Here is a 72,089-nt window from a genome sequence, read left to right on the forward strand (position 1 = left end):
CGGTAATCATATGTAATTCTCCTGTATTTTTTAAGTCCACTACCGGCATGCTCGAAATAAAACAATTCCATGCCATAACTTTGTGTCGGCATACCAATCAACCTAAAAATCTATGCTGGTATAGGTGACAAATTCTTAAGTTTTCCTGTATGTTTTAAGTCCACTACCGGCATGCTCGAATTTTTACAAAAGAATGCCGGTACCCTAAACCGGCATACAATGCAACCAAAAGTCTATGTCGGTACTGGTGACAAATTCATAAACTCTCATGTATGTTTTAATACCACTACCGGCATACACGAATAGTTATGAATGACTGCCGGTACCAAGAAACGGCATGGAATTCGACCCAAATTCTATGCCGGTATAGAAAATTCAGTTTCTGGTGAATATGGGGACTGAAACCGGCATTGTATTCATCCTAGATTGGATGCCGGAACATAAAACCGGCACTGTATTCATACATATTTCAGTGTCGGTACTCATTGAAACTCAATTATTTCAGTTAGGGTTTGCCATTCTAACCTAAACCCATTGCTATAAATCGATTTAAACACTCATAAAGTAGTTTAAAATCACTTACCTTCTCACAGAAGCCATGGTTGCGAGAGGTTGATTGTCCGAATCCGCTACTTGTTCTTCTTCTTGCTATTGAGCAATCTTAGCAATTTTTTGTTCATGTTTTTGTTGAGCAATCGATTTTGAGTTCGATTGGGCATTCATTTTCTTTCGTGGAGGAATTGTTTATGATTCAGGTAGGTTAATCGACGAAGAAATTTTTGAATCGACAATTAATCGACGAAGAACGGATGAAGAACGATGAAGAACAATGAATTTTTTTTTCAAAACCTAACCCTAGGTCAGTGCCGGAACTGAAAGGGAAATGGGGATATATGAATTTGGTTTTTGATTTTAATGTTTTAGGAGAAAGGGTATAATGGTCTTTTCATAATGTTTTTTAATTAATCAAAGGGTATTTTAGTATTTTCATACCAAAAAATCGCCCCTTAGCACACACCATGGGTTGGGGGAAGTAATCAATATCCCCCAATTTCGCATTCCTAGAGAACTAGCGTCTTGGGAGAGGTTAATTCTAGGAAATATTGCAAAATGGTCATAGTATTAGGACCCGATTCACAAAACCATCCTACTGTTACCAACTATTAACAAAATAGTCACACTTCTGTTAAAAGGAGAGTTAAGTGATGACTACTGTTAAATATGTTAACCAAATTACCTATGTGTCCTCCCTACTTATCCTACCATACACAATTTTAAATTTTACATTCATTGTAATTGTTTTGAAGGTGGTGATATTTTTAAGTGGTGGTGCCACCACTTACACACCGTTACACCACATTCAGAATCGTTACACCATATTCAGATTCGTTACACCGCATTCATCCAAAGGATTCACCGCTTCCCCTCTGAGGTTTAGCGAAGATTCTTAAGCTTCCACCACCACTACCTCTTCATCACCACCACTTCAACTAATTAATTAAATGGGAAGGGTGTTTTGAAGGAGAAAATTTTAGAAAAAGATAACACTGTTTTTTTCAAAAGTGTTAAATTGTATAGAAGTATGGCGATTTTGTGAACGAATTACAAAAATGTGACCATTTTATGACCCAATTACAAAAAAATATGACCATTCAGTAAATTACCCTTAATTCTAAGACCTTAATCTTTATAGAAATGAAAATAGTCTTTTGTTTTGCACTGGTAATATTTCGTGGTCGGTAAAGGACTTGGTGCCTATTTAAATGATGCAATAATTTCCATTGAGCAGTAATTTACGATTTTGAAGTCAGTCATTGGTACCTAATGATGCAGTAATTTACATTGAGCATTGTACCGGCTGTACTTGTAGTGAAGCAGGCCTAATTTAAAGCGAAAAATCGGATTTTGAGAAGGAAATTTTTTTGTTTGGTCCTAGGCCCATATAATTATTTATAGTAGGGTCCAATCGGATCTTTTTCTTATCCGGAGGTCCAAAATTAATTAAAACATGGAAATGTCCATAATACCCGTTACTACCAAACGTGTGTGTCTATACTGCTTACAAATTTGAGTACATATCTGGTACACTGCTTAAAAATTCGAGTACATATTTGCTACACTGCTTACAAATTTGAGTACATATCTGTCGCACTGCTTAGAAATCTGAATACATATCTGTCGTACTGCTTACAAATCCGATTATATATCTGAATGCTTACAAATTCGAGTACATATTTGCTGCACTGTTTTCAGGTAGAGTACAAATCTGTAAGAATCAATGATAAATAAATTAGAAAACGTATTACATCACATATATGGTAGGATCATACAAATTAATATATAATATTTCTTCAGTACAGTATTAAATCATAGGAAAAAAAAAGAAGAAAAACCTACAAATCCACAGTAAACACAGAAAAATTTATACAAAACTAGCACATATTTCAGTATTAAGCATAAGTACTCATGGATCAAACAAAAAAAAGTGACAAAACTCTGAATAAAACAGAATCAGAAGTTTCTATCAGTACGCCCTGACAGATCATATGAATTAAGTGAATAAAATTTATGAATAAAACATAATCAAAGCAGTTTTTTCAGTGTTCAATATATGTACTATTGATTCATAGTAACCTAAAAATCAACAGATAAGTAAGGAATCTATGAATATAACAAAATCAAAAGAAGTGATAAGTCTATGAATAAAAAAAATAAAATCAAAGCATCTTATTTCCAGTATGCGATATATGTATTGTTGGATCAAACAACAAAAATCATTATTTAAACAAAAAATAAACAATTAACTAGGTTTTTTTTTCAGTATAGCATATTGATAGACACATTTTTGTGTTTAATTTGATATCAATACTATATATTGTTGGCACTCGAGTTTGTACTAATTTTGGTGTTTTATGTGTTTGTAGGCACCTTTGGAAAATAAACATTTTTTGGAAAATTCGGCTCGAAAAGTTGGTAAAAGCCCCGGAGGACACGTGTTATTCGGACTCTCACCGTTAGATAAGGGGCACCTCAATTACTAAGGGGCACCCCAGGTCACCCCAAAGGCAGCTGCTATTCGCACCCCAGTTCTGGTTAGGGGGGAGGACATCTTCTTCCCAAATTCAAAAACCAAAAATTGGCGGGAAAAAAATACTATCAACTGGAAGATGTTTTGTTGGAATTTTTGAACGTGTTCTAGGGCGATTCAATGGCTGATTTTTGGTAGAAAGTTGTGATATGTCCTAGCAAACACGTTTTGGGATTTTGGTTCGATCAAATTTGGCCAGAATTAGCTGGATAATTCACGGAATGCAAAACAGGGAAACACAGGTTGAACACGGGATTGGAGAAGATTTGAGCGTGTTCTGCTCATGCATGAGGGCTCTAGCAACATTGTGGGTCGTGTGTAAACATTTCTAGAGTGACCAGGATGGAAATCTACGCGTGAGAAGCTAAATCAGGGAAGAAAATATTCCCAGAATATTTTTTCATCAAACCGAGTTAAGAGAGAATTATCTCGAGTTATAGCGAGACTTCTTGATCCTGTGGAGTATATATAGAGTGTTGGGAACTCATAGAAGAGGTATCGAGAGTCTGGGGGGGCTGAGGAGAGCCAGAGAAGAAGAAATTTGAGTTTTCCCAAACTCGGTTTCTGCTGCTGCTGCTGCTGAAGAACATGAAGAACACGAAGAACGGACCTGCACCAGCAGTCGTTTTTCTACAGTAATAACGACTAACACCTGTGGGTCGTACATCAGGCAGACTTATTTGCTACAGCGATTGCGACACAGCTGCAGCAGTCTTATTTTGTCACTGAGGGTCGTAGTTCTCTGGTTTGTAACAAATATAATTGTTAGAAACCCGGTTTTATTGTATTTCTCATATTCTCATCATTTGTAAACCATTTTTGAGCATCAATGAAATATTTTGAGAGGTTTTCCAACATGATGAGCGGCTAATTCCTTCGTAACCAAGGCAATGGAGGAAGCTATTCACGCAACATAAATGGGTAAATATTTCATTTAATTATATGATTCACCTAATCGCTGCTTTTGCAGAGTTTTAAATTATTCGAATGATTGTCTTAATTATTTGTTATTCAGTTTGATAGGTTATGCTTGGTTTAATCTCTTGATAATCTATGCTTAAGGTTTACAAATAATGCTTGAGAATCTGTATGATTAATAGTGAATTAAAGATAAAAGAGAACTTAATAATTGAATAGAGTTTTGAAATATTTATCATTCAATTTTGCATAATAGTGGAATCTGGTGTCTTGGTTACCTCTCGCACCCATTGTTAATATTTTTGTATATATAATTTTATCAAATCTTTAAATTTAATCTTCACAAGTCCGAGAGATTGAACCTCATTACTACGACATCATCAAAAAATATTAATCACATATATGTACTGATGGTTCATACACAAACAACCGAAAGAAAACCTAAAACCAGCAAAATAAAACTATTATAATCATATCTAGTAACAAAATGAATAAAAAAAACGTAATTATTCAGTATGCATATATTACTGCTGGATCAAACAACAACAAAAAAATTATTTAAACAAAAACTAAACAATTAACTAGATTTTTTGTCAGTACATCATATACGTACTGATAATTCATACACAAAAACAACTGAAAAAAACCTAAACCCAACAAAAGAAAACTAGTATAATCAGATCTAGTAACGAAATGAATAAAAAACGTAACTATTCATCTAGATCTGGATTATTTTCATGAAAATGAAGGAACACTTGATTAATCATGCGTGCAAATTGGAAAACATAATCAAACATCAACTAATTAATGATTAGATCTTGAAACCTTCGAATAAACATCACGAGAAGAAGATTAATAAGGAAAATCAACTTACCAAAGGCTAGAATGGATTTGGGTTCTTGAATCGATCAAGATGTTATAAAAATCTTCATTTCCAAGCTTTATCCTAATACAAAAAATTAGAAATTAAAGAATGAAAAAAATGAATTGATTTCATTAAATCCCGCATCAGTAGAGAAGAGGAGAGGGAGAGAGGGATAGAGAGAGAGAAAATGAATCCGAGAAAAAAAAGAATATGGAAAGAAACTGGCTTATGTTTCTGTTATATATAGTAAAAGCTATTTTGGGAATTCTAAAAATGCACGTAATATTTATACACGTGTGCAGGGCCTGGGTTTAAAAAATTAGATCCATTTTTCTCTTTTTTTTTAATAATGGACCTACCGTTACTGGGCTTTAGTGGATGGACCTGCCACTAACTAAGAAGTACCTGCAGGTAATTCCTACTTTTGAGAAACATTTCGAAATGTTAGAAATATCCGGAACGAGGAAAAAACACACACACTTGAACCTCTTCCGCTCCCCTTTTATCTTTTCTGTGCCTTAACCGCTTTCAAGATAATCACAACCCAGAATTAGTAGTAGCAGCAGCAGAAGAATAAGACAGAACAAGGAACCAACAAACATTCTACAGAGAGACAAGAAAGAAGAGGAAAGAATCTGATTCAGATTAAGATTTTCTGAGTAAAGAGGGAAAGAAAGTAAAGGAGGAGAGAAAGAATCCAGATAAATTGCTTTCTCTTTACTTTCTCTCTTTCTCAGAAACCATACATTATCTTTTCCATTTCTTTCCTCAAACAAAAAATGCTTTGGATAATGAAGTTATCAGGGTTCATTTCAGCAGCAATGGTGATGATTATTTTCTCACCATCTCTACAATCGTTTCCACCAGCAGTAGCCATTAGATCATCATCATCATCATCAAATTTCGACAGTGATATTCGATTTTCATTCAGAAAATCTTCAAAATTTCAGAACGGTAGAGAATGTGTGAATTGGAACAAGAACAAGACGGTCTGTGATCCATCATTAGTTCATATAGCCATTACATTAGACATAGAATACTTACGGGGTTCAATTGCAGCAGTTCATTCGATTCTACAACATTCATTTTGTCCTGAAAACATCTTTTTTCATCTCTTGGTTGATAAAAATGCTCAGAATCTTAAAACCTTAGTTTCATCAACATTCCCTGAATTGAATTTCAAAATCTATAATTTCAATCCAGAAATCGTTAAAAACCTAATCTCATCATCAGTGAGACAAGCATTAGAACAACCATTGAATTACGCCAGAAATTACTTATCAGATATACTTGAATCTTGTGTTGAAAGAGTTATTTATCTCGATTCAGATCTAATTGTTGTAGATGATGTTTACAAATTATGGGTAACGGAATTAGATTCAAAAACAGTCGGTGCGCCGGAATACTGCCACGCCAATCTGACCAAATACTTCACATCAAATTTCTGGTCAAACGAGAGGTATTACAGCACATTCAATGGCCGGAAACCGTGTTACTTCAACACCGGAGTAATGGTGATAGATCTGAAGAAATGGAGGAGATTAGGGTTTACGAAACGGATCGAGAAATGGATGGAGATACAGAAAATCGGTCGGATTTATGAACTGGGTTCGTTACCACCGTTTCTTCTTGTGTTCGGTGGATACGTGGCGCCGATCGAACACAGGTGGAATCAACATGGACTTGGTGGTGATAATGTTAGAGGTAGTTGTCGTGATCTTCATAGTGGTCCGGTTAGTTTACTGCATTGGAGTGGTAGTGGTAAACCATGGTTAAGATTAGATTCTCATCAGCCTTGTCCACTTGATGCTCTGTGGGCTCCTTATGATTTGTACGGTGCTGGCTCTGTTTGATGATTGATTGGTTGTCCTTGATCATCCATCAATCATTCAGAAGAATCAGAACTCCGGAAACCAAGAATTTTGTTAAAGAAATATATAAAAAAAATTGAATTAGTTCGATTAATTTCTTGTATTTTACTACTCATTTTACACAAAATGCAGTTTAATTTGACATAGGCTAACGAGTGTGCACAAAATCGGACTGTCAAGAAGCTTTTTAGTTCTTATATGAACAGTTACAAAATAGAGAACAGTTCAAATTCAGTCAAAATTGATAGCTTTCAAGGGATATGCTCTACCTATGCATATCGATGAACAAGATTGATGATATGGCCTTCATCAGGAAATCTCCAACAGCCTAAGGAAGGCTTCCTGAGGTATATCAACCAATGTTCAACAGCTTGTGGAAGGTTATTGAGGTATATCACCCGACCTTCAATAGCTCGTGAAAGGCTTCCTGAGGTATATCAACAGAACCGACACGTTTCATTCGCTTTTTCCCTTCTTTCTGCTTCTCCAAAAGTTTCTTTTTCCGGGTGATGTCTCCACCATAGCATTTTGCTATAACATTTTTCCTCATTGCTGAAATCCTGAAATAACAAAAAGCCCAAGTTAAGAACTGAAAGACGACAACTCTCTCCAATTTATGTTTGTATGTACCGTATGCAATTATCAGGGTTCAAATTTGGGTCGTGCACTGTACACAGTACATAATGAAACTGACTTTGGTTTTAGCATACAAGTGTACATACTGCTGATATATCGTTAAGATACAAACAACAATTAAAAGATGCGACGTCACTGAAGGGCCAAGGCTTAGCAAACACAAGTTAAGCATGAAAAGGAATAAGAGACTGAGATTATACAAGGACTTACGTTTCTCGTGCAACGATCTTTGATCCAATAGCAGCTTGTATTATTATCTCAAACATTTGCCTGTTCATATGTTAAACGGCAGAAATTAAACAGAAGATACCAGAAAGTGCACCACATTATTCAAAAATACACTCTGAAAGTCATATTAAACCTGTCGATGAATTTTTTCAGCTTATCTACCAGCTCACGACCAACCCGTTGTGCCTTTAAATTGTGAACTATAGTTGCCATGGCGTCAACTGGTAGCCCATTTAAGAGGATATCAAGCTTCACCAAATCAGAGGTTTGATAACTGCAAACAGAATTAAATATAACTAGAATTAAAAAACCAAAGCTCGAGAGAGTGGCATCAAAGCTATATAATACATATTTATGCATCTATATGCGTATACACAGGAGTGTCCTTGTGACTTATCAGTAATTACCCTAGGCAAATCAGAAGGGACCGAGAGAGGGAGAGATAGAAAGCTTACTCTGCATCTTCATAATCAAATGATGCATATCCAGATGTTATACTCTTCAACTCGTTGTAGAAATCCACGACAATTTCCCTCAATGGGAGACGATACTTCAAAAGGACACGTTGACTGCACAGTGGAACTCATTAAATCAAGCTCTAAAAATACTTCATACAGTCAGTATATATCCGTAGTAGTTGCCATCTATTAATAATTTATCAAGAAGTGAGTTAACAATAAACACTTTGTGTACCCCAGATAAAAACTTCAACCTTAGAAGCAAAGCAATTGAAAATTTTGCCATTACTGTCTCTCCAGAGGCAAAAGACACAATACATGCTGGTTTATTAGATGATTGATTGAGTTCTCAGGTGAGACCCATTAAACTGCTGATGCAGACAACATAAAACTATGGTCCTGCTTGGCATCCCGGAATGAAATTGCATGGTGCAAACGCGAAAAAATGCCAAAATTTGTTGGGCGGAGGTGTTGGATTTAATTTTAGTTTGCACAAGCCTTCAGTATAGAAGGCATAAAGGTTATTATAGTTTGCATCAGTTTCCACCCTTTTGCCTCCATTGATGTCTAAATTCCAAACTATAACCAAACTTCCTAAAAGCTAATAGCTAATAGCTGCATCACAAACAATATTCAAGTCACAACTGCATCTTACCTATCCATAAATGTGTACTCCAGTTGTTCCCCTCTCCTATCAGAGCAAAGGGTAATAACAGCACCCACATACCTACAAGTAGAAAAAGAACAAACAAGTGAATGAAAAAGGCTTTCCATGATATTCGGTAAAAAGTGCGGGATGTGGAAAGGGATGTAGAGCTTACTCACTAGGAATAATAATGGTAGCCGAAACAGTTGGTTCCCAACATTTTGTTACGCGTTTTCCAGCATCCGCAGTTAATGCCGCCGGGTTCTGAACTTTCATTTTGCTAATAAATGTACAAAATATGTATTTAGAATGGTGAGGAAGAAAAGGAAATCATGTACAAAGGGATGTGATACACCATATACATGGGCATCTGTGCCACATACCTTCCGTCTGTAAACTCAAAAATATATGGTACAGTTGGGATGGTAGAAATTATACTAGCTCCATGCTCCTACAAGCCCATAAAATATGATTAGACCCATATGCAAAATCATCATCATAAATCAACTATTTTGAGATTTAGCTAGCTAATTCATATCCTCAACACATGTAAACAATAATTTAATCTTAAAATCATGATACATAAATCACTCAATCATATATTAATTTGAATGTCAACCATATTCAAGTTTGACATTTGTCAATCTTTTCCCCGTCTCAACAAATGTATTGTTGTATTACTATCCAAAAGAACGGGCCACCATGAAATATAGTATCAGGTCTGACAGACTAGGTAAGTCTTTAATACGCATATTGATAACCAATAAGCCAAAAAACCTTGCATCTGCACCTCTTGCCAGTAAAGTAAAACAGAGAGCCTACCTGTTCCAGCCGCTGATGAAAAACATCCATGTGAAGTAAACCTAAGAACCCACACCTGCAGGCAGATGATAGTGACATAATAAGCATAACCCGACAACTTTAATTGAAACAGTGCGTCAGATCACTTGAACTTCCAAGCTGTATCATTTTTTCCAGAACCAAAAGCAACTTCAAAAAAAACAAAAAAGAAGTCGAGAAAAGATATTTAAACCTGAAACCCAAGCCAAGTGCAGTGCTACTTTCTTTGGTGACAGAGACACTTGCATCATTACATGTGAGTCTCTCTATTGCACTGTTCAGAGCCTCAAAATCAGATCCATCAGCTGGATAAAGCCCAGAAAACACCATGTGCTGCACAGGCTTGAAACCTGCAATATGGATTGCGAAAGAAAAATTGAAAACCATATGTGAAAAACAAGAAAAATTCCTCATTATTTAATACAGAATATCATAGACGAGTACTTGATAGCAGCCACAGCAGAAATAAGATGATACAACATCATACATGATATTCTGTCATTTCCTCTCTGTAAGTTAAAGAGGTATTGGAGTCTGAAATTTTTACACTGCCTGTGCAACAATTCTATAACATATTGATTGTATGAAATATATATTGCCCGTTTCTTTTGTCTTACTACATGCATTTGTCATTAATGAGAAAAATAAAAAAACACGTGAATATTCAGAAGCCACCAATTGTAAGATACAACTTTTTGAAGCCATGAGAGAATAGAACTAGTTTTTTTCTTCAAAAATAGTGTTGATAGAGTTCATACAGGGGACAGAAACAAAGACAAACCTGGAAGAGGCTCTACAACGCTACGAGCAAGAAAAAGAGTGTCTCCAATACGTGCCTCTTTGGTCGAGCGCATACCACTAACTACATATCCGACTTGTCCAGTAAAAAGCATTCCAGTAGATTTAAGTTCTGGATTCATAAACCCAACATCCAAAACATCATAAGATTGACCAGTTGCAGCTGATGAAATCTTATCCCCCTTACGCAATGCACCATCAACAACTGCAACATGGCAAATAACTCCTTTGTACTCATCATAATAAGAGTCCAACAAAAGCATCCGCAAATTCGAAGTACTAATTCCAGGAGGAGGAGGTATCCGCTCTATGACAGCAGGAAGGACATGCTCAAGGCCCAGACCAGTCTTGGCAGAAGTTAAAAGAGCATCGTCTGGATCCAGATCAAACATGGACTTCAGCTGATCCTTAACACGTTGTGGATCAGCAGTTGGCTGGTCAATTTTATTAATGACAGGGATAATTGAAAGGTTAGATTCAAAAGCTAGATAGAAGTTAGCAACTGTCTGTGCCTGAACACCTTGTGCAGCATCAACAACCAACAGAGCACCCTGACAAGCAGCAAGAGACCGTGATACTTCATAACTAAAATCTACATGACCAGGTGTGTCAATAAGATTCAGTAAATAACTTGGTGCCTCTTGTGTATTATCAACATCAGGAGCACCTAAGTTGTGTCGATAGAACATAGTTGCGGTCTGTGCTTTAACTGTGATACCTCTTTCTCTTTCTACCTAAATAAAAAATTGACTAGATAAATTAGAATTGACTCTCAACAGCCAATCCGGGGAAACGGAAAGGAAAAATAAAATAGTAAATTATTCAATAAAGAGCACGTAAAAGCATGAGAAGCATCAGCAAGCAGTGAAAAATCTAGAGACTTAATAGTAGTTCTCTAGTCAATATGAATGCAACAATACAACATATCCTTCCTGTTCTCTTGATTCCACTTTATGTCCTCTATGTCGTTTAGAAGTGAAAGCATAGAGCATCTCTTTCTCAGATGCCATTTTTCTCGTGCAACCTGGTTTGCTAGAGCTGCTGAAGCTCTAGCATAAATCTTTAGGGAAAACTCTGCTGCAGAGTGATTATGTGCTGGCTCTCCACAAAATTTGACAAATCTACAGAATTAGATTTGTCACACGTATGCAGTCAGCTTACGATCCTTGGAAATCAAGGTACCAATCAAATTTTGAAATAAACTCGGCATCCAATTTTCAGTACCCTTCAGATCAACCAACAATCGCACATACTTAAGCAAACCATCACCATGCAGAAAAACCTCAAATCCTTTCCGCTTAATAATTAAAAGTTAAAGCACATACACCACCACTTCCATTATAAATTTTTTGGCAAACTCTACTGCTTAATTATTACCATAAATTTGCTGACGCCTCTACAGTTAGGGCCTAGGGGGTCTTACTAATGCAGGTTGAGCCAAAAGTGTGATTAACTCTTCAGGGTCTTTCCTTAGTGCTCGAGCCAGCTTAGTTCAAGCAGAAGCTATAGCCTTGATAGGGGCAAACCAGTGGGTACTGGAGCTGAATGTCAACAAGGTTCTTTGGTGTCAGATAAACTCAACCTTGTAACTGCAATCAACATCTTTCTTAACTAGCAATGGGAGGATGTGTACTGCCTTTTTCTTTTGTCAAAGTTCGTTAGTTAAGTGGGGATGTGACGCAAGTATGTTAATACGAAGCAGAACCCAGTAACCAACAATTAGGCGATAAAACAAGATTCAGTAAATAGTGATTGCCTGTAAGTTATATCCACATGGACTTTGCTTTCGTCTATATCCAAACAATAAACACACATTACAGCAAGATCACAACGAACATATATTCTCGACCAGCTAAACCAATAAACAAAATCACAAATAAACCAAACAAAAACTAAAAAACTAAACCTACACAATCTATCATTTTTTTAATCAAGAATTTTGCATTTTGGATTCATGGGTTCTTCTATTAGTTCCTTTTCATATATGTCTTGGTGTCAGGTAATTTCAACCTTGGATCAACATCTTTGAAACTACCACTGGCAGGATGTGGACTGCCTTTTTCGTTTGTCTAAGTTAAGAAGCAGAATGAATAACCAACAATTAGGGATTAAACAAGAATCGGTAAATTGTGATTTCCTGTAAGTTATTGTCTTGATAAACTGTCAGATATAATCACACTCTAACCGAACATTTCAGTCATTATCAACACTAAAAGAACTTGAAAAACAGAAACTTTGTTTTGGTACCTGCAACTTATCAAGGTACTGAGGCTGACCAAGTCCACGCTTAATAGTCCCAGTGAGCTCCAAAAGTCTATCAGCAAGAGTAGATTTTCCATGATCAACATGAGCAATGATTGAGAAATTTCGGATCCTTTCAGTAGGATATTGACTCAAATCAGCAATATTATTATCCTTTTGACGAGAATGTGAACAAAATTCACGACTTAAATTTGAACGCAACCAATTCAATCTACCTAATATTGGGTTAAATGTATTGGATTCCGATAGAATGTACAAGTAATTTGATTGTTTACGGGACCTTGAAGCTCGTATTAAGGAACCCATTTTCATATAGGGTTTTAGCTTTAAAAGAGATTTAAGTTGGAAGATTAGGGTTTGTGATGGGTTTCATTTTTGAAGCTGAAAGAGAGAATTCGAAGAAGAAGAAGAAAAGAATGAGGTTTGCCTAGAGGAAAAGCGCAGACCTTGGAGGTTATAATCGGAACCCATATTTTGGGGCACACCGTTCGAATTTTTAGAGGCTGCCTATTTTGTGGATACCAAATACTAAGAGCAAGCAGTACAGGAATGCAAATGGAGCTGCAAACTTGGGAAGAAAAGCACATGAACTAGGATTGTTTGCAAGAGAATCAGAATACATCTCTATCTCCAAGTTGGAAACCTGGTCTATGCACATCCCATGGAATCCAAATACATTAGGCGGCAAACCCAGCGAATGTTCAGACTCCATAATGGAACTGATTCCGAAGATGTGACCTCCCAGCGAATATTCTGGTGCCAATATGGACTGTCTAGGTCAAGAAGATTTTCTAAATCATGGAAAATCAGTTCAGTGACCTTAAATTATCAGCATTTTCTGCACTAGCAATGGCGTTCCATGTCTTGAATTTTTACAAAAAAAGAAGTGCAATTGAAGTCTGTTCATCTTTCAATAAAAGATTTTATCACTTCAAAGTCCTCATCTTGCTTCTTGACTAGAGAGTAACTTGCAGGACAACAAAAGAGCTTCCTCTAAATGACGACGCTGACAAGAAGTTCTGTGCAATGAAATTGGAGACAGATGGGCAGTCTTAAGCTTTTAATCATGTCACCTATAATTATGTTAAAACTAGCAAGATAGAAGAAAATTTTGCCAGAAGATTTGTGCATCATGACAGATACCTAAACATGGGCAAGGTGTGGCAACTGGCAATTGGAGCCAACTAGTATTGGCCACAATATTACACTTGACAGCATAGATGGTTTCATTATATGCATATATGGAAGGGATGTTTATATTCCAAATTCGAGCATCATACTGGAGAAAAGTAACAGGTTTAGACTATCTGTTGAAATTGTTTAGACTGCCCAAATTATCATGAAGCTACATACAGTTGAATCCACATATTTTGAATAGTTATTCCACAAATATACAAGAAGTGTACATAATCATATGGCCTAATTTTAGGATAAATCATCCCAGGAAGAAAAGCGACGAGAATGATCACCTTCCAGGTATCAAGATAGAAAGGCAAAAAGAGAAGCATCAATCCAAGCAAGAGAAGGAAAAGCGCGGGGAAAATGGACCATAGGGCCTTATTCAAGGCGTCAGAAATTTTCTTTGCTAGAACTCTAGAAATGTCTTTGAAGAAAACAAGAAAGACTGCAAGAAGCTCCAATCCAAATTGGAGAATCTCAATAATCTCTAGACTCAACACTAGAGTTCGTATCAAACCTAATGGGATTTCAAGCTCTGGCTACAGCATCAACTCCTCCTTCCTCTATGACACAATTTCAAACTTGACACAATTTGCAGTGATAACTGTATTGGTTACAGAATGTGTTCAGGTATGGCCAATGTCAGTAACAATAACAATGATTATAGGACTAAGACTTTGAGACTCAAGAATATCTTGAAACATTCAAAATATAACAAGTACAAAAATCTTACATCATTAGCTTAAAAAAAAGGAATTCAAAACACGAAAGCATATGGTTAAATCCTTAGCCATCGTTCAGTTCTTACTTATCTATTTTAGTCTTCTCCTACATTTTCTTCATACTGAGAGCTTTCAATGAAACAAGCTTTTTTCATACCGAGAGCTTTCAATGAAACAAAACTGTTAGTATGATGAGCTGGTTGATAGATCTCGGATCTATGTCCATATTCATCCAGTTTTTTAAGTACCGCAGTTTTTGGATCGTAACAGGAGACGTATTCATGATCCTGCCAAACTAAAAGCTTGCCATTCTCGGTAAAAGCAAGTGGAATAAGATCAAATTTATATCTAGTTTCAGATTGCACAGTAAACTCCTTATTCCAAATCCAAGTTCCATTATGTTGCACATTCATGTCATTGTTCTGTTTTAGTAACCAGATATCGGCATGTATATTTCCCTCCCTTGTGGCTGATTTATGATCAACAAGACATAACCAGTCTCCAAACACACATAGACGCCTTCCACGAGTACTGTCTCCTACGATGGGTGGTGAAGCTATATAACGGAACTCCTCATCGGCTAAGCTGAAAGCAACAATCTTCGATGAGTAATCTAGCCAATATATCTCTCCATTAACAAAAACACTCCTTGAATATGGAAAACCACTGTGAAACAACGAGTTGGGGATTTCTTTTTCCTCCTTCCATTTACTACTCTCATTGCCAAGAATATACACCTGAAAAAACCATGCATCACTTTTGTGGTAGATTCTAACAACTTTATACTGACCAGTAGAAGGACTGTAACCAAATCCATTCAGCATCTCATGTGATACAATGTCCTCTGCACTTATGCATCTCGGAAGAAATTCATATTCTCTGGTGACTGGGTTAAATATGTGAATAGGGTCGTCCAGTTGATGGTGACGAATAGTAGAACAAATCAAACCATTGCATGAAGCAATCATGACAAGATATGAATCAAGCTTCGCCGGCTGAATGGGAGGAATCTCGATCGTTTTAACTTTCATTTCGTAAGACTTCTCCTTAGCATCCATACAGTATTCAACATATTTAAGTCTGCAGTTATTACTGTCAATATACTCTAACATCAGGAACCCTGACCGAAAACTCTCACATGCATTAGTAGAAACATCTTGAACGCAACTCTCGCCAAGTTTTTGCAGCAATAGCTTACAATGAGCAAGATGATTTTGAGCAAACGATGGGTTCTTAACAAGATACGTAATGACATTTCCCCATGATTTGCAAACGAGTTTGCAATCTAAAATTAAATCAGCATGTAAACGAGTTTGCTATCTAAAACTAAATCAGCATGTAAACGAGAAAATATATTCTGCCAAATATCTAATGGAAGAAGATCATTCATACCACCCGTAATTGCACCAAAACTTTCAACTTTGGGCGCCAAGAATCTGAATCTGGATGGACTAAACACACACACACAAATCCTTTGAGTTGGGGAAGTCCTCGAGTATATATAGCCTACTGACTTCTAGAAATAATAACACTAAATAAAGCAACACCTATCTTAAGAAACAAATAGAGAACTGGAATCGGAAATCAATAAGCTACAGCAAAAGGAAAGCAATAGAGTTACTGACTCGGTGATGTCAAAATCCCAACATACAGCTTCCTTGGAATCCCAAAACCCTTTATTTGTTTTATGGATTCTTTTGCTTTGCAACCATCGAAGCTTATATTCTGTGCGCCATCAAAAATGGACTACTTATAAAGAAAGGTAAAAGGGCTGCTCCATTTTTTGTGGGGGTGTGTGTGCCATGTAAAAGACCTACCTAGAGGCACTGAAATAATTGAAGTAATCTTTCGTGTTTCAAAATTACTATAAGAACCCACCAAGGCACTACTACACAGAGTTGTATGCTTGCTCATATGCTAGATCATGTCAAACCAGTTCAGTGACCTAAATTGTCAGCGTTTTCTAAACTAGCGATGGCGTTCCGCGTCTTGAATTTTGCAAATGAGTGCAATTGAAGGTTGCTCATCTTTTGAAAAAAAGATTTTATCACCTCAAAGTCCTCATCTTGCTTCTTGACTACGGAGTAACTTGCAGGACAACAAAAGAGCTTCCTCTAACTGACAAGAAATTCTGCGGAATGAATGGGCAGCTATAATCTTAAGCTTTGACTTATTTTTTATACTAAAACTTGCAAGATAGAAGAAAAATTTGACAACTAATATACTGAAGAAACATAACAGGTTTAGATTGCACAAATTATCATGAAGCTGCATACAGTTGAATAAACACATCTTGAACAGTTGTTCGATAAATATAGGAGAAGTGCAAATAATCATAATGCCTAATTCTAGGAGTGCCATACCATGAAGAAAAGCGACAATACTAAGCGTCAAGAGACCATAAGCCTGAGAATGATCGCCTTCCAAGTATCAAGATGAGATAAAGAAAGGCAAAATCACAAGCATTAACCCAAGCAAGAGAAGGAAAAGCGCTGGAAAAATGGACCATGTGGCCTTATTCAAGGCGTCAGAAATTTTCTTTACCAGAACTCTAGCAATAGCTTTGAATAAACATGAAAGAATCAAAACCAAACAGCAGCCTGATGCTCTTTTCCTGCTCCACATTTATTGGCAAATCAAACATCTTATTCGGAAAAAAAAATTATACGGAGGATCTTCAAGGCAGCAAAGTTCGGGTGTATGCTTCAAGGGCTTGGTCTAATTTGACACCATTTGCAGTAATAAGTATTGGTTCAAGAATGTATTCAGGTATAACCAATGTCAGCAACAATAACAATGAATTCACTTAAAAATCAGACTTCAAATTATAGGACTAGAACAAGAATATCTTGAAACATTCAAAATAAAAAATAGAAAAACCTTACATCATTAGCTTAAAAAAAAAGAAAAAACAAGAAATCATATGGTTAAATCCTTAGCCATCTGTTCAGTTTACTTACCCTTGTAGTTTGGTCTTCTCCTACATTTCATACCAAGAGCTTTCAGTGAAATAAAATTGTTGGTATGAGGAGTTGCTTGATAAAAGGTCAGGGCTCTATGACCATCTTCATCCTTCCTTAGTTCTTCAAGTACTGCAGTTTTTGGATCGTAACAAGAGACAAATCTATGATCCTGCCAAAATAAAAGCTTGCCATTCTTGGTAAAAGCAAGAGGAAGAAGATCAAAATCATATCTAATTTCAGCTTGCAGAGTAAACTCCTTGGACCAAATCCAAGTTCCATTCTGTTGCACATTCATGTCATTGTTATTTTTAAATAACCATATACCGGCATGTGTATCTCTCTCCCTTGTGGCTGATTTATGATCAACAAGACATAAACAATCTCCAAACACACAAAGACGCTTTCCATAAGTATTGTTTCCTCCTACAATGAGTGGTGAAGCTATAGAACGGAACTCCTCATCGGCTAAGCTGAAAGCAAGAATATTCAACGAGTAATCAAGCCAAAATAGCTCTCCATTCACAGAAACACTCTTTGAATATCGAAAACCATGATTAAACAAGGGGGTTTCTTTTTCCTCCTTCCATGTACTACTCTCGTTGCCAAGAATATACACCTGAAAACACCATGCAGCAGGTTTCTGGTAGATTCTGACAACTTTATACTCGTCCGTCGAAGGACTGTAACCAAAGCCATACACCATCTCATATGGTATAATTCCATTTGCGCCTGTGCATCTCGGAAGAAAAACGTATTCTTTTGTTACAGGGTTAAATATGTGAACAGGGCCATCCAGATTACTGTGACGAACAGTAGAACAAATCAAGCCATTGCATGAAGCAATCATGACAAGATGTAAATCATTCTTGGCCGGCTTAATGGAAGTAACGTTGATCGTTTTATTTTTCATTTCGTAGGACTTTTTATTAGCCTCCATCCAGTATTCAACATACTGAAGTCTGCATTTATCACTTTTACTACTGTTAATATATTGTAACTTAAGGAACCCTGACCGAACTATCTCACATTCATTAGTTGAAGCATCCTGACTGTAATTCTCGTCAAGTTTTTGCAGCAACAGCTTACTATGAGCAAGATGTTTTTTAATAAACGATGAGTCCTTAATGAGATTCCTAATGACATTTCTCCATGGTTTGGAGACGAGTTTGCAATCTAAAACTAACTCAGCATGTAAACGAAAAAATATATTCGACCAAATATCTGATGGAAGATCATTCATACCCGTAACCCCCATATTGCACCAAAACTTTCAACTTAGAGAGCCAAGAATCCGGATCTGGATGGACTAAACAAACAGAGAAAAGAGAATAAGATCAAAATCAAAATACGAATGATAAAACTATAATAAAAGAAATGATTATGCCAAAAAAGATGATCAGTTATCACTTACAGTTTCCTTTGAATCCTTATTTGTTTTAGGGTTTCTTTTGCTTTGCAAACATGTTAGATTTTATATTGTGCGGCATTAAAAATGGACCACTACTTATAACGGAAATTTGAGGAGTGAGGACTGCTCCATTTTTGTGGGGGGTCTTCCATGTAGAGAAGAACCTAGAGGCACTGAAATGACTGAAATAATCTTTTTTTGTGTTTCAAAATTATTGTACTAGCCCACCAGTAGTGAAACAACTTCAAAGGCGTCCAAGAAGGCAAATGAGTTTCTGGCAGGAGTGAACTGTACAGTGACAGTAGGAGTGAACTGTACAGAGCCACTTTAACTCGGCTAAAGCAACTGACAAACATTTGTACTCAGCCTCAGCCGATGACTTTGAAACAGTATGCTGCTTCTTAGATGACCATGAAATCAGATTTTAACCAAGAAAAACAGCATATCATGAAGTTGACCTTCTCGTATCTGGACAGCCTGCCCAATCTGAATCAGTATAAGCTCTCAATTCTTGTAAACTATCTCTCCTTAAAGTAATTCCTAAACCAAGTGTCCCTTTCAAACATCTGAGAATTCTTTTAACTAACTGCATATGAACATCAGTTGGAGAATGCATAAATTGTGAAACATAGTTCGCCCCAAAAAAAAATGTCCGGCCTTGTAGTTGTTAAATACTGCAAGCTGCCAACAATAGTTCTGTACTCACTGGCATCTTCTAATTTATTACCATCATGTATTACAAGATTTACTGTCAAGTATACTATCTTTTGTGAGTAGCTCTAAATTATACTTATTTTGTGTCAATAAGATAGAATGTGAATCTCTAACAACTTCAATACCCAAAAAATATCCCAAATCTCCTAACTCTTTCATGGCAAATTCTTTCTTGAGTGAAATAATCATAATGGAAGAGGTACCAGTTAACAAAATATCATCTACATAAAGCAACAAGATAAGCATTTCTTGCTTATAATAAACACAAACATGGAATTGTCAGAGATTGACTTCTTAAACCCATTGGAACAAAGAAAGGTACTGAGTCTGTGAAACCATGCTCTAGGATCTTGTTTCAATCCATATAATTAAGCTCTTCTTAAGACGACATACATAATTAGGAGGATAGTATGGATTAGTAAATCCCTGTTGTTGTGACATATAAACAGCTTCATCCAAATATCCATGTAGAAAAGCATTGCTTACGTCTAGTTGTCTAATTTTCCAGTTTTGAAAGATTTCCATACACATAACAACTCTCACAGTAGTATTAACAACCGGACTAAAAGTCTCATAATAATCCATACCATCTAGTTGATTGTATCCTTTTGCAACTTTAACTTGTCAACTGTACCATCTGATTTTTGCTTAACCTTATAGACCCATTTTGAACCTAAAATATTTATATGTGACTCAGGAGCTACATAATCCCAAGTGTCATTCTCTTAATGTTGTGTACTCTTCTTTCATAGAAACTTGCCATTTAGGATATGTGATTGCTTGCTTAAAAGTTGTTGATTCAGAAACAGTAGTTAACAAAGATGCATATGAAGAAGAAATTGGATATTTAATAGACACATTAGTCACATGATCTGGAAAAAGTTTGGGTTTTGAAATTCCTCTTTGTGCTCTAGTAATCATAGTTGTAGTAGAATTATGACTTATGAGTTTCAGAATCAGTAGAAATTGGAATGGATGAAGACTGAGAAGTAGTTGGAACAATAGAAGAAGAAACATCTGAAATTGTAGGCACAGGACATGAAAAATAAAATTGAGATTCATCAAAAATACATTCCTAGAGATATAAGACTTTTTGAAATAAGATTCTAGCATTTGTACCCTTTATGGGAAGGACTATAACTTAGAAAAATGCACCTTACAGAATTTGGAGAGAGTTTATCAGCTCTGGAATGAGCCAAATGAGGATAACAAATAGTACCAAAAACTTTTAGAAAGGAATAATCTGGAACAAAACCAAAAAGAACCTCAAAAAGAGACTTAAAATCTAGAATTCTAGTTGGTGTTCTGTTGATAAGATAACTAGCAGTAAGATAAGCATCATACCACATTTCTTTTGGGCAAGCATAGTGTTTCCCATTCCAGTAATGTGTCTATGCTTCCTCTCAGCAAGACCATTCTATTCTGGTATTTTAGGACATGAGATTCTTATATTAATACCACTCTTTTGTAAAATGGTTTTGAAATGCCTTTAACAAGTTTTGTTGCACCATCAACTTGAAAAAAAATTATCTTTGTTGAAAACTGATTCTCAGTATGGTTTTTGAAATGAGTAAAACATTGAGCAGCATCTGATTAAAGTTCCATTGGATAAATCCAATAAAATCTACTGAAATCATCAATAAAAACAATATAATATCTGTATCCATTTAAAGAAGAAATGGTTGGACCCCAAACATCACACTGTATTAAGGATATAGGTTTTTGTTCATGAGAAGAAGACAAGTGAAAAGGAAGCTTTTTACTTTTGGCTAATTGACAGGGATGACACAAAGATGAAGATAAAGGAGAGGTTAAAACAATCTGTTTTGTAGAATGAAATTTGTGAATAATAGCACTTGATGGATGACCTAACCTGTCATGTCAAACGTGAGAATGAGCATTCAAAGAAGCATCCAAATGAATAGGAAGTTGTGATGATATGAAAGAATCAGTAAGTGGGTACAAATTATTAACTACAGCTCCTCCAGCGTTGCATCAGATGAAAGGTCCCTAATTTCATAACCATAAGGAAAAAGCTTAAAGTAGCATGAATTATCTCTTATAAACTTATCCATTGAAAGTAAACTATGCTTCATGTCTGGAACTAAAAGAACTGTGTTGAGCCTAAAACTAGTTTGAGGTGCTTGAATAACAGATGTTCTAGTGGAAGTTATTTTTGGAGACTTAACATTGCCAACTTGAACTGTCTCCTTTCCTTTGTAAGTAGAAGTATGTTATAGAAGGCCCTCATTACCAGTCAAATGTGATGTCGCACCAGAATCTGCTAGCCATTGTGGAGTCTGAGATGTTGATGGTGCTGAAAAATTTAGATCTTCACCTGTAGTAATAAAAGCATGTTATTGTTGTGTCATATTTGTAAAATTATTGCCTGAAGAAGATGAAGGTGGTGGATAGTATCTAAAATGGCACCTACTTGCATAATGGCCCCTCTTGCAACATACCTGACGTTCAAATTGAGAAAAATCTCTCCTACCATTTGTAGTACCAGAAGAAGTAGCTTCAATATTTCCACTGAATTTTCAATTGGCATTTTGAGTGTTCTTGTTATTATAAGAATTACCACCTCCTGAATTTCTAGTCTTGCCTCTCCCGTAGCCATTACCATTACCGTTGTTATTAATATCATTTCTAGCATAGAATGCAGAAGAATTCTTGATATCAAACAAAGAACTAGTATCTTGATTTTGGTCAATGAGCCATTGTTCATGACTTAGTAATCTGGGCTTAATCTCAGCAAAAGTAAAAGGAACTTCTCTATTTTGTGCAGAAATCACAAAATTATTATTTTCCCTTCCTAATCCATTCAACACATACATAACTAAATTTGATTCACAGACATTCTCACCTATTGCAGCTAAGGAATCAACAATTCTTTTAATAGTTTGAAGATAAACAAGAATAGTAGAATTACCTTTCTTGCATCCATGTAATTGATTTCTTAGCATACTCTTTCGTGCCATGAATTAATTCTTGAAACTAACCTCTTGATAAGACCAAATCTTACGAGCTGATGATAAGCTCAATACATCACCAGAAACAGAAGGAGTGAAAGTTGCTTTCAAGCAACTCATTACATAAGAATCCGCCTTCTTCCAGTATACCCACTTAGGGTTCAGAAAAAGAACTCCATTAAACAAAATTTCTTTATCCGGTTCTACTTCTTCTCCATTGACATACCCAAACAAAGATGCAGAGTATAGAATGGATTCGAAATGATCACACCATACGAGAAAATTCGTTGAATCCAATTTTTCTGAAACAAAATTCTCAATATTCGTAAAAGGAACAGTAAAATTCCCCTCATTAACAACGGAAGTATGAACCATATTTCTTCTTCTTGTGTAAACAATCATAAATTGTGAAAATTTTCTGAACAGACACAAAGAACCCTAAATTGTGTTCTTGAAGATATTGATAAATTGAATCGAAAAAGGTATTTGAAAAAGTTTATTGAACCTGATTCAATGAGCTGCCATAAAAGATTATTTGAGCAGAAAAGATTATTAAAAAAAAATCAGAACCCTGAATCAAACCGAATGATACCATGAGAAGCAAATAATTTGATATTATTGAAAATATTTCAGACTTGATTACATTTTTTCTTACAAGCCTATTTAAGGCAAATCATTGAATATGTAAGAATTGGACAGCACTTGTACGAAACACACGGACACACTATAATAATCAAGTCAATAGTTGAATAGTGTTGACTTGAGACACAAACTACTAACACACTTCCGGTGTCTAATAGGTAACGTTCACTGAGAACCTCTTCAACATGACTATTTTGAAGCTGCAAACTAAGGAGGACAAATTGCTGGGTGGCAACAGGGTTTTTTCGATATTGATACCATATCTTTGAAAGATGAATGGCAAGCAGTAAAGACGAACACAACGTCTGCCGGACTTTTGAATTCAAAATGTGTAAGATTTCCATGGAATTTGTCTAGGACTCTAGGCTATCTGATAGAGAAGTAAACCATAAGTTTTTCTTTTATTAAAGAAGAATAAAATGATTACAAAGAAAAAGAAAACATGGTCCAAAAAAGACCATCGAACCAAAGCTAAAAAAGAAAAAAAGCAAGCCCAACACGCTGGGCTTACAAGACCCTAATCAAGAAACAAAAGCCCAAAACAACTGAAAATTAGCAAAATCGGTAGCAAATGTCAGAAGGCCATTCCATTTTTGTCAGAGATGGAGGTCAAGGTATGAAATGAAGAGCCTGACCTTGATGCAGATTAGATCCCTTCTTTGCAAAATGATCCGCTGAGAAGGAAGCTTTCTTGAGGTGAACAGTAACACAGTGACAACAGATAAAGAGTCTGACTGAATCAGAAAGTTTGAAGAGCAACCCACTCAATTGCTCTTATAATTGCTATGATCTCAGCCACAAAATTGGTAGCAAGACCAATGCCAGTGCCACCAGCTTCAGCATAAATGTACATAAAACCTTAAGTTCTTGAATTGACACTCAATTCGTACAGGCTAAAATGCCTTTTGTGGTTGAGAGGGTTAGCGATTTCGAAGTGTCTGACCAGAAAACAACTCTATCGTATTGGTTAAATGGCTTTTACTAGAACCATGATGGCACATAAACTGCTTCCTTAGCAGAAGCTAAGAATAAGTGGAACGGGAAGGGAAAGAGGCACTGACCTTTTGTGTTCTAAACTCATTTTCACCAAACTCCAGTCCGCTACACATTTTGAAATATTTTTCTCTGTCGTTACCACGAGGAAAAGCTCAAATGGATTTGATGATTTTTTTGGCTCAATCATCTTCTACTGCATATGATGCTGGCACTATTGAGATTTGAAGAGGAAAAGCTCAAATGGATTTGATGATTTTTTTGGCTCAATCATCTTCTACCGCATATCATGCTGGCACTATTGAGATTTGAAGCCTGTATGGTTTTTACATGTAATTGGAGTTCTGTAAAGATTGAATGTTTGCACAATTTTGTTTTCCTCTTTTATCTTTCTGCAGCTGAATACTGCTCAAGCCTGAGGCAGAAAGGCAGGGCATGATGCTGAAGCATATGACAGACAAGAAGACTAAGACATACTTATATCTGAGCGGCATTCAGATGATCCTTCTTAATCATTAACCGCTGCTAAACTGAACTTGCTCATTGAAAATTAACTCTTTGAACTATAGTAACCAGATCCTGTGTTTGTTTATAAATAGTCTCAATGTTATGCTGCTTCTAAAGAGAGCAATGATAAGGAGGTACACAGAAACTGCATGCATGGAAAATCCAGTATGACTATTATTTGTTAAAAGTAGCATGTAAGTTGGTGCATCAAGGGATGGACAGAGCAGAGAACCTTAAGAGAAGATAGATCACATAATTCACAAAACTCTCTTTAGCCAAAGCACGCATAATTGGTTGTTTCATCATATCAACCTCACTCCATCCACCTGTGTCCAAAACAGCACGTGGAGTCGTGGACTACAATCCACTGGTTTCAGCTCAATAACATCGATGTAAGAAAAATAATGTGAGCTCCAATGGGAATCAGTCCCACTGAATGCCATTCTCAGTCATTTCTTGAAACAGTCAGTCTTTAAAGGAAGTACCTATAATAAGCTCCTGCATACAAAGACCTCTAATCATAGTAGTACAAGTGACCTAGTGCTACAGTTTGTCAGTTCCGCCACAACAAAGAGGAAAATGGCTTCAAGAGAATTCTAACATTCATGGACTATGGGATGGTACTGTGGAAAAGTAAACGACATGAAGATAGTTCTGTAGGCAACATGACGTGAAAGGAATCAAGCAAGCAAATTTTATTATATAACTCTTATGTCTGTATTACAATTGTTTTCAAGTGGAAATGTTTACTTACGTAGACTTCAAACTTTACAGAATAAGTCAAATGACATCCACATGTTAGGGATGAGCAGTTAATCTGCTGTCCAGCTTTGCTCAACGACTTCGCGTACTTTTCTGTTGTAGTCCCGCTTGTTATCACTAAACATTCTTGCAGCTTCAGAATTAGCAGGAGAATTTGGGTTCGGGTCGCAAAGCAACGACTGCATAGGAATTAGAATATAGCACAACAATGAGTATCAAATTTTGCTGCCATAAAAATTTGCTAAAACTGGAAAGCGTAACTACAGGCTAGACACTGCTAACCACAACGTTTATGTTTTATGTTAAAGTTAATCACTGAGCAAGAAAGAAAAAGGCACCAAATTACCTGGATAGAAGTTAGAATAGCAGCTACATCATAAATAGGACTCCACTGATTCTGTAAGATATCCAAACAAATACTTCCATCTGCATAGACTGGATTGGTCGGACAAATGAAAAAGTTGGTAACGTGACAGAATAACCCAACACTTAGCAACTAGACTAAATCCAGCATAGCAAAAACATTTTCGACCAATTAACAGCAATTAAAAAGCAGATCATTTTCATAGTTCAATGAAGCGGGTAAATTTGAACATTTGGAGGCTAGGACCTCTAGTTCACGACTTACTATTTGGATGGAACATCCGCGAAACAAACCGAACTGTTGGTGGCTTATTTGGATAGTCCTCCGAAAACTGCAGAGACAACTTAAAGGTACCTAAAGGATTTAAAATAATATTATCATTTTACTATCATAACCAGAAGCACTGCTAAACAGATGGCAGATAAACCAATTCGCCAATGGAAAATTTCTATATAAAAGAAAGTAAGCAGTCTAATTTCAAAAGGTTTTGGATGGAGATCAATTACAACAGATAATATAAATAAGTTGACCAGGGATATGTAAATAACATAATGGATGAACGATCTGCAAGACAAACTAAAACTCCATATTCTTGATATGGAGTTTAACAACACTCACCTCCATCCCAGGGAGTATCATCTGGGCTGCAAATAAAACCAATTGAAGTTATAAGCGTGATTTTTTCAAAACTCCGACAAAAAGAGAATCAGCAGAGATAAAAGACCATAAGCAAAAGAAAGGTGGTTTCATCTTTTCCTTACCCAAATATAACAGCATTCCATAGCATTATGTTATTGTCCTGTGGTGCACCGCTGATGCCTGCTGGAGGATCCTGTTGCAATCTCTTGAAATCCCTCATCAACCTCTTCCTTGAAGGGGTCGACATCCTCACAGCCTAAGAATAACCATATAAGAAGCCAACAATATAATCAGTAAAATTCTCCTACCCCAACAACCTGATTGCAAATTCAGCCTGACTTATTCCATATATCAAAATTATGTGAACCTAAAGAAAAGAGCTGCTCCGGAATTTAAGTAAGAAATATGCTACCCCAACAACCTGATTGCAAATTCAGCCTGACTTATTCCATATATCAAAATTATGTGAACCTAAAGAAAAGAGCTGCTCCGGAATTTAAGTAAGAAATATGCTAGCATTTAAAAAGAAAGTGCACATACTGAAAATATTCAACATATTCAAACTTAATATCAATAGAAAGTTCTAATTAAAAGACAAACTTAATATCAATTAACCAAAACCATATTCAACATCTACTTTAATGTTACTCAGGTAACCGCTCAGATCAACATCGTGCTGGTCAGCACCACATTGACTTCACATCAAGTACATTTACTTTCGTTAATATTGAGTTCTCATCATTGCAACACAACCACCAAAGGTGATTTACAACATACTGTACTAAGGTCCGTAACACCAAGAGCAAAGAAATAGAAAGTTCAAATTTAAAGGAAAACTTAGCATCAATTAACCAAAACCATATTCAATATCTATTCTACTGTTGCTCAGGTAACCGCTCAGATCAACATCGTGCTGGTCAGCACCACATTGACTTCACATCAAGTACATTTACTTTCGTTAATATTGAGCTCTCATCATTGCAACACAACCACCAAAGGTGATTTACAACATACTAAGGTCCGTAACACCAAGAGCAAAGAAATAGAAAGTTCTAATTGAAAGGCAAACTTAGTATTAATTAACCAAAACCATATTCAACATCTATTCTACTGTTGCTCAGGTAACCGCTCAGATCAACATCGTGCTGGTCAGCACCACATTGACTTCACATCAAGTACATTTACTTCCGTATATATTGAGCTCTCATCAAGGTTCGGGGAGAAGGAAACAACAGAAAGAAATTGATGAAGAAACAACCACCAAAGGTAATTCATAATATATTGAGGTCTGTAACACCAAAGGAAAAACGAAAAAAGTTCTAATCGCAAACAACATAACAGTGCCAATTTATCAAAACCATATTCGTCATTTAATATAAAATGTTGCTCAGGTAACCGCTCAGATCAACATCGTGCTGGTCAGCACAACATTGACTTCACACCAAGTACATTTACTTTCGTTAATATTGAGCTCTCATCATTGTGATAAGTTTAAACCTTGGAGGTCAATAAAAAGGATTCACAGGCAGGAAGAAAAAAAACTGTAGAAAAAGTCAAAAAACTTGATGAAGAAACAGCCACGGAAGGTGACTTATAACATACTAAGGTCGACAAAATGAAGGGCGAAGAAATAAAAAGTTCTAACTGCAAAACAAGCTTCAAATCACCATTCAATATATCAAACCATCTTCATTATCCAATCTAATTACATTGTGCTGGTTAGCACCATGCCGACTTCACAAGAAGTACATGTACTCTCATTGAATTAAACGCTTTGATCTATATAGCTTAATAAGTTTGTAACACCGCAGCCTACAAGGGAAAAATGTTACTGAGAAACATAGAAATAAATCTAAACTAACAAATTTGTATCTGTTGGCTCAGGATCAACATGGTTGCTGGTTAGCACCATGATGGAATCGCATCAAGCACATAGATTTTGGTAAATATTGAGCTCTCATCATTGCAGCAATTTTATGTTACTGATTTTACAAAGCATCCAATAAGATTAAATAATGGCAATTACAGTACATGTTCAAATTAAAATCATTACAGAATTTTTTTTACAATATAATCTATCCTACCCTAATCCATCATCTAATCACTGTATCTATCCACCTATTAACACAAACTCTATCGAGGGTTTTCATCTTTCAAACAATCAACTAAATAACCAAATAGACCTAGTCTTTCACACAAAAAAACTAAATAGATTTGCTCATAAGAGAATAATAATCAAGAAATATTTGAAACCCTAATTAGCAAAAAAAATAATAAGGAACAAGAACAAATGTCTCACCGTAAGAAAAAGCTGTGAGAAAAAACTCCGATTCTTCTCAGGATCTAATGATTAGGGTTTCATACAGCTGCGGGGGAGATTAAGGGTTAGGGTTTTGTATTGGGGTATTGTCGTTAGCTGGTTCAACTTGAGCCGCCCCCTCAGTATCTCTCTCCTAAATCTGATTAGTGTGAAGATGCTTTCTACGATTTATAGTAGTCTTCTTTGCTGGCGCACTAGCTTTTAACTCTACTTGGAGGGGCCAAGCGCATTTTGCCAAGCGCATTTTGCCACTTTGTAGCTTATAAGAGCAAGTCTTATGGTGGAATCCAACCTATTTTAAGGGTGGAAAATTCATGGAATATCAAGTTTAATGACTTCCAAGTTGGGGTCTTTCATAGAAAATCCAAGTAGAGTTCCATGATTTAGTGGAATGGTCAGTGGAATCCATGGAAACGCTAATAAGAATAGCGGAAAACGCCATTAAGAATAGCGCCTAAAAGACAAAAAAAAAAAACGATATTAAGAATGGAGCTTAGCTCCATTCTTAATAGCGTTTTTTTTATCCGTAAATTTAAACTGAGTTGTTGAGAATCTATCGGATGAAAAAAAAAAACTACATTCTTAATGGAGCTAAGCTCCATTCTTAATAGCGTTTTTTTTTTATCCGTAGATTTAAATTGAGTTGTTGAGAATCTGACGGCTGAGAAAAAAGCTCCATTCTTAATGGAGCTAAGCTCCAATCTTAATAGCGTTTTTTTAGCGCTATTAAGAATAGCACTGAGCGCTATTAAGAATAGCGTTTTTACTATTCCACCGTTACACTTGCGCTTCCATCCATATTTCCAAGTGCTGAGGTGGCGTGGAAGATGGATGGATTCCACCATAAGACTTGCTCCAAGTCTTATGGTGGAATCTAAACTATTCCAAGTGTGGAAAAACCATGGAATGTCAAGTCTAGTGGCTTCCAAGTTGGGGTCTTCCACAGAAAATCCAGGCAAGGTTCCACGATTTCGTGGAATCCATCTGAATGCCAATAAGAATAGCGCTAAAAAAACGCCATTAAGAATTGCGTTTTTTTTTATCCGTAGATTTAAAATGAGTTGTTGAAATCTAACGACTGAGAAAAAAGCTTCATTCTTAATAGCGTTTTTTTAGCTCCATTCTTAATTGCGTTTTTTTAGCTCCATTAAGAATAGTGTTTCTACTATTCCACCATTACACTTGCGCTTCCATTCACAGTTCCAAGTGTTGAGGTGGCGTGGAAGATGGATGGATTCCACCATAAGACTTGCTCTAAATGTAACCAACCGAAAGAAAATTCTATTGAGCATGGGCTATGGTCCAAACTCTTTCACACGAAGGAGGACTAATTTAAAGGGAGGAGTGAAGCCATTATGGTCAAAATAAAAGAGAACACTAGACGGGTAACTATCCTCGGTTTGTAAAAAAGAACTTGAAATTTTAATAATAAAATGATGATTGGAGGGACAATTTAGTTTTAAAAGGATGAACTTAAGCGGGGACAGACCCCCGTGAGACAGTAAAAAACAGTATAGACGGGGGATTGTCCCCGTCGAACGCAAATTTTTATAATAAGTTATTTTCTCAAATAGGGATAGTCCCCGGTCTAGTGTGCACTATCAAACACTCGTTTGTATGAATGTGTTGGGGGTGGAACCGGGGTAAAAACTAGCAGCCTCTAATTAGAGCAAATTGGTAATTCACTCCTTCAAATGAATGAGTGACACTACCCATAGCCCTAGAGCAAGTCTTATGGTGAAAGGATTCCATCTTCCTCGCCACCTCAGCATTTGGAATAGTTCATGGAAGGTCCAGTGTAGTGGTAGAATCGTAGAAACGGTAATAAGAATAGCGCTTTACACTATCAGGATTAACGCTTTTTTCAGCCATTAGATTCATTTTAATCTACGGATAAAAAACGTTGATAAGAATAGCGTTTTATACTATTAAGTTAGCTTTGGGCGCTATTCTGATTTGCGTTTTTCGTCCTCTACAGCGCTATTATGAATAGCATTTTACGCTAATCTGATTATCGTTTTCGTGGATTCCACATAGCATCCCACGAAATCATGGTACATGGCTTGGAAAAACTACGGAAAACAACAATTTGGAAGCCACTAGACTTGACATTCCACAATTTTTCCACACTTGGAATAGGTTGCATTCCACCATAAGACTTGCTCTAGACTGAGTTTCCGTAAAAACCGTGCAATGCAGAAACTGAGTTTCCGTCCAGGTCGAAACGTTGACCTTGACTGAAATTTGTGTATAAACACTCAAAAAAAAAAAAAGGGTTTGGCATTTCTCCTTCTTTAGTAACTTGTTTCCCTTTTGTCTGTCAATCCAAAATATTTTATACCCTTTTTGATGATTTTGAAGATGGTTTAGTCTGAATTGTTGTGGTAAATTAATAGAGTTCATTACATAGCTATTTAGGTGGTTCTATTATATCTTTCAATTTTGAATTCCATCCACGAAAATCACCACAAGTAAGTCATTCTACCTTTAAGGTATCTTTTAGTTTTGAATTTCATCCACCAAATCACCAAAGTAAGTCATTCTACCTTTAGGGTCTATGGTGAAATTATTTTAATGATCTTGAAATTCTTGATAATAAGTATATTAGTTACATTGTATATGAGTTAATAACAACACCATAGCATACATATGTCGCAAAAAAATCCATGATTATTATTTGTTTTGTCATGTATCTTTTTATTAATGTTGAATGAAATGGTATAGAGAAATAAAAACTTAAATTGTTGTTTGCAGAGGTACATAATGATTCTAATGCGAGGTTATGTGGGACTTACATATAAAAATCAATTGGATACTTCAAGTGATGAAGAATGAACGATTTCGATATTGTTTACATAATTGTGTTTGCATGAACATAGGAATATTATTCGGCAACCGGTGCCTAAGAAAGTGCAGAAATGTAGTTTACTTCGGGTGTGGCATTATGCGAAAATGATGAATGACTATTTAACACCTAGAACTATTATACTTCAAGACAACTCAAACAACGTTTAGGCAAGAAGGAAGATCAATTCAACAAATTGTTAGGGAAATTACTTGAAGTGGATGAAGAGTGGCATCAACGTCCGGATACAACCTGTGTTATGGGGCATTCTCCACATATGAAATCAATTGTTGTGATGAAATGTTTGTGCAAAAGTACAACTATTAGTAGTGTCGATGACTACACTCGTTTGGGTGCCACAACAACATGTTATTATCTAAAATGATTTTCCCACATAATTTGCATGACTTTTGGAAAAAGATACTTGCGTCAACCTAATCCTCGAGATAATCAGAGGTTTATAGGTGATAATGCCGAACAAGGATGTTCTAGAATGTTAGGTAGTATTTGATTGTACGCAGTGGTCATGAAAGAATTGTCTGATAGCTTCGTTAGGAAATTATCGGGTAAAGAGAAACACAGTTATATGGTATTAGATGAGGTGGCATCATATGAGTTATGGTTTTGGCATGCATCTTTTGGAATGTTTGGGGACAAATAACGATTTCAATGTGTCGGTATACTCACCTCTTTCTGATAACATGCTCAAGGGTGTAGCACTTCCATGTAATTATGTCATGAATGATCACCAATACAACATGGGTTATATGTCATAGCCGATGGTATTTATCCAAAGTTGGCTACACATGTACAAGCTTTCAGTCAGACATTGGATGTTCCAGACATGGTAAGATTCAACAATCTACCTAATAATGGCTAAAAGAGGGGATGTTGAGCGTGATTTTGGATTGCTTCAAGGGAAATTTAAAATAAGCGGATCACCATGTAAGTATTGACAACAATATACCTAATAATGAAATATTGTCTGATTTTATGCAACATCGTTATTGAGCATAAACGTCGGGATGGGGATTGGGGTAAAGTTATTCTTGATCCAATTTTAGAGCCTAAAAATGATCATGGAGTTTTTATGTCAAGTATAAAAAACCTTGAAATGCACCTCCAGCTAAGAATTTATCTTGTTGTGCACATTAGAGCGCATCCTCGTGAAAGAGGGCAAGCATAACCATCAAAGTCGTCGAGTTTTGATGGTTCAGGTACAAAATACATGGTACAAGCATCATCATATGGATATATGATGATACAGACTTAGATGAAGTAGTTGTTACTGGTCAAAATAAAGATAGTGCATTTGATTATTATGGACAATACAATGAAAAAACCCAGATTATTATGAGTATGTAGATGAACATGTTTATGAAAATGGATATGTAAAGGAAGTGTATTTTGATGAAGATGAAAACGAATATGAGGATGGGATGAAGATGAAAATGATGATGAGGATGAAAAAATAGATGAATGATAGTTTTCGTTATGGTCGTTGCACTTTAAAACATGTTCAATGATGCCGCTTTAGGTTTGAACGAGTTTACATCCCTTTTTTTAGTTTCTTTAGATTTGATAGTGAAAGTGCTTTAATTTGATGAACATGTGGATGTTGCTTCAGTTTTTGTATTTTCCCTGAGTTTACTATCCATGAGTGATTAAAAAACATCATTATAAACCACATGATGTTCATATTTTTGCAGTTGTATGGTGACTTTTTCCAACCTCATTGTACATGATTTTCCGTTGTATTCTTTCAATCTCATCGCATAATATTTGCAGGCGTACGGTCATTTCTTTCAATCTCATTGTACAGGGTTTGCAGTCGTATCACTTCTTTCGATCTCATTGTGACAGCATTTTCTCCCGACCCTCCAGAGTTTAAACTTTTCATTAAAAACAATAAGTTAATTACTATTATCTTCAAGCGAAAAAAATAATTTAATTGCATAACTTACCAAATCTCCATGTGAAGAACCGATTCTACTTTGCCGACATATAATGTCAAGAATTGTCATAAATTCTCTCACGTCTGTTTGATTGCTTTCATCTTATTTTTTAAGGAATCAACGTCCCTTTGATGTGCATTTCTGTTCCGAGAGAGGAATACTTCATGAATACGTCTCCCAAACAGAAATGATGCTTGCGGCGCACCGAGAATTTCATTACTGCTCACATAAATGTATGCAACTGTAAGATCAATTTCGTCTTATTAAACAAAATTAAAAACCATATAAATTTGAATTAAGAGAAGAGATTTTGAGTATTAGTAGGATAAGAAAATCAAAGAACTAGATAAGATACAAAAATCAATGAAACTCAATTGTTTAGACGAGGTATGTTTGAGAATTAGAGTTCTCTTATATAGAGGAAAATTACAATTTTTTTGAGAAAATAGCCGTTGGTATCCGACGACGGAGAAAATGATAGGGTGTGAGAGAAGTGAAGAAAAAAAAAATATTAACCAAACGGATACTCAGTTTCCGTTAATATTGTTAGGGAAACTTAGTCTTTATATTGACCGAAAAACGACAATTGAGTTTTCGTGAGGTATCGTTTATCTTAAATGAAGAACATATTTGTTCTTCTCACTGGCGAAGCCAAGCGAATTCAGCATATTTAGTCTAAAAAGGGTCATAGTAGTTGGATTTTGTTATACTTAAGTTATAGGAAAGTGAAAACATCAACCATAGTGAAGTTAATTTTTGGTTTGTTTTCTTTCTTTTGGAATCATTTTAATCGAGGGGGAAAAAGATTTGAGGAGGGAAAAGAATTGGAATTAAAATGAAAAAGAAATTATAAATTAAATTTATATTTAAGTTACTAAATGGTCTCGTAAAGTTAAAAATTTACAAGTATGACATATTTTAAGACACTTGTAAGAGTAGCTAAAAAACGGAACTAAAGTTGCTTAAATTTTCAATTTGAGACTCTTATATGAGTGGAAGCATTAAAGACATATATATGTGTCTCGAACCCAAAAATCAATATGTCACAAGTCGGGTCATATGGTCTGTGTTCATTTGGAGATTTTTGAAGCTCGGTCAGATTATCTTTTTACCTGATAATTCTTGTATGCGGATTTTGTTTATTGGTTATTGAAGTTCACGGACTTTAGATCAGGAACAAGATCTATATAAATCACAAAGTTCTCTTCGTCTTAGACTTTGTGATTCCTCAAGATAGATGTTTAAACTTGTATTTGATTTGTTTGAATTTTCTTGAGAGGTGTTTAGTAATCCGTGTTTTTCTGCTAACAGAGTGTCAATGTTCCGAATTCGTGAGGATTGCTGGACTTTATCTATTGCAAACGGATTTCCAAACCTAGATTAAAACATATCAAAAGGGAAACCAAATAGGCTTGTATGCTAGAGGCAGATAGGTATCAAAAGTTTTCACTGAGGTTGAAGAAACTCTTAGGCTGTAAAGGACGTCAACTAAGGCAATCTAGTGCCCAAATTAAGAGTATTCGAATTCGTATATGAGATCAAAAACAATACTTTTTCTATGCACTAGATTGCCTTAGTTGACGTCCTTTACAACCTATTTTTCATAATCCTTACAATTCGAATACTCTTAATTCATATACGACTACAATGATCTTGGATATTGATTTTTGAGATCATTCAAGAACTCATCTACACAATCAGGTATATGGACCTTTTACCTATACACATAGATAAAAATCACAAAGTTATTTTTGTCTCATACTTTGTGGTTCTTCAAGATAGATATCTGAAAAGTATTCTTAATTGATTAGTTTAAGATTATTTTTGAGAGGTGGTTAAGAATTCAGGCTTCTCAACTAATTGAGTGTAAGTGTTCCGGATTTGTGAGGTTTGCTATCTCTTTTCATTGCAAACAGATTTCCAAGTATTGATCTTTGGTATAAAGGGAAATCGAATAGGCTTATCTATTAGAGGCAGATTGGTATCAACATTCTTCACTTTGGTTAAAGAAACTCTTAGGTTGTAAAGGACGTCAGCTAAGCGAATCAATTACGTAAAGCTTTGCGAGGTTTAATAGACGTAAGGAGCGCAGCTGTAAATGAATCACTTGGAGGGTGGATTAAGTCTCAATTACATTCCAGCCCGAAGTTTGATAGTAGGCTAGTGTCTATAGATGCTTAATACAATTTGGTGTTCAAATCTGGACAAGCTCCCAGAATTTTTTTGCTGTTGCAGTTTCCTTGTTAATATAAAACTTATAGTGTCTCATGTTTTTCCTTTTCTGTATTATATTGTCTATCTTTCTACTAGGATTTACATAAGTAGTACGTATTCAATTCTATTAGATATGTCCATATAATTAAGATCGATTACGAGACTCATTTCTTGTAGAATTCGTACCTTGAAATATAGATAACAAGTGTCATACTTGAGATAATTCAGATATGAATATTTGGATACGACTAGATTGATCTCAGATATAGATTTTTGGGATCGTCCAAATACTCTTCTTAACAATCAGGTTCGCGGACTCCATTGTCTAGAATTTTTTATTGAGAAGAGATACAAATATAAACTTTATATATATATATATATATACATATATATATATATATATATATTTTCAAGGATCATTAATTTGGTCTATTTGCATTTATATTAGGTTTTATCCATACAGGTTGCCGAACGAAAAATTTGGTGTTGAACTTGGTACCCTCTCCTTTTCAGTATCACATTTCTAAATGCTTGTGCTTGGTCTGTGAAAATGATATTTTTCTAACATTATATTAAAAAATGATTCAAAGACCCACATAAATGATTCAATAGTTTTTTCCACAAGTAAATTACAAATAAAACATACATCCCATGGTGATCGACGCCTACAAATGGAGCACAAGGCATACCATACTTAGAGATGTGATATCGATACAAATAACTTAGCCAAAAAAACTGTAATATATTTTTGGTTTAGCATTTGTGTCAACAAATTACAAGATTCGTTATTTCTGTACAACTTGTACTTTGTAAGAAAATGGTGGGTTTCTTTTTGCCTAAAATAGTTGAGAGCAACTTGAGCATCACCATATTTTAGATTATTAGATGAATGAGTGCATGTGTAAGCTGATGTTGTTCATCTTTATACTGCTTCAAAATAGAGATTAATACTTAGTACTTTATGTGATGTTTGTCGATGAATTGGTGGTAATAATACCATGTCATGTTTGTTTTATTTCTGAGAAATTAATACCCGACGATGAAATTATTGAATCATATGTGCAGGGTTTTGAATCGTTTTTTAGTCCAGTATTAGAAAACAATCAAAAAATCGCATTTCCAAATCACACACAAACAATCAACAATACTATACAACAAGTAATGCAAAATAATATCATTATTTAATTTACTTATGTATATATATATATATATATATGAATGCGGCTAAGCATCTTGCACATGTTTATGCGTCAATTGTTAAGCAAGATTTTTTGCCGTATTTTGATATACTTGTCATAAACATAGATGGTTATGTGTGTTTGGCGTTGTCTGTTGTATCACACTGCAAATTGCTTGAGTCTTGTCTGAAAATATGGGATGGTCTTTGGATGTTTTCCTAAAAAATTTGATAAGTTTCATCGATAAGTTAATGGTAGTACAATTCACACCATACGTGTTGGTCGGAAATGTTGTATTGATACAAATAACTGCACTGAAAAACTTGTAATAATTTTTTTGATTTAGCATCTGTTAAGCTTGGTTACTTCTGTCAACTTGTGCTTCGCAAGAAAATGATTGGTTATGCATGCCTCTAAAATAGTTGAGAAAGAGAGCATCTTGAGCATGAGTATCTTTTACATCAACTAGTTTTTACATTGTCCTGTCGTGTCCTAGAGTGACAGCCCTTAACATAAGTCGGTGTAGTAGGAAAAATTGGTAGTAATTACCCTTCTTATTGCTTAATCCCGTTTTAAATTTAAGTAGTCGTTAAAATTTGAAATGGGAAATGCATCCAAATGTAGAGTTGTTCCTGTTTAGGTCATGTTTTTAGGGTTTGTGTCATTTACTTAAAGTCCACTCTGTTAGAGCATAGCTCGGTCGACCTCGCATGCGTTGCTATCTCAAGCATGTTTTTCAATGTTAGTGATCAAAACTATGAGTCTTGATTTCTAGTCTACATAGCTAAGTCTCGGACTAGGATAGAAAAGTGTAATTGAGCTCAAGGACTTCATGGAGATTCATCATACAACGACGAAGATCTACTCAAGGAACCACGAAACTTCATCAACAAAAATTTATGTGGAGACTTGAACTTATCTATCACTCAAAAGTCTATCTCTTCTATCTCCTACTTCTTATGAGACAAAAGTCGTATGCTATATAGACTGGATCATACACATTTGATATTTCGAGCCGAGTATATCTCGCCTATCTATATCTCGAAATCATGTGTTGGTAAAGCGTTTCGCTTTGATCGGGTTTATCTTCACCTAATGGCGAAAGTCATATTGTTTCAATCACTTTGAAAACCGCTTTGACGAGAAATAGTGTAACAACTGTATAACGTCCTCTAAGAATGTTTCAATGGTTGGAATGAGAGTTTAGGTCTATATAACCAATGATGGATATAAGCATTGTGTGGTAACACATATGTGCATAAGTCATATTCCTTATCCGAAGTTTGCGAACTTTGTTGTGAGGAATTGGCTTTGCCAAGTCCGCGAACTGACGGAAGTTCTCTTGCCGAGAATTTCTGCTGGGATTTTCCAAAAACTCGTTTGCGCATTAATTCCGCGAACTGGCGGAAATCTCCTTGCCGAGATTTTCTGCTGAGTTTGGAAAACTCTGTCGGTTGCCTTAAGTCCGCGAACTTGATTGCGTACTTGAGTGGGTTATGATCTAAAGATGTGCTCTGAACATGAAACTTAAATTAATAAGGAATGCAGTATGCAAACCGTGGCTATAAAGTTCATGAGCCGATTCAAATCGAATCGAATCATCTTTGTTTTAATTCTGTCTTTTGTAGTTACATAAGATCTCATAGCAATTGAACAACTCTCTAACTAGTTCGTTTGTGTCAATTGAACTAGTTATGGTGAAGAAGAACAAGGTTAATATGAAATGCTAATATGGTTAAACTTTTGGGTTACTATGTTGAACCAACATACACGTACACGTTTGGGCACGGTTTTCACAAACCCAGTTAACGTATATCTCAAGTGTGTGTGACAATCTAAGTTTTCGATCTAACGGTTGATAAATATTAGCTTGAATCTAAATCAGGTTTTCATCTAACGGTGAATATGGGTTGCTTTGTAACTAAGGCAAAACCCTAATTTGAAGACTATATATAGGAGACACCTAGCATTGGGAAAAATGAATCCCCACACGTCTGTGTGATACTAGTGCGCTCGCTAGAGTCGATTCTCGTCTAACCTTTGGTTTTCTTCTCTAAAACTAGGTTAACACCTTAAAGACTTCATTGGGATTGTGAAGCCGTACTTATACTACTTTTATCGTAGTTGTGTGATCTGATCTTGCATCTTCTATCGTACGAGTACAATCTATTGATTGGATTGAGATCGTAAGAGTTCTCCGATAGGCAAGATAAAAAAGTCACAAACATCTTCGTCTCACTGTTTTTGATTCCTCGACATCCTCTTGTGTATTCAAGTAAGATTATTGAGATGTGATTGATTAATCTAGGCTGTTCTTCGGGAATATAAGACCGGGTTATCAATTGTTTCATGTTCACCTTGATTTCAGATCATAAGACGGAACAAAAACCTAGGGGTTTTCTTTGGGAGACATATTTATCCTTTGATAGACTTTTCTGTGTGAGACAGATTTGTTTATTATCAAGTCTGCGATTTTGGGTTGCAGCAACTCGTGGTTGTGGGTGAGATCATCTAAGGGAATCAAGTGCGTAGTATCATGCTGGGATCATAGGCATAGGAGTACAACTTTACCTTGGATCGGTGGGATACTGATTGGGGTTCAACTATAGTCCAGTCCGAAGTTAGCCTGGAGTAGGCTAGTGTATGTAGCGGTTTAATACAGTGTGCATTCAATCTGGACTAGGTCCCAGGGTTTTTCTGCATTTGAGGTTTCCTCGTTAACAAAATTTCTGGTGTCTGTGTTATTTCGTTTTCCGCATTATATTGTTTATCTTTATAATTGAAATAATACAGGTTGTGCGTTAAAGTTTAATCGATTAGATATCCGACCTTGTGGTTGATTGATTTCATTGATTAACACTTGGACATTGGTCTTTGGTACCGTCCAAGTTATTCCTTGTATTTGGTAAAGACTCGCTATTGTTCTTAGCTTGAGTAAAAATCAAATCAAGAGAGAGATATTAACTCCTTGAGATACTTTTATCTAGATTGAGTCTGACTGTCTAGTTGATTCTCCAGCAAAGTATTTCGGAGTTAGTCCATACAAATTGCTAAGAGAAATATTGGGTGGTGTTGTTAGACCCCCGCTTTTTCAATTGGTATCAGAGCAGGAAAACACACTAAGACCTCATCAGTCTATGTTTGTAGCGATCTGACTCTATGGGAAGAGGTGCTATCTCTACTAACGTACCACCAGTCTTTCATGGATCCAATTACTCATGTTGGAAAGTTGCTATGCGAGCCTTTCTTCAATCGCTTGATTTTCAATCATGGGTATATGTTGTTAATGGCTATGGTGCGCCCGTTGTTGCAGTTGGAGATATAATATTTCCCAAGAATATTGGTGAATATAGTCCTGTAAAGTTACTTGTTGCAAAGCAAAACTCCGACGGTTTGAATGTTATCATACATGCCATTACCCCAAGCCTTCTGCACCACGTGTCAAGTTGCAGTAAGTCAAAAGATGCTTGGGATATCTTAGAAAGTGTATTCGAAGGAAGTACCAGTGTATAGGAAGCCAGACTTCAAAATCTGAATTCCAAATGGGAAAATCTTCGCATGGCAGATAGTGAAATTATTGATGATTTTTATCACAAAGTGTCTGAAATTGTTAATGCATCATTTGCATTGGGTAAGACCATTTTTGAAAGGAAGTTGTGATGAAAATCCTCAGATCGCTGCCATCAAAATACGACTCTAAGAAGCATGCCATCATTGAGGGAAATAACCCGGATACTCTTTCCAAAGCGTCTCTAATTGGAAAGTTAAGAATTATTGACCAAGAAACAGGAAGAGCGTTTGCACTTAACGCTGTGAACGAAACTGTGATGTCTTCTTCTCACATGTCCTGGGCTGATGAATGTGATCTTTCTCTGATGGTCGAAGAAGTCAAGAGTTTAATGAAGAAGAGAAAAATGTTTGCAGGTTCTTCATCTTCTCTTTATGCCGACGACAACCCTCCGAATAACTCAGATGAGTCTCGTCCGTGTAATGGATTTACTGCACTTACTGTAGATTCGCTTTCAACTTCAAATTCTGATTCTGAACTTGAAATTGACTCTGAGGTCATTAATCTCCTTAATAAAGAGATTCTTCGTGAGAACCTTAGTCTTAGAGCCTCCTTGAGGAATGTTGAATCTTCTCTCCAGACGAAGAATATTGAGATTGAGCAACTCAATATTAAATTCGTTAAAACATTGTCTCTAAATGAAAATGAGATTAACTATCTCAGAGATGATCTGCAAAGATTTTCTGGAAGTTCTGACAAAATTGCAGCAATGTTATTTGGTCAGAAATCCTTTGGAAACAATCAAGGTTTAGGATTCAACAACAAATCAGCTAAAGTGATGGTGTCTGCAAATCAGGAAACAATGGTTGGTTGCAGTGTCAAACAGAAAAAATTGCTTGGTAACAAGAAATCCAAAATAATCTTCTCCTTCTGTGGACACTCAAACCATGATAAAGATACTTGTTGGAGATTTAAGAGGAACATCAAAAGGATCACCAAACTTCAAAAGAACATGCAACGAGTAAGTTTGGATAAAGATATGCCAAGGAAGAATTCCAGAAGAGGTAAGAAATCTGTTAGCACAACCTACGGTGACAAGCCACAGAAAAACAAAGGACGTGAGCGGTTGTCCCGTCCAAACACCAATTAAAGTGGTGATGTTTGCCTTATCATATCTAACTTTAGAAATATGAGAAGTGTTCCGAAAGTGGCTCAAGTCAATGTTTATTTCCTTGTATGTTTGATAGGAAAAGATTTCTCAAAATCTTTATAGGGTCTGTGCCTATAGATCTCTAGTTCTTGGTTGTTTTCTTCTTCTGTCATTTTGTTCTAATGGTTTCTGTAACTAGAGGTGTTACCAGAAAAGATGTAATGGAAGCTGTCAATGTACTTCTGTACAAAGGAACTTCCTCAAAAAAAATGAAGAAGAAGTCAACAATATTTTGAAAAGGTTCCTCCTCTAACAATCGTTGGTTTCTTCAATAATGAAAAAGAGTACTCAGTTAAATGTCTGAGGAAATTCCATGATACCTAGTGAAAAAGCAGGGTCTAACAACACCACCCAATATTTCGCTTAGAAATCTGTATGGACTAACTCCGAAATACTTTGCTAGAGAATCAACTAGACAGTCAGACTCAATCTAGATAAAAAGTATCTCAAGGAGTTATTATCTCAATCTCTCGATTTGATCTTTACTCAAGCAAATAGAAATCTTCGAGCCTTTATCAAAGAGAGATAGATAACTTGGACGGCACCAAAGACCAATGTCCAAGGATCAATCAACAACCAAAGGTTGGAATTCCAATTGATGATCACGAATGCACAAGCTGTATTATTTCTATTATATAAAATATAATGCGGAAAAGAAATAACACAAACACCAGAAATTTTGTTAACGAGGAAACCGCAAATGCAGAAAAACCCCGGGACCTAGTCAAGATTGAATACACACTTTATTAAGCCGCTACAGACACTAGCCTACTGCAAACTAACTTCAGAATGATCTATAGTTGAACCCCTACCAATCTCCCACAGATACAAGGTACAGTTGCACTCCTATGCCTCTGATCCCAGCACGACACTGCGTACTTGATTCCCTTAGCTGATCTCACCCACAACTAAGAGTTGCTGCAACCCAAAAACACAAACTTGATAATAAACAAATCTGTCTCACACAGAAAAGTCTATCAAAAGGATAAATTTGTCTCCCACAGATAAACCCTAGGTTTTGTTCCGTCTTTAGATATAAAATCAAGGTAACAGGAACCAATTGATAATCTGGTCTTATATTCCCGAAGAACAACCTAGATTAATCAACCACCTCTCTACAATCCTTTCTGACTATACAGGCGGTTTGTCGAGGAATCACAAACAGTGGGACGAAGATGTTTGTGACTTCTTTATCTTGCCTATCGGAGAACTCTCACGATCTCAAGACGATCAATCGATTGTACTCGTACAATAGAAGATGCAAGATCAAATCACACAACTACGATAAAAGTAGTATCGGTCTGGCTTCACAATCCCAATGAAGTCTTTAAGTCGTTAACCCGATTTTAGAGAAGAAAATCAAGGGTTAATGGAGATCGACTCTAGCAAGCGCACTAGTATCACACAGACGTGTGAGGATTAAGTTTTGCTCTAGATAGATGTCTCCTATATATGGACTTTCAAATCAGGGTTTTGCCTTAGGTACAAAGCAAACTCTATCCACCGTTAGATGAAAACCTGATTTAGATTCAAGCCAATATCTCTCAACCGTTAGATCGAAAGACATAGCTTGTCACACACACTTGGGTACACGTTTACTGGGTTTGAGAAAACCATGCCCAAACGAGTACACATATGTTGGTTCAACATGATAACCCAAAAGGTCAACCATGTGAGCATCTCATATTAATCATGTTCTTCTTCACCATAACTAGTTCAATTGACTCAAATGAACTTGTTAAGAGTTGTTCAATTGCTATGAGATCTGATGTAATTACACAAGACACAATTGAAACAAAGATAATTCGATTCGATTAGAATCGACTCATGAACATTATAGCCACGGTTTACATAAAGCATTCTTTAATAATTAATGTTTCATGTTCAGAGTACATCTTTAGATCATAACCTCTTAAGCTCACAAACAAGTTCGCGGACTTAAGTTAATCGGTTGAGTTTTCCAAACTCAGTTGAAATTCTCAGGTCGAGAACTTCCGCCAGTGCGCGAACTGCGTTCACGGACTGAGTTCGTGGACTTAGCACACAAACGAGTTTTGGAAACCCCGTCAGAAATTCTCGGTCGAGAACTTCCGTCAGTTCGCGGACTTGGCAAGCCAATTCCACAATCCTACCGATTTCTCTTGATCAACAAAGTTCGAAAACTTCGGTTCAAGGAATACATGGTTATATGATCTAAACTATCATTCCAATCATTGAAACATTCTCAGAGGGCGATATTCAGTCATGACGAACAACATACCTTTCTCGTCAGAGCAATTTTCAAAGAGATTGAAACTTTCATGACTTTCATCACTAGGTGAAGATAAACCTGATCAAAGCGAAACGCTTTACCAACACATGATTTCGAGTAAAAGATAAGCAATGAATACTCAGCTCGAAATATCAAGTGTATATGATCTAGTCTATATAGCATACGACTTTTGTCTCATAAGAAGTAGGAGAAGAATAGATAGACTTTCGAGTGATAGATAAGTTCAAGTCTTCACATACCTTTTTTTTGATGAACTTCCACGGTTCCTTGGTGTAGATTTTCGTCGTTTTCGTTGAATCACCATGAAGTCCTCGAGCTCAACTACACTTTTCCTATCCTAGTCCGAGACTTAGCTAATAGGATAGAAATCAAAACTTTATAGTTTTGATCACTAACATTGACAAACATGCTTGATATAGCAACGCATGCGAGGTTGACCGAGCTATGCTCTAACAATCTCCCCCTTTGTCAATTTTAGTGACAAAACTATTAATACATATGGAATACAAAAAATATAAACTTTAGTGGGTCCTATTCCATAGTCCAATCTTCAACGTTCCTTGAAATCTTCGTCCTTCTAAGTACTCCAATGATCCCAAAGGTTGTAAGTTTAGTATCACCGTTGTTGAAGATCCGTAGCTATAACAATGAGAGAAATCGAGATTCTCGATCATTATTATACAGTGTCATAGTATTATTATGAACATCAAAGTCCAATTGCATCACGACTTTAACAATAATACTATGGTGATATGTATCACTCCCCCTTAGTCAATACTCCATCTCAATCATGGAAACCATATGTATTTGTAGTGTGACCTACAATATTTCTCCCCCTTTTTGTCAATAAAATTTGCAAAGGTACAAGAATGGGTTCATAACGAAATTTCTACTAGAGACATTTCATGACCAAAAGAAAGACAACATATAATCTTAATTTAGATGCAATCTTATATCCGAAGCTAACAACATTCATCAAGGAGTTTTAAGACGCAAGATAACCCCTTTAAAATTTCACAGCCGCACTCCCCGCAAGATATTACCATTAAGCACAAGTTCAAAAGAACTCTCCCCCATTTGATGTCATTCCCAAAGGAACAACAAGAGCGACCTTAATTTCGAAAGAAAAAAAGGATTTTTATTTGGACATTAAAAACCATGTGAATGATCTTTTATATCCAAAACTCAACCAAAATACTCACAAGAAAACCCATGAATATTCTAATTGAAATACGCAAGTAAATCAAAACCACAAAAGTGATCAATTTAATTGAAAGTTCTCAACATAAGTAAACTCACGGAGCAACAGGCTACGACTAAGTTAATCATATGGAGGTGACTAACTTAACCGTTCAAGTACTCAACATAAGGGAAACCTTACGGAATACGTGACTACATTAACCAATAGAACATGATAATATATCCGTTCATATACTCAACACAAGAGCTTGTGGAATATATGAAAACACAACTAGATTAATTACAAGAGATCCTATTATTAATCTAATCAAAAAGCAAACAACCAAACTAATCACCGAGGCAATCAATTTAATTATTTTTGGCTCAACATAAAAGAGATTACGGAACCCCGACTAAGATTATCATAGAACATGACCATCTTAAACGTACATGTAATCAACATAAGAAGGAAATCTTATGGAGTACAGACTAAATAACCAAACTAGTTGATTAATTTAGTTCCTAATGCTCAACATATAGCATTTTATGGAACAACCAACAAGCCAATAAGAAGAATCGACTTAGTTGTATCGTTCTCAACATAAGACACACAATGGAGCCTTCACGGTAAAACATAATAAAATGGATCAATGAAGATCAATACCGTGGATAATATACAAGGATCTATTCTATTTTCCATCATAACGATATAATAGACTTTATCCCTGTCAAACAAAAGATTTTATCCTATTTTCCATCAGATACATGACTGCATAGGCATAACTTTTGTAATTGTCAAAAGTCCATTCGTCCTTTTATCAATACAAATATCAATGTATGAACAACTTTACTTTTGACAAAATATGGGACCTTCAAGTTCACGGACGCAAACAATACATATCCCATAAAAATATTGAAATACTTCAAAACAGATTAATACTGTAATAATATCATCCAAATTTAACAATTATCATCTCCATTTTGAAGGGAATTCAATAAGGAAGAGAATGCAAAAAGAATGCGGTAAATCCGAGTTCGTACGAAGAAGTTACGGCCAAAATAAGTTTACCGAATATCGACGTCAAGTATGCATACGGGTTTGCGAACTTAAACCCCTGGATTTTGATTTTGAATGTTGTTATGCATACTTGGTATGTGTACCATGTAGTCCAAACATCCCGAACTATTATTTTCAAACCTAAACATTTAAGAGCCTTAAACACAGATCAAGTTAGGTAGAAATGAACGATAAGCAAGATTATTATAAGTATTCTAAGCAAATAAAAGTACAAATCTTGCTCAAGTTTATAGACATACCTTTTTAGATGAATCCAATCGAATTCTACCGCCTTACCGAACATAATCTGTGTACCCCAATTCTTGTGCTTCCTTCACCGTATACAAAGCAGGGCATTCCTTGGTGAGGATGCACTTCCAACACAATCAAGTTGCATTGGGGTGAACAAAGTCTTTCTCACCACAAGTGACTTTTGGATTATCATGAAGGAGATCGCTTTTAGAACCTTTCACATCCAAATCCATCTTCCCAAAGAACTTTTTAAGTTCCAGCATCATGGATACTACTTTCTCCATATTCATGGTACTTTCTGGGAGATCATTCCTTTTCATACTCAAAACATCATTGACTTTCCTTGGTATCCACTTTTGAGTGCGTTTAGGAACGACCGAAACCTTCTTCCCATCAATCTCTTCAAGATTTTCTGGAAGAGAATTGGATTGACTATTCTTTTGCAAGTTAGTCTTTCTCCAATTGGGAGCATCAGATCTTGTCTTCGTCTTTACGAAGCTATCCTTTTGATAACCATTACGATTGTGAAAAAGCTTCGTATGACGTTTATAGGCAAATCTAGGATTATCACATCACTGATTCCTTTGCCTAAAAGTTGTACGTTTATAACCCGTAAGGTCAAGAGTGTTAGCCTTAACATATGATCCCGGTTTTAATAACTTCTTTTGACACTCAAACAAGAATATCATGAAGTTTTTCATTCCTTATACGAAAGCGACATCTCCTTTCCAGGTGACCTTTGTTTCCACAATAATGACACATATAAGGAATGTTATTACCCGGATTCATGTGTGCTGGTTTTGGAGGTTGATAAACTTTGCTCTTCTGAACCTTAACTGCCGGAGAAGGTATTTCACTTTTGCCATCAGTGGAAACCTTTTATTGAGAAGAATCACTAGCCTTGACAAATTTTATCTCTTTGCTAGTACTTGGAGCATCTATTCCCTTATAGCCCAATCCTCGTGTATCACGAAGATTTTTACTTGCTCCTAGCATAGTGGTTAATTTCCTTGAACTAGTTTTGAACTTTTTCAAGTCGTCTTCCAACATCTTGATTTTATCAAGAGCAGCAGCTAAATCAGCCTCAAGGCGTTTTTATCGAGTGAGATAAGCGCTTTCTCTGTCGTCAAAACTTGTTTGCTGGGAGTTAGACCTTGCTTCAAATTCTGCAAGTTTCTCTTCCAATAAAAAGTACTTTTGATAAAGATTATCACATTCAAATGACTTCGTACGTAGGTTTTTCTCAGAATCCTTGAGGATCGATTCGGTAGAACGATTCGAAAAATAAACACCTGCGTAACATCTTCTCAATTTCTTGTTTTCTCGACAGAGAGCAGTCAGAAGCGGTGTGACATGAGAAGTTGTAATCTTCTTCATATTCCACGAATCCAAAAACTTAACATACTCTGAGACTTCCTCATCAACATCTCTACCAATATCTGAATCACCTTCATCGGAAAGTTCATCCAACTGTTCTTCTAGGAGAGTTTCCCAATCAACAGTTTTTACATCAAGAGAATGTTTGGATATTGACTTAGATGTGACAGTTCTCTCAGGTGAATCCAAGCTTTTAGAATCATCTGGTAATTTCTGAACTGGTACGTTATTAGATATAGACTCGTACATAATCAGACCGCTACAAACACAGACTTATAAGGTCTTTAACGTGTTTGCCTGCTCTGATACCAATTGAAAAAGCAGGGGTCTAACAACACCACCCGATATTTCGCTTAGAAATCTGTATGTACTAACTCCGAAATACTTTGCTAGAGAATCAAATAGACAGTCAGACTCAATCTAGATAAAAATTATCTCAATGAGTTATTATGTCAATCTCTCGATTTGATCTTTACTCAAGCAAATAGAAATCTGCGAGTCTTTATCAAAGAGAGATAACTTGGACGGTACCAAAGACTAATGTCCAAGGATCAATCAATATCAATCAACAACCAAAGGTTGTATTTCCAATTGATGATCACGAACGCACAACCTGTATTATTTCTATTATATAAAATATAATGCGGAAAAGAAATAACACAGACACCAGAAATTTTGTTAACGAGGAAACCGCAAATGCAGAAAAACCCCGGGACCTAGTCCATATTGAATACACATTGTATTAAGCCGCTACAGACACTAGCCTACTGCAAACTAACTTCAGACTGATCTATAGTTGAACCCCTACCAATCTCCCACGGATACAAGGTACAGTTGTACTCATACGCCTCTGATCCCAGCAGGACACTGCGTACTTGATTCCCTTAGCTGATCTCACCCACAACTAAGAGTTGATGCAACCCAAAATCACATACTTGATAATAAACAAATCTGTCTCACACAGAAAAGTCTATCAAAAGGATAAATTTGTCTCCCACACATAAACCCTAGGTTTTGTTTCGTATTTAGATATGAAATCAAGGTAACATGAACCAATTGATAATCCGGTCTTATATTCCCGAAGAACAGCCTAGATTAATCAATCACCTTTCTACAATCCTTCCTGACTACACAAGCGGTTTGTCTAGGAATCACAAACAGTGAGACGAAGATGTTTGTGACTTCTTTATCTTTCCTATCGGAGAACTCTCACGATCTCAAGCCAATCAATCAATTGTACTCGTACGATAGAATATACAAGATCAGATCACACAACTACGATAAAAGTAGTACCGGTCTGGCTTCACAATCCCAATGAAGTCTTTAAGTCGCTAACCCGATTTTAGAGAAGAAAATCAAGGTTTAATGGAGATCGACTCTAGCGAGCGTACTAATATCACACAGACGTGTAGGGATTAAGTTTTGCTCTAGCTAGATGTCTCATATATATAGCCTTTCAAATCAGGGTTTTGCCTTAGGTACAAAGCAAACTCTATCCACCGCTAGATGAAAACCTGATTTAGATTCAAGCCAATATCTCTCAACCGTTAGATCAAAAGACATAGCTTGTCACACACACTTGGTCGACCTCGCATGCGTTGCTATCTCAAGCATGTTTGTCAATGTTAGTGATCAAAACTATGAGTCTTGATTTCTAGTCTACATAGCTAAGTCTCGGACTAGGATAAAAAAGTGCAGTTGAGCTCAAGGACTTCATGGAGATTCATCATACAACGACGAAGATTTACTCAAGGAACCGTGGAACTTCATTAAAAAAAAGGTATGTGGAAACTTGAACATATCTATCACTCAAAAGTCTATCTCTTCTATCTCCTACTTCTTATGAGACAAAAGTCGTATGTTATATAGACTGGATCATACATATTTGATATTTCGAGCCGAGTATATCTCGCCTATCTATATCTCGAAATCATGTATTGGTAAAGCGTTTCGCTTTGATCGGGTTTATCTTCACCTAATGACGAAAGTTATATTGTTTCAATCACTTTGAAAATCGCTTTGACGAGAAATAGTGTAACAACTATATAACGTCCTCTAAGAATGTTTCAATGGTTGGAATGAGAGTTTAGGTCTATATAACCAATGATGGATATAAGCATTATGTGGTAACACATATGTGCATAAGTCCTATTCCTTAATCCGAAGTTTGCGAACTTTGTTGATTGAGAGAAACCGGAGGAATTGGCTTTGCCAAGTATGCGAAATCAGTCTGCGAACCGACGGAAGTTCTCTTGTCGAGAATTTCTGCTGGGATTTTCCAGAAACTCGTTTGCGCGTTAAGTCCGCGAACTGGCGGAAATCTCCTTGCGAGATTTTCTGCGAGTTTGGAAAACTCTGCCGGTTGCCTTAAGTCCGCGAACTTTCTTGCGTACTTGAGTGGGTTATGATCTAAAGATGTGCTATGAACATGAAACTTAAATTACTAAGGAATGCAATATGCAAACCGTGGCTATAAAGTTCATGAGACGATTCAAATCGAATCGAATCATCTTTGTTTCAATTGTGTCTTGTGTAGTTACATAAGATCTCATAGCAATTGAACAACTCTCTAACTAGTTCATTTGTGTCAATTGAACTAGTTATGGTGAAGAAGAACAAGGTGAATATGAAATGCTCATATGGTTAACCTTTTGGGTTACTATGTTGAACCAACATACACGTACACGTTTGTGCACGGTTTTCACAAACCCAGTAAACGTATATCTCAAGTGTGTGTGACAAGCTAAGTTTTCGATCTAACGATTGAGAAATATTAGCTTGAATCTAAATCAGGTTTTCATCTAACGGTGAATATGGATTTCTTTGTAACTAAGCAAAACCCTGATATAAAGACTATATATAGGAGACATCTAGCATTGGGCAAAACGAATCCCCACACGTCTGTGATACTAATGCGCTCGCTAGAGTCGATTCTCCTCTAACCTTTGGTTTTCTTCTCTAAAACCAGGTTAACGACTTAAAGACTTCATTGGGATTGTGAAGCCAGACCGATACTACTTTTATCGTAGTTGTGTGATCTGATCTTGCATCTTCTATCGTACGAGTACAATCTATTGATTGGCTTGAGATCGTGAGAGTTCTCCGATAGGCAAGATAAAGAAGTCACAAACATCTTCGTCTCACTGTTTGTGATTCCTCGACATCCTTTTGTGTATTCAAGTAAGATTGTTGAGAGGTGATTGATTAATCTAGGTTGTTCTTCGGGAATATAAGATCGGATTATCAATTGGTTCCTGTTCACTTTGATTTCATATCATAAGACGGAACAAAAACCTAGGGTTTTTCTGTGGGAGACAGATTTATCCTTTGATAGACTTTTCTGTGTGAGACAGATTTGTTTATTATCAAGTCTGCGATTTTGGGTTGCAGCAACTCTTGGTAGATTTGCGGATTTAGCAAATTTTATGTAAGGTGCTTTACTAAAATTGTCTCAACTAAATATTGTTGAAGAGTATTATGAGAACTTTGAACAATTCAAGGCTTTGATGTTGAGTAAAAGTACATACCTTACATAGGAATATTTTGTGTTAAGCTTTATTAGTGGGTTAAAATATGTTATTCACAACTTTACTGAGATGTGATAGACACATTTTTGTGTCTAATTTGTCCTCAATGTCAGTATTGTTGGAACTCTATTTTTTTACTAATATTGTGTTTTTATGTATTTTTAGGAAATAAACATTTTTGGAAAATTTGGCTCGAAAAGTTGATTTTGGCACCCGGAGGACAAGTGTTATTCGGACTCTCGCTTTTGGATAAGGGGTAACCTAATTACTAAGGGGCACCACCAGGACACCTTCTTCTCAAATTCAAATAAACTTTTTGGCGGGAAAATTGGTTCATCAACTGTCAGAATTTCAATCGACAAAATGAAGGTGTTGTGGTGCGATTCAATGGCTCAAACTTGGTAGGAAGATGTGATATAGCTTAAGGAACACATTTTGGGCATCGAATTCGATCGGAATTGGCTGGAAAATTCGTGATGATTCACACCCCAAAACAGAGCACGTGTACTGTAACACGAGCAAAATTGAAGTTCTTGTGTGCATGGAGGAGTTCTACTAGCGTTGAAAGAGTGTTGAGACGTGGAGAAGGCTAACTAAGCGTGCAGGATCAAATCTAACGTGTGTGGAAGCCAAAATGGAATTATTGTTAAATATGGGCAGCAAAGAATAATCGAATTAAATAGAAAATATACGCAATCAATGGTCGGATTTCTTGCTCCAAAACACTATAAATACAAGTATCGGTCATTGGGAAGAGGCTGTCGAGAGTTTGGGGAGGTTTGGAGGCGAGCAGAGAGGCGCAGGAGGAGTTGCAGAGAGAAGTTACCTGCTGCTGCTGCTGCCATTAACACGCCTGAAGAACACGAAGAACGGACTCTCAGAAGCAGTCGTTCTTCAACCGCAACATCGACTGTCCTCTGTGGGTCGTAGTTCTTCAACGACAACAGCACCTCATCTCGTCGTTGATTCTGGACGCCTTCTGTGGGTCGCAGAGTTCTGTTTTACATCAATTTTCTTGTATTTCTCTTCATGTAAAACACTTTTGAGCATCAATGAAATATTTGAGAGCATTTTTACTATGATGAGTTAAACCCCAACACTGGGGCGACGGAGGAGGCCGAGCTTCATAAATGGGTAATTTTATTAATTCTTTTTAAGACTTTTGCATTAAAAATTAAGTGAAATATGATTTGATTAAATTGGGTGTTATTTGATTAGATGGGTCATGCTTAGCTTAGGTGATTTGATGTTCCATGCTTAACATTTACAACCCAATGTTTTGAGAATCGACTTTGGCAAATAAAAGTCCATATAGGTATTTGAGCTATTATTGTTGAGAATAAATCATTAAGCCTTATGTTATGAAGATTGGCCGAATCATTAGTCCCAGTACCTCTCTACCAATTTGTCATATTTGTATATATATTTATTTCTAAAAAATTATCCTTCACAAGTCGAGAGTTTGAACCTCATTACTACAACCACGAAAATCTTTAATCAAAATGGCGCCGCCGACGCGGATTTGTGCTTAGGTAGAATTTTTTTTTTTTTTTTTAGGTTTACTATTTTTTTTAGAATTATTTGTTCCTTTTTACTTTGTCTTTTTGTCTTTGATTTACAGGTTCGAAGTGGAGCACTAAGGACTTGGAGAGGAAAAAGCTTAAAGCGAAAAGCGAAAAGAGAAGAAAAAGGACAATTTTAGGATTTAATTTTTAATTTTTTTTTTTTAGAGTGTGTGAGGAAAACTGTAATTTTTTTTATTTTGGACTTTCTTTTTTATTGGACTTTATTCTGGACTTTGGACATTATTTTTAAAACCCTACGGAAGGGTTATAAATTAAAAAAAAAAAAAATTAATACAAACTGTTTGCAGGGAAGGACGACGATTACTATATCGTCTCGGCCCCTCGGGTTCGCACACGGCATAGGAGTCGTGGCCCGAGTCGACGACAACGGTTCATCGCCCGTCTGGTACGGGAGGTAAGTCCAATCGAAACACCCGCGAATCTCCTGCAAGCGGGTTACTGTCTGCCTTAAGGTGATAATTGTTTGAGGACGAACCGGACTGTTTTATTTTCCTAGTAAAGGGCAAGGCCTGGCCTAAACAAGATAAGGGTTCGGATTTCATCACCGTTCTCTTCTTGCCCGCCTTAGGAAAACGAAACCGAACGCGAACCTAAGCTTTAAAATTTGGAATAGAACGAGACCGATAGGGTAACGAGCTTAATAGGAAACTCGTTCGAAAAATATTGGTTGCTCTTTAAGCACACTCCAAAGTTCATGATGGTTTCTGTGAGTTGAATGCGTGACTGCGCCGCCTTGTGATAGCGGTGAGGCCTTGGGTATCAAAGCTCCACTGAGCTTCCCTCGCCTCAATTCAACTTACTTTGACTCGGATTGATTCCAGAGGGGTTTGCTCAAATTGCAACGAATTCCCTTTCGAAAGATAGAAGCTGGTCTAGAAACAATCTAAGTGGAGCCATCATGCTTTTTGTTTGCTAGAAATCTTTAGGTTTGTTTTGGTGGAGTCGAGTCGGCCTTGTTTGTGATTGTGTAGAATTCCCTTGCAATTAAGAATGTCGAACTGGTATGATAGAAGCCAATACAATGAGTATCGACCTGAATTTGAATATGGACATCATCAGTTTTATGACCATGGTGGGAATAGTAGTTGGGAACGCCAACCTTTTCAAGGTTATGGTTCATACCATAGTGAGCCTAATTACTATCCACACACGAATTGGTCTTACGAGCAAGAAAATCAGGAATATTATAGTACTAGTCATGCGTTTTTGGAAAATTACTTAAAAACTAGTCCTGATTATGACATTTCTAAACATGTTCAATCTCTAGAAGAAACCTACCAACAAATTCGAAGGGAGTATGAACGTGCAGTTAGTTCAAGAGAAGAGAGTACACAACGGTCTAAGATATTCAATGAGACTTGTGAAAGTATAAGTGTTACGCTCAGTGAAATTCAAGCACGTTTAGAGGAAGAAAATGAACAGTTATCTAATGCTGCTCGAAATAATCTAATTTTCCAAAATAGTGTTTCCAATTCTACCCTTGATAAATAGTGAATATTTGCCTAATTTAGAGGACGAGGTTAGAATAAAAGACACTACTTATTTAGATAAGGTTCAATCATTTTCGTACTATGATGATGAGGATAGCAGTGATGAAGAATCTGAAATTGTAGGCATAGTGATCAGGAGTCTAGTAATCCAATTGAGTTGTATAGTGATTATATTATTTCTAGTTCAAATCCAAATAATTTTTATGATTATTCACCTATTCAAAAGGACGAGGATTTGATTAGGGATACCACCGTTTTAGACGACGTAGTATTTCCTGTTTACGAAGCCGATAGTGGTTTAGAGGAACGGGTTCATTTCGAAAATACTGTTTTAGAGTCTAGCGACTTAGAAACAATAGTCTTGGAAGAAAAGATAGACCCGTAGAGATGAGTAAAGATGCACTACCTGATAATAACTTAGAAGAATCTCTTGAATATTTTAAGGACTCTGAAGATACGGAAATTCAAGAAATAATTAGAGGTCTATCTAGAGACACTGAAAACTCTAAGTTCGGGGGTGATTATCACCTTCCTAGTGCCTTACCTTTAACTCTTAGAAAGGTCCCTCACTTGGGACTTGACATATGTGCCTCAACCATTTTACAAGATTACCTTCATACTCGTTTTCCCGAACCTAATGATGTCCATGAAGGAGTTCAGTCGTTAGAAACCCATCCTCTGGTTGATGTGGTTTGCCCAGGCTATGATCCCCAGATTGACTTTGTTTTCCCACCAAATAGTTTTCTTCCAACTGTGGGAACGTTTATATTCCAAATGTGTCGAATATTAAGTTGTGAGACTAGACCTAAATGCTTTAGGAAATTAGAATCGACACATTTGCTTAAGAATGACCACTACTCTCATTGTGGTCAAATTTGTAAGTCAAATCTTATTGGCTTAGAGGATCCTCAGTTATTTAGGTTATTATTGTGCGCTTCTAAGATCATATTTGAGTTTTTCCAGACTCTAGGACCTAATAATTTGGATCCAACCTATGAGGAAATGCATCCGAGGAAAATATTTTATTTAGACCCTTTCATAGAACCTGAACCTGAACCACAATTAGATATAAATTTCTTAATCAGAAAACTAGATAAGGGCATGTTATTCTTGTTCACTTTCTTGGGTTATTGTAGTTTCCTTTGGTCAGCTCTTTTTCGTTTTGAAGACCCACAGTTATTTCGACTGTTACTTTATGGTTTGAGTTGACTAATCCTTTCCTAAGTCTGGCTGAAGACTTTAAACTTAGCACTTCTTGGGAGGTAACCCAATCTCATGCAACACGGGGTAAAATCTTTCCTTACTCTTCGCTTCAAAGGTAACAGTTTCTCCTTGTTCATGCTTTTAGTTTCATCTTTAGAACATTGAGGACAATGTTAGATTTAAGTTTGGGGGTATGGGAGAAACTTTTTAGTTGCAATAAATAAACTCCAGAGCCTAGAAATTTGCCTATTAAGGATAGCACTAACCAATCTAAGTGGATGGAAACATTTTTGTTTTAGGAGTTGAGGAACCAATCTGACTAGATGGAAACATCTATAGAGTCTATTCATAAAAGCACAGAGCTCAGGTGTTAGAAATAACATGATAGTTTCGCCATATCTTGTCGAGTCCTTTTCACTTTCTTTTTTTAGTTTTTTTTTATTTCAAGTGATTTGGTGGGGCACACGATTCAAGTTGTTACCTTTGCTAGGGTGAAATAGAGTGACTGAGTTACAAAAAAAAAAAAAAAAAAAAAAAAAAAGAGAGAAAAAGACCGGACCAGTTAGACCAATCGGAATAAGTATTAACACTTGGATAGCAATATGCGTGTGTTCTCCCTGTTTCCGTCGCCTAAGCAAGCGTGGAATGCAGGACCCGTGGGAACTATCGTGTAATCTGCTGACAAGAAGCATGCGCTTGGATCCAAAAGATCTATTCATGCCGTTAAGTTAAAAAAAAAAATGGTTATTGTTATGTGTAGTCAACTGCTGGTTCCCTTGTATTTGCCAGTTTGTTGATCTAGATTTAAGTTATTGACCACTGGTTCCCTTGTATATGCCAGTGTGTTAATATTAGTCAGACCGGTATCTCAGTCATTTAGGTTAGGTTCACCTTGGCAGAGGCCTTCAGACAGATATGGGAAACACCGTTCACTTTTCAACCATCTACATTTTTCTTTTTCCATCTTCTTAATCTTTTCATGTGATTAGTCTGACTCCGAGTATGATGTCCATCGTGAAACTATCTTAGTAGAGCTCTGTCACTTATATGAATTTTAGTATGCTTGAGTGCAAACTCGTATACAACAATTGGAATTTCGCGTCAGGGTACTTCCTCCTGTAATTAATAAGTATGCCAACCAAGGAGGTTCTTTAGTGCTTTCCAAGGTTCTGCGTAGATAGCTAGGGTCTGGAGTATTGGTTTTTGTGGGTACACCTCTGATAAACCCACCCGAGATTAACTCGGTCACTTTTCAAGAATAAATTTGCTCGAGGACTAGCAAATAATAAGTTTGGGGGTATTTGATAGACACATTTTTGTGTCTAATTTGTCCTCAATGTCAGTATTGTTGGAACTCTATTTTTGTACTAATATTGTGTTTTTATGTATTTTTAGGAAATAAACATTTTTGGAAAATTTGGCTCGAAAAGTTGATTTTGGCATCCGGAGGACAAGTGTTATTCGGACTCTCGCTTTTGGATAAGGGGTAACCTAATTACTAAGGGGCACCACCAGGACACCTTCTTCTCAAATTCAAATAAACTTTTTGGCGGGAAAATTGGTTCATCAACTGGCAGAATTTCAATCGACAAAATGAAGGTGTTGTGGTGCGATTCAATGGCTCAAACTTGGTAGGAAGATGTGATATAGCTTAAGGAACACATTTTGGGCATCGAATTCGATCGGAATTGGCTGGAAAATTCGTGATGATTCACACACCCAAAACAGAGCACGTGTACTGTAACACGAGCAAAATTGAAGTTCTTGTGTGCATGGAGGAGTTCTACTAGCGTTGAAAGAGTGTTGAGACGTGGAGAAGGCTAACTAGAGCGTGCAGGATCAAATCTAACGTGTGTGGAAGCCAAAAATGGAAATTATTGTTAAATATGGGCAGCAAAGAATAATCGAATTAAATAGAAAATATACGCAATCAATGGTCGGATTTCTTGCTCCAAAACACTATAAATACAAGTATCGGTCATTGGGAAGAGGCTGTCGAGAGTTTGGGGAGGTTTGGAGGCGAGCAGAGAGGCGCAGGAGGAGTTGCAGAGAAGTTACCTGCTGCTGCTGCTGCCATCAACACGCCTGAAGAACACGAAGAACGGACTCTCAGAAGCAGTCGTTCTTCAACCGCAACATCGACTGTCCTCTGTGGGTCGTAGTTCTTCAACGACAACAGCACCTCATCTCTGTCGTTGATTCTGGACGCCTTCTGTGGGTCGCAGAGTTCTGTTTTACATCAATTTCTTGTATTTCTCTTCATTGTAAAACACTTTTTAGCATCAATGAAATATTTTGAGAGCATTTTTACTATGATGAGTTAAACCCCAACACTGGGGCGACGGAGGAGGCCGAGCTTCATAAATGGGTAATTTTATTAATTCTTTTTAAGACTTTTGCATTAAAAATTAAGTGAAATATGATTTGATTAAATTGGGTGTTATTTGATTAGATGGGTCATGCTTAGCTTAGGTGATTTGATGTTCCATGCTTAACATTTACAACCAATGTTTTGAGAATCGACTTTGGCAAAATAAGAGTCCATATATGTTTTGAGCTATTATTGTTGAGATTAAATCATTAAGCCTTATGTTATGAAGATTGGCCGAATCATTAGTCCCAGTACCTCTCTACCAATTTGTCAATATTTGTATATATATTTATTTTCTAAAAAATTATCCTTCACAAGTCCGAGAGTTTGAACCTCATTACTACAACCACGGAAAATCTTTAATCAAGATGCATAAGCCTACAACACGTTCTCAAGACTTTTTCCTAGCAATACTGCAAGAAAATGCTCGTACATTTCAAAAAAAACAACAACCAAAACTTCTATATATAAACCACCTACTACTTCAACCTATTTTGCCATATTCACTCCAGCTACACCAAAACCCACCATCACTATCAATATGCATATATCAAACCTACCAATTACTTATCCACTTACATCTACCTCCACTACTAAAACTCCTTATATCACCTATTAGGCATCTGACACAAGACCAACAAAACCAGAGAAAAGCTAAAGGCCTATGTAATAATTGTGATGACCATTATAAACCAGGACACAAACACAGATCACAACAATCATTTATGATAGTAGTTAATGAAGAGTATGGTGTGATTGAAAAACATCCACTAACTGAAACTCCATCTGATACCTTAGTGGAATCAGACATTGAGATATCGTTACACGCTCTTACTGGTATGATGAGTGCTGACACTATCTTTATCCATGGATTTATCAAAAGACAAGTTGTCACCATTCTAGTAGGCACATAAAGCATTCATAGCTTCATTGATTCAGCACTTACAACTTGACTAGCTTGTGAAGTGCAACCTACATCTCACATGCTTGTCATAGTGGCTAATGGAGAAAGAACCACTAGCAGTGATGTTTGAAGAATTTTACAATGGAAAATGCAGGGTCAAAATTTTGTTGGAGATTTAAGACTACTTCCCTTAGGAGGCTGTGAGTCTGTGACATAGTCTTGTAAGCAGATTGGCTCAGAACTTTGGGAGACGTCATGTTCAATTTGGCAAAGCTCTCAATCTATTCTATTCATAATGGTCAGAACATCACACTTCCAGGGATTACAACAAAACCACCACTCATGATGATGAGTGGTAATGTAGTCAAGAAATTTCTTAAAAAGAACACATCTTCTTTGGTGGATCAATTCTTTCACATTTTTGCTATACCTATTCAATTTGAAATACGTACATACTGAAATACAAAATGTCCTTGATGAGTTCACATATATCTTTTCTGAACCCACTTAACTCCCACCTCAAAGAATTTTGGACCACCAAATCCAACTTAAAGCTTATGCTCAGCCAGTCACTTAAGATCCTACAAGTGCCCTTATATTAACAAATCAGTAGTAGAGTCCTTGGTGAAAGAAATGTTACAAGATGGGATTATTCAAGATATACATAGTCCCGTTGCATCATCTATACTTCTGGTAAAGAAATAACTTTGGGAGACTTCATGTTCAATTTGGCAAAGCTCTCAATCTACTCTATTCATAATGGTCAGAACATCACACTTCCAGGGATTACAACAAAACCACCACTCATGATGATGAGTGGTAATGTAGTCAAGAAATTTCTTAAAAAGAACACATCTTATTTGGTGGATCAATTCTTTCACATTTTTGCTATACCTATTCAATTTGAAATACGTACATACTGATATACAAAATGTCCTTGATAAGTTCACATATATCTTTTCTGAACCCACTTAACTCCCACCTCAAAGAATTTTGGACCACCAAATCCAACTTAAAGCTTATGCTCAGCCAGTAACTTAAGATCCTACAAGTGCCCTTATATTAACAAATCAGTAGTAGAGTCCTTGGTGAAAGAAATGTTACAAGATGGGATTATTCAAGATAGACACAGTCCCGTTGCATCATCTATAATTCTGGTAAAGAAAAAAGTTAATACTTTGAGGTTTTGTTTGGACTACAAGAAACTTAATGACATCACTATCAAAGATAAGTTTCATATCCCTGTTACTGATGAACAATTAGATGAATTACATGGTGCTAAAGTGTTTACTAAACTTGATTTGAGATCAGGTTACCATCAAATAAGGGTACATGCTCCAAATATCCTTAAAACTGCATTTAGAACCCACCATGGATATTATGGGTTCAAAGTCATGCCATTTGGATTAACCGATTCACATGCAACTTTACAAACATTTGATGAATTATGTTTTTGGACCTTATCTTGGAAAAAAATTCCTTGTTTTTTTTTTATGACATTCTAGTTTATAGTGTCGCTCTCAAAAATCATGTTCAACATCTTTCATTGGTTATTGCATTACTTAGATAACATCAGGTTTTTGCAACATATCCAAAGTGCTATTTTGCTCAATCTCCATTACAATACTTAGGTCATATTATTACCGCTGAAGGGGAAGTAGTTGATCATAAAAATATCAATTGCACGCAAACATGGCCCATTCTCACAACTAAGAGGATTTCTAGGCCTTACATGTTACTATAAAATTTTTGTTAGAGGTTATGACACCATTTGCAAGCCTCTAACCGACCTATTGAAAAAGAATTCAATCCCATTGTCCCCTGCATTGGATGCTTTTAATACGCTCAGCAATCCAATGTGCTATACCCCTGTCCTAGATTTACCTTATTTTTATAAACCATTTGTGGTAGAATCTGATGCATGTACTAATAGTGTGAAAGTTGTTCTTATGCAATAATGTAGAGTTATTATATTATTCTTCAAGCCTCTTGGTCCTAAAGCTCTGGGTTTATCCACATATGAAAAAGAAATACTGTCTTTGGTGTGGATAAGCTCTGGGCTTATCCGAATTATCTCATGGGCCACCATTTCTACATCAACACTGATCAACATAATATCAAGTACTTCATGGACCAAAATATCACCACAGTATTGCAACAAAGATGGCTGATGAAACTATTGGGCTTTGACTATACCATCCATTACAAAAAGGGCTTTGAGAATAAAGTTGCAGATGTGCTCTCCGGACTAGACTTCCACTGTCAACTGCAACAATATGTCCATTTCCTCTCCAACTTTGGATCAAGACAACACTCAAAGTTATGAACAAGACCCTATAACTATTGCATTGATTCCTTAAATCTTGGTCAACTCAACTTCAATTCCACACTATTCTTACCAAGATGGCATCATAAGGTACAAAGAGAGAATTTATTTTTGTGATGGAAACAATTTGAGAAAGAACATTCTAGGATCTAACCATTTTTCTGCAATTGGAGGTCATTCAGGGATACAAGGCAGTTATCAGAGGGACAAAAGCTATTTTTATTGGAAGAGGTTCAATCATTGTGACACTTTCCATCGAAATAAAGAAGAGCGTTCACACCCAGAAGGCCTTCTACAAAATCTACACATTCCTTCTCAAGCATGGCAACACATCTCTACGGATTTTATTGAAGGCCTGAGAAAATTAAATAAGAAAGATGTCATCATGGTGGTTGTTGACAGGCTCACCAAGTTTATCCATTTCATTTCCTTAAGCCATCCATATACTTCAATCATTTTTGCTCAAGAATTCTTGCATCATATCTTTAAGTTACATGGTCTACATACTTCTATCATCTCTGATAGAGACAAGTTGTTTACTAGTGCTTTTTGGCAAGAACTTTTTAGATCTTTGGGCGCAAGATTGCATCTCAGTGCTGCCTATCACCCATAGACAGAGGGTCAAACTGCCAATTCATGCCTAGAAGGGTATTTGAGATGTATGATAGACCATAAACCTAAGAATTGGTTCAGATGGCTCTCCCTTGCTAAGTGATGGTATAATGAAAACTATCATACCAGCTTGAAAATAACATCCTTTACTATTCTTTATAGATACTCCGCTCCCCATTTGACTTTTCCTAATTCACTTATCTAGTTGTTGTTGTTGGAGACTATTTGAAAGATACATATGTTGTTCTGGACATATTGAAAGAATCTCTCCATCAATCACATGAGAGAATGCAAGTATTTGCTGACAAAAAGAGAATTGATAGATATTTTGACGTTGGTGACTATGTTTTCTTAAAGCTACATCCTTATAGACAGTCTGACATGGCTTTTAGGAGAAATTTTAAACTTTCAGCTAGGTACTATGGGCATTTCCTGGTTGTGAAGAAGATTGGAGAAGTTGCATATCAATTAGACCTCCCTGCGCAGTTCAAAATTCATCTTGTCTTCTATGTTTCATAGTTGAAGAAGAAGCTGGGAGATACATCACCTTGCGTACACTGCCATTAGTATATGAGGAAGGAAAACTCATCTTAATTCTAGTGGTTGCTTTATTTAGCCGACATGATGTTCGTCAGGTAGCTCTATTCCCCAAGTTTTGAATCAACGGTCACATATTTCCTAGCTGATGCAACTCAGGAGGATGTTACAAATGTGAAGGCATATTTTACATAATTTAATCTTTAAAGACAAAGATCATCTGAAAAACCGGGTATTTGTCATGTCCCAGAGTGACATCCCTTAGCATAAGTCGGGTGTAGTAGGAAAATTGGAAGCTAACTACTCTTCTTGTTACTTAATCCTGTTTTAAGTTTAAGTAGTTGTTAAACTTTGACGTGGGAGATGCATCTACATGTAGAGTTGTTCCTGTTTAGGTCATGTTATTAGGGTTTGTTTCATATATTTAAAGTCCAGTCAAGTATAGTGAAAGGCATCGAAAGAAAAATAAAAGTTTGGCTATGCTCTTCTGAATGTAGAGTTACTCCGGATATCCTCTCTTGTTATACTTCGAAACCCTCATTATCTTGTCAAGAACAACTAGGTTCACGAAATGTTCTTCATCTTTCCACCTCGTATTCATAGGAAAAGTTATTTATAGCGCGTTTAGATACCAGAAGCAAAAGTCAGAAGCAAAACTATTTTGCTTCACAAAAAGACTTTTTTTGCTTCAGAGATCGTTTTAAAATTCTATACCCAAACCGACTTCATGCTAAAAAGTAAATTCTGATTAGCAACCAAACGCGCTATTAAACATTTGTATTGATATTTGAATTAAGAGCAGTAACTTCCTATGGAGTCATAGTTAGTTTCGGTTGAACTTTTTTCTTTTTATCCTTGCTGGCTATATATTTTCATTTACTATAAGAAAGGTTCAAAAAAACATGAACGAATGAGTTTAGATAGAGCGAATAGTAGGGCTAAGAAAAAAAATATTTAAGGTTATAGATGTACAAGCCATTTATGAATTCTCCGAGTGGGAAGAGTTAGCTCAAGCCGCGTGATTGTGACATGGACAAATCACCACTCGTCATCCATCCTTTCTGAACTTGAACTGAATATTGCAGATGCCATAACACATCTTCTTCTTCTTCTTCTTTTTTTTTTTTTTTTTTTTTTATAAACAAGAGAACCTTTTCATTAATGGAAATTCGAGGTTACAATGAGTTTAAAATCCAAAATAAGAGAATACAAAGTAACAAGAACATACCATAAAAGTACTGTAGGATCAGAATCTCGCAACAATTATGTCTCCGCGAAATTATCAATGGTATTGCACAATAGCGTCGCAGAAAAATTTCAGAAACAACGTCAGCAAGGATCATGAGAAAGATGTGATAGTCTTGCGAAAATTAGAGAGCTTGCGAAGTTAACATTTGTAAGGTTGCGAGAATGTCGCAAACCATATCCGAAAATAAAGGACAGATTAGCTGTCATCCACTATGTATTTCCTTATAAATAGTCATTCGAGTTGTAAAGGAGAGGGAGATCTTTTTGAGTAAGAAACAAGTAAATAGGAGAGAGGAAGTTCATAGTAGAGATCATTCTTGACTTCTTTATCTTTCTTGTAAGAACATTCAAAAATTAATCAATAAAATTAAGAGTGTAAACCTAAAAATGAGCTGATCAACAATGAAATCATATGAGGGGTGTAGTGTAGGATTTCTTGCAACTACATAATGGTGCTAGAAACAGGGACGAGTTGAAGATTATTTTAGAGAAAGCTAAAAATTGATATTGAGATTTGTGAAAATTTAAAGTGATTGATTAAGAATTTTTCATAATTTCTTACAATATTGTTAGCATTGAAGAGATGTCTAGAAGAAGAAATACATCTGAACAACCGACTACTATTAGAAGAAGCAAGAGAATTGCTGGAAGAGAAAGAAGTGAAATGGGAGAATCTACTAGAATGAGAAATAACAGAAAAAATCTAATTCAATTGCCAATTCAACAAACGTTAGTTCAAGAGAGGAATATAGATTATGACAGAGTGAGCGTACACACTTGGCGATCAAATTCAGCAGAGGAATAGAAGAAGAGCAACAAAATAGAAATTATAGACAGGAAGAGAGAAATCAAGAAGAAGATGAAGGAATAATTCATGTAAATGAGGAAATTGGAGCGAAACATTGAGACGAAGAATACATGAAGAAAGAAGAGCCGAGGCATAAGAACGTGCGAATTTGACAAGGCAAAATCACGAATTAAGGATGGAGAATATCAGATTGCAGAATAGAAGATCGAGAAGCATTACAAAATCATATTCCTGATCGACTAGAAGAGAAATGAGGCAAAATTCACCCACAATCAATACTGGAAACAATATTTAAGAAGAAATATCAAATCCTAATGAAGAATATCGCGAAAATAGAGAAAGAACTGATGATCGTTACATTCCATAAAATGAAACTTTTGATGATGGGCAAATTGGAGGAAATCAAGAGAGCGAGCAAATTCAGAGACAAAATAACCAAGATGGCGAAGGAAATCAAGAGGAGGGAAGAAGAATTTTACATGTGAGAGAAAATCAAAGAAATCAACAGACAATTGAAGAAGAAATTGAAAGACATAATGTTGAACAAACACGTTTAATCTGCGAACGTGAAAGGTTGAGAGCGGAAATGGAAGAGCAAGAGCTTCAGGAGACAATTCGTCAGAGCAATCATGACAATCAAGAAATAAGGCGTATACAAAACCGGAATAATGATAATCTCAATGAGGAGTATGATAGAGTGAAGAGAATGGCTGAAAGACAGCGAATTGAGTTGATAAGAAATGAACAAAATTATGGAGGGGAAAATGAACGACATCATCATTCGCGAATTCAAGATAGGGATGAGGAAGAGAATCTCAGAAGAAGACGAGATGAGGATAAGGAAGAAGAGATACGAAATTTCGCAAGAGAAGATAGACGTGAACACAGAAGAAGAGAAGCAAAATTAAAGAGACCAATGGGCCAAGATTCAGGTGTAAATAAAAAAATCTTGAAAGAATTAGAAGAAATGAGAGGGATGCTAAATAACATAGGAGAAGTAGGTAGAAGACAATTGGATGAAGCAATAGAAGAAGCTGCGAGAACTCCATTTACAAGGGAAGTACAATTAGGAGGAATACCACCGAAATGCAATTTGCCCGCATTAACCAGCATTTTCGATGGAACAACTTGTGCAATTCAACACATTAAATCTTATGTGAGGTGCATGTTACAATGGAAAAATTATGATGCGGTATTGTGCAAATATTTCGCATCCAGCTTAATGGGAGAAGCGTTAAAATGGTTTGAAGGTTTACCAAAGAATACAATAACCTCCTTCAATCATTTGCAGACCACATTCTTGGGAACATATATAAGTAATAATTCCTCACGACCTGGTATAGAAGATGTGTTTGGATTAAAACAAAGGATTGGTGAAAGTTTGAAACACTTGACTAAAATATGGAGAACTATGTATAGCGAAATGGCTGGCCGTGTAGATGAGAGATATCTCATATTATCATTTATCAATGCTATGTTTGCAACAAACCTGTTGTATGTTCAAATTTTCAGAGTCAAGAATACGATTACAATGATTGAATTGCGAGAATTTCAAGAAGAATACATTGCGTTAGAGGAAAAACAAAATAAAATGGAATCATATCCAGTTGCGAACACTATCTCACAAACAGCGAATGCAAGCTTATTACGCAAGCTAATAAACACAGTGGCGAATACTTCGCAAGTACAACAAGAAAAGGAGACAAGTAACAATCAGCAGAAATTGGTAGCTATGGGGAGCCGAGATCAAGAAGAGTATGAAAGAGAAAGAAATTTCTACAATCGTGGAGGAAATAACAAGATTCAAAGACTCAATCAACCGCAAGAAACTTATGGAGGTCAAAGACCAAACTTTAATAGAGGGCAAGGAGGTCACAAAGCAATATGGGAAGAAATCAAGATGCCACCTCTAAAGGCAAGTGTATAGAAGATATGGGAAGCTATAATTTTGATGGAGAATATACCAACACCATGGAACATGGGAACGGAACCACCCCCAAATCACAGAAGTCATGAATTTTGTTCTTATCATCATTTTCATGGACATACCACAAACGATTGCAGAAATGTAAAGAGAATTATTTTGAGAATGATAGATCAAGGAAAATTAAATGACTTTCTGGTAGGGCATCCGCAATCTCAACCATTACCACCACCGCCAGAACATCACAAAGTGAATACGATGAAAAAGAAAGAAACATTCTTCATAGAAGTTGGTGCAAAAGCAAAAAATCTATTCTGTCACTCTATCGTACATTCATATAAGACAATTGAAGATTTTCATGATAATGTTTTAAGTAGAGTGTTCGCAAGAGATAATAATGGAAGAGAAATTATGAATATTGCGAAAATTTCGCGACTAGAGGAATGGCAGAAACAAATCATTTCTTTTACCGCAGAAGAAGTTCCCGAAGGAGAAGAGGTGCATGACAATCCATTGGTAATAAAATTAGAAATTAATTCAAAACCAAAAGAAGATGAGGATGATGAAGCTGAAGATTCATGGGCAATCAATAGAATCCTAGTCGATACTGGAAGCTCTGTGAACATCTTATTTTATCATACTTATAAAACCATGGGTGGAAGAGATGATGATCTTATACCATCAACATATAAGATATATGGTTTTAATGGTACTGCTAACAAGCCTAAAGGGGAGGTTACTATGCAAATTTCATTGAAGGGAATATCTTCTGAAATCTCATTATGTGTCGTTGATGTAGAATCACCCTACAATGCATTAATTGGTCGACCTTGGCTACATGGGATTCTAGGTGTAGCTTCAACTTTCCATCAATGCATCAAATTCCCTCTCCCCAATGGTTTAGGAATCATAAAGGGAGATTGGGTTGAAGGAAAGAAATGTTACGAAACTGAGATAGAATCTTGCGAAGGAAGAGCAAACAAGAAGGAAAACTGGCGACACAAAATCAAGGATGTACAAAGAAGTGAAAAGTTGATGGTGGATACAACCGAAAATAAAGGAGAAGAGATGTTACAAAATCAATGTTATCTCAGGATAAAAAGGATGAACATACCATTACCAAGGAAGCAGTAGCAGAAAATCATAAAGAAGCAGAGGAGGGCAAAAGTAATAAAACAAGAAATGTATGAATGATTAAGTTGTTGCGATAATCTCGCAATAAGTAAAATTCTCAAAAATACATTTGATTGAACAACAAAATTGAGATTGCGAAATTCAGATACAATATTATGAATTGCGAGACTCTCGCAGAGATAATGAATTTTACAGAAAATAATCAGAAAGAATGACAAAAGAGAAAGAGGCGAACCTTTATGGCGTACACCCTAGTTCGCGAATACAATTTCGCAAGAGGCAAATGTAAGACCTAAAGTACGTCATATAAGGGGGTACCTATTGCATGATCAGGGAAAGGCTACACCGCCACCGGAACCTGAGTCATGGAGATTTGGGGTCAATGAAGCCCATCCGGGAGAGGCACCTTGGATTCTCAACTTAAGCATATGACTTAGGTTGGGCGACTAAGGTAATAAGGACTCTCCCAAGGAGTGCAGATCTGATCAAGGCGCCGAGGTACACGGTTGAGTCAAGAGTGCGGGGGCGTTTGAAGCGTCCTTGCCATTCTTGACAAGTCTTGGCTTATACTGCACTCGGCCTGAAGAAAACCCCACTTAGGGTGCAGTCTCGTAACCATAAGCCCTATAGGTAAAAGGGATAAGAGGCTGCGAAAACAACTGGTTGTTGTTAAGACTGGATGGGAGGAGCTAACCTTGTATGGTAGAAGTACGCCTCCTTGAAGGGGCAACCAGGGGGAGATAAGGGCGGCACCCTCCATTAGGGAGCTGATAAGTGTCTTAAGACGCAAATGTCATGAGGCTTTTTATTCGGGATATTAAGGCTTGTCATATTTGCAACAATCCTGAAGAGGCAATAATACAAAAGAAAAAGATAAGACGAGATCAATGGGTTTTCGCATGAAAGTGCGAAGACGTCCTGCGATTTCGTCGCAAGACGGCAATGTCATGGGGCTTTATTTTCGCAAGAATATTTAGGCCTGTCATATTGTCGCAACATTCCTGAAGAGGCCATAATACAAAAGAAAAAGTTAAGGCAAGATCAATGGGTTTTTGCATGAAAATGCAAGGACGTCCTGCGATTTTGTCGCAATGACAAGAGGTGGCATAATAAGACCTTTAATTAGGAAGGCAAAATAAGACCACACAGGAATGAGATTTTGAAAAGAAACAAAATCACTTCGCAAAAGGTTGCGAAATTATACAATAAGAAAAGTTTATATGAAATCTCTCATTTGGATTCAAATAACAGAGGCAAGTATGGGAATGTATGAAATTAGAAAATGTTATTTATCTCCATATGAGAGATTTACTCAAAAATTCAAGAATTAATATTATATTGATTAATTGTATTGCAAAGAAGAATTGTTTTCATTCGCAGGTCAAAATGAAGAACAAATATACAGAAAGAAGAAATAAGTGTACAAGTATTACAAAGAATCAAAGAAAGAAGTAAAGACTATTTCTTGGTTAATCCTCATTATCTTCACCAGACTTGTTTCCTTCTTCATCTGCGTCAGAATCTTTATCACCATCAGAACTTCCATCACTATCAGATCTTCATCGTCAGCTTCGCTATCAGAGATAATCAAACTGGGAGTATTCTGTGGGATTTCTTCTAAAAGACAAGGATAATCAGAATGTGGGATATTATGATCATCACAAACCATTGGATGGTTTGATTGCGAAAATGCATAGCGTCATTCTTAAAATTCTCAACAGTGATTTGATTTGATTCTTCAATCTAGAATACTTGTCGTTGCGAGAAGAAAGATTCTTTGCGAGTTCCTCTTTTCAGCTTCAAGTTCTTCAATCTTTTCACGATATTTATTTTCAGAATCTGAACAAAAGGCAACCAATTATTAACTTGATGAAAATTCATAAGAAGCAAAAGATTAGTAAAGAAGAGCAATTAGCAACCTTCTCTGTCAGAAATCATGTCTCTAATCAAGGCTGTATGTTCAACTTGGAGACTAACATTTACGCCTAAATCTTTTCTAGCATCATCTAAAATTTTCGCAGCCCAGACAAATTCATCCTCACTACTTATGAGAAGACGAGAACGAATTTGATTTTCCCTTTCGCAGAGTTCAATATTCTTGCGGTTAGCTTCATCTCGCTCAAGTTGAACTTCAAGGAGAGCCTCTTGGAATTTCGCTAAAGCCTTGGCACCTTGATCAGAGATACGATCCTTATCATCTATGAGACCGCTAATTTTGGTTCTTAACTCATTGGTTTTCTCTTTGGAATCAATAAGGAGACGCTTAAATCTGTTGGCTAAGCCTAAACTGGATCTATGATCAATTTCTAAGAGGCGAAATTTCGATCTAAGTTCATTTAGAGAAAGAGATGAAATTCTATCATTTGAGAAGCTATTTAAGGAATTGTTAAGACGTTCAAGAAGGGTATCATTATCCAAGGCATTAGGAAATGAGCGAAGAAGGGTAGCTTCATCAGAAAGACCATAAATGTCTGCAAAAAGGATCATTTAAATAAGATAAAACAACAGGATGAATGAATAAAGAAAAGAGAAAAGTAACATACCGTAAAGCTGATTATTAGCTTGTTGAAGACTAGAAATTTTGTTCTTATACGAGGAAGAATCAATTTCTAATTGTATTTTTCTCGCGAAGACCTTTAACTTCAGCTTCCAATTCTTCATTCTTTTGCGAAATTGAAGATTTTCTTTTCAAGATTTTCGCGTCTTCTCTCTAGATCTGAGGCAACAGCAAAAGAAGCTTTTCCAGCCTGCGAAAAAAAAAAAATATTAATATAGAAAGATTTTGAGTTATAACAATGAAAAGTAAAAGAAAGTATACCAGACTATTGAGAGAATGCAAGAAGTCGGGAGTCACTGATCTAGAAACTCCGCGAAGAGAGCTATCACCATCCAGTAAAGGGACATCACAAAGGGTAGCGAGAGCTTTGCAGGTATTTGCGAATTGGCTATCTCCCATTCCTTGTAGAGAATCAGAAAAGAGGCCAGAAAGCTTAGCCATAGAAGATTCAGGTGGAGAATCTTCAGTTGCAGCAAGATCATCGTTATCTCATCACCCTTATCACTTTCAGAATTTTCGTTAGGAAGAACATTTGAAGGAGAAGAGAACGAACTTTTTTTCTTTGGAGGAGGACCAGTTGATTTTTCCCTGCGAAGAGACCTTTACCTTTATCACCAATCTTCGCATCACAGATTCTTCTACTTCAGCAATAATCTTCACACACAGATATAAATAAGAAATGGAAGCATGGAAGTAACAGTACTATTTAAAGTCATAAGAGAAAATTTCTTACCTCATCTGTGTATGAGCGAAGAGCTAACAGAGTACTAGATTTCCCAGTCCTGTTATAACTATCTTTAGTTTTTGGATCTGCGGAATGTCGCAAGAGTTAGCGAACAGAATAGTAAAAATCAATAAAGAATATAAAATGAGTTAAAGGGAGAACATACCTCTTTCTCCTTCTCGGGCCAGAGAAAACCCAAGGTTGATATGCAGCGAGATTCGCAGGAAGAACGTTTGATCCAGCAATGTAGGGACCCTTTAGCATTAAAGGAAAACACACCATTTTCATCTTTGGATTGGCGAGGAGTTGTTTTTACCAGAATGCCAGTCAATATCTTGCATAAGAATTTTGGCTTCATCAATGTTATCTTTCCTTCTTAATCGAATACCCCAGCGAGTATTCTCTTTCTTCATGGAGATAAGTTCGTAGTTTCAAAGAAATTCGCCACTGTATATTTCTCAGCAACTATCTCTAGGTTGCGAATTTTGGATCCCTAAGTTCTTTGGAGTAAAGAGATCCTCTACCAGCACCACGATTAGCGAACTCTAGCATCAGACGGATGCAGTCCCCACTTAGTTGGAAATGGCTCGCGAAAATCCCGGATGAGCGAGAATTTCATAAAATAAAGGAATGTCTGGGTTATAAAGAGGAATAGGGAGACCTGCGAGAATTGACCTAGCGAAATTATGATTGATTGATCATCACAATTTTGATTGGAGAAAAGCTTGACAGAAAGAATTGATTTGGCATTCACCAGGAATGGGGAGAGTGTAAACCTTTATAGCAAGATCTTTTTGGACATCTTGTAGATTCTTCTCATATCTATGACCACTTGGAGCCATGTTTGAATATAGAGTATGGGAATGTATAGAAAGTAAAGAATTGAAGGAAGAAAAAATTACAGCAGCAGAATTTGCAGAAGAATGACAGAGTTGCAGAGATGAGAGAATAAAAATAGAAGAGAAAGTAAAAAGAAAAGTGGAAAGAGGGGGGAGAAGAGTATATAAAGAAAATTTTTCTCGAAGAAATAAACACCATTAAGACGAAGAGACGTGAGCGGTTGAAAAGTAGCGGTTACAGAAGACGTGTCAAGAAATAAATGGAAGAGAGAGTACGTGTGATAAATGTGGAATATGAAAAGATAAGCAGTTGCGGCATTTCTCACATCATTCTCTACTTTGCAGAGAAGATATGAGAAGAGGCAAGATGTAGGATCAGAATCTCGCAACAATTATGTCTCAGCGAAATTATCAATGGTGCACAATAGCGTCGCAGAACAATTTCAGAAACGACGTC

The 72,089-nt window shown here is 36.3% G+C and overlaps 5 protein-coding genes and 1 pseudogene across 5 annotated transcripts; 1 reads left to right on the forward strand and 5 right to left on the reverse strand.

Annotated features, from left to right (window-relative positions):
• Positions 1-5,341: 5,341 nt before the first annotated feature.
• On the forward strand, positions 5,342-6,844 carry LOC113331414 (probable galacturonosyltransferase-like 7). Its single transcript, XM_026578119.1, has one exon. The coding sequence runs from the start codon at positions 5,651-5,653 to the stop codon at positions 6,722-6,724; it is 1,074 nt and encodes a 357-aa protein (XP_026433904.1). The 5' UTR covers positions 5,342-5,650; the 3' UTR covers positions 6,725-6,844.
• LOC113331413 (translation factor GUF1 homolog, mitochondrial-like) lies at positions 6,841-13,023 on the reverse strand. Its single transcript, XM_026578118.1, has 11 exons — positions 12,596-13,023; positions 10,332-11,082; positions 9,744-9,900; positions 9,533-9,587; positions 9,094-9,161; positions 8,886-8,990; positions 8,720-8,791; positions 8,062-8,175; positions 7,740-7,880; positions 7,589-7,648; positions 6,841-7,302 (listed from the first exon to the last, which is right to left on the reverse strand). Exons 1-11 carry the CDS (start codon positions 12,920-12,922, stop codon positions 7,137-7,139), a joined length of 2,016 nt encoding a protein of 671 aa, XP_026433903.1. The 5' UTR covers positions 12,923-13,023; the 3' UTR covers positions 6,841-7,136.
• Positions 13,024-14,429: 1,406 nt separating this feature from the next.
• LOC113331628 (putative F-box protein At1g46984) lies at positions 14,430-16,281 on the reverse strand. Its single transcript, XM_026578321.1, has 2 exons — positions 16,137-16,281; positions 14,430-15,962 (listed from the first exon to the last, which is right to left on the reverse strand). Exon 2 carries the CDS (start codon positions 15,621-15,623, stop codon positions 14,607-14,609), a length of 1,017 nt encoding a protein of 338 aa, XP_026434106.1. The 5' UTR covers positions 15,624-15,962; positions 16,137-16,281; the 3' UTR covers positions 14,430-14,606.
• Positions 16,282-17,463: 1,182 nt separating this feature from the next.
• LOC113331254 (putative F-box protein At3g17490) lies at positions 17,464-18,729 on the reverse strand. Its single transcript, XM_026577986.1, has one exon. It carries the CDS (start codon positions 18,727-18,729, stop codon positions 17,464-17,466), a length of 1,266 nt encoding a protein of 421 aa, XP_026433771.1.
• Positions 18,730-25,381: 6,652 nt separating this feature from the next.
• Positions 25,382-28,972, reverse strand: LOC113331131 (ubiquitin-conjugating enzyme E2 2). The gene is made up of 6 exons (XM_026577890.1): positions 28,775-28,972; positions 26,598-26,731; positions 26,455-26,480; positions 26,101-26,190; positions 25,819-25,907; positions 25,382-25,651 (listed from the first exon to the last, which is right to left on the reverse strand). The coding sequence occupies exons 2-6, from the start codon at positions 26,720-26,722 to the stop codon at positions 25,523-25,525; spliced, it is 459 nt and encodes a 152-aa protein (XP_026433675.1). The 5' UTR covers positions 26,723-26,731; positions 28,775-28,972; the 3' UTR covers positions 25,382-25,522.
• LOC113331678 lies at positions 27,357-27,459 on the reverse strand (annotated as a pseudogene).
• Positions 28,973-72,089: the final 43,117 nt, after the last annotated feature.

This window comes from Papaver somniferum, unplaced genomic scaffold (assembly GCF_003573695.1).
Source record: "Papaver somniferum cultivar HN1 unplaced genomic scaffold, ASM357369v1 unplaced-scaffold_125, whole genome shotgun sequence".
NCBI classification, from domain to species: domain Eukaryota; kingdom Viridiplantae; phylum Streptophyta; class Magnoliopsida; order Ranunculales; family Papaveraceae; genus Papaver; species Papaver somniferum.

Excerpts from the sequence above, each read along its gene's own strand:
- LOC113331414 (XM_026578119.1), top strand. The coding sequence starts at position 5,651 with ATGCTTTGGATAATGAAGTTATCAGGGTTCATTTCAGCAGCAATGGTG.
- LOC113331413 (XM_026578118.1), bottom strand. The coding sequence starts at position 12,922 with ATGAAAATGGGTTCCTTAATACGAGCTTCAAGGTCCCGTAAACAATCA. Across the intron at positions 11,083-12,595 it reads AGTACCTTGATAAGTTGCAG|GTAGAAAGAGAAAGAGGTAT; the intron begins GTACCAAAACAA and ends TTTTTTATTTAG. Across the intron at positions 7,881-8,061 it reads TTTGATTATGAAGATGCAGA|TTATCAAACCTCTGATTTGG; the intron begins GTAAGCTTTCTA and ends TTCTGTTTGCAG.
- LOC113331628 (XM_026578321.1), bottom strand. The coding sequence starts at position 15,623 with ATGTTAGAGTATATTGACAGTAATAACTGCAGACTTAAATATGTTGAA.
- LOC113331254 (XM_026577986.1), bottom strand. The coding sequence starts at position 18,729 with ATGGGGGTTACGGGTATGAATGATCTTCCATCAGATATTTGGTCGAAT.
- LOC113331131 (XM_026577890.1), bottom strand. The coding sequence starts at position 26,722 with ATGTCGACCCCTTCAAGGAAGAGGTTGATGAGGGATTTCAAGAGATTG. Across the intron at positions 26,481-26,597 it reads TGGAATGCTGTTATATTTGG|CCCAGATGATACTCCCTGGG; the intron begins GTAAGGAAAAGA and ends TTTTATTTGCAG. Across the intron at positions 25,908-26,100 it reads GCGGATGTTCCATCCAAATA|TCTATGCAGATGGAAGTATT; the intron begins GTAAGTCGTGAA and ends CGACCAATCCAG.